Genomic DNA, 72,089 nt, shown 5'->3' with positions numbered 1-72,089 from the left:
TTGTATTTGGTCTTCGGGAGTGTGACACCAGGAAGGATAGCCGCTGGCTTCTTGTTTCAGTTTCAAAAAGGCATCCACGTAGTCAGCGAAAATGCCTTTCTGACTGGGATCACCCTTGTGGTATTGTTGTGTCTTGGGAAAGTGGCAAATTTCGTACACTTCTAACAGTTGGTATCCCATGTCCAGAGCTTTGAACAATTCTACGCTGACCCAGGTTCCCGTCAAGGCACGTTCTTCCTGGGTGTGCTGACAAGGTTGGTCTTGGTTGCACGTTTCGGCACAAGTACGGCACAATGGAAACATCAGTTTGTCTTGACATTGGTGAGCTAAGACGGGATGGTATAGGTTCGTGGGAGGCAAAACTTTACACTTGATCAAGCCTTCGTATTGTCGAATGTTTTTCAGGTCGATGTGTTCCATTAACAATTGCGGGTGCCCTACAAGAAAGCGACAATATTTGCACACGTAGGGATACAGCGAACACACGTCCAAGTATTTGATTTCTTCTCCTTTCTCTTCGTCGGCTTGGTACAGCAAACAGGTGGCATTGGTCCTTCCTCCGTACAAACTATCCCTCGGGTTCAGCGGGTCCATGAACTGGTAACTTTCCACGAGGCGTTTAAACTCGGGATCGGTTTTCATACGGTGATCGTACTCGTGTTCCCACATTTCCACCACTTGGTATCCTTCCTGTTCCAACTTTAGGCGCCGCTGACAAGTGTCCTGGTACAAGTCTTCCATGGTTCGTTGTAAAAACAGATTTTTAGTGCTACGATCAAGGTAACAGACGGGACATCCGTGAAATAAGCAACCGTTAAACTCGTACACGATCTTTGGGTTTTCTAAGTCCCAGCCATCTACCGAATACGTTCCGATGGTCTTTTCACCCCCTCCGTTGCGGGCATGCTGAATCCATTTGTTTTCCTTGTCGCACAAGTAATGTAACCAACGTAGGGCTTTGACCGAGTATTGACGTTTGACAGAGTTGGCCGTTTGAGGGCTGATGACAGCCACGGTGTTTTCAGGCATGAATCGTTGTCGATACACTAAGGAACACGCTTTGGCAATGGTGCAAGCTTCTTTCAAAGGATCGACCCCTCCGTGTTCCATGAACAGTTCTCGAAATTTTCCACAGCAACGCCGTAAAATGTCCACGTCGGAACGACAATACTTTAGCATTTCTTCCTGAAAGTCGAAAGGGTCCGAGGCGTGAGCCTGGTACCAAGCGTAGAAAGCTTCTCGCTGTTCGGTACGCATGTTGTCGGGGTCGTAATAGTGAGCCTCAGGTAAATGGGGTAGAACGGCGTGTTGATTGGCTTCCGTATTGAAAAAGTGTGGAAAGTACCCTTTAGCCATTTCTGTCATTCCAAACGTTTTAGGCATTCGACTCAAAGGCATGGCCAAATAGCTCATCGAATCTTTAAACTGTACTTGTCCCACTTGCATGAAAATGATTTTGGCTCCGTTCAAAGTCACTTTAGGACGTTCGGTGCCATGTTCCGTATAGTATCTGAGAAGAAACTGTCCATCGTATCCGGAGAAATTGTGAGCCATCACCGTGGCATGACGATGACAATCTCCGTAACGTTCGATGTCCTCTTGGCTCCTCGTCTTGTCGATGGGGTCTAAGACCCATCGAGCGAAATCGGCTAGCGTGTTCGGTCCCCGAAAGATTTTTTCACGTCCTCCAGGAATCTTGCTGCAGTGAGGGCAATGACTGAAGATAGGTTCTTGAATGCACTTCTCGCACGCTCGATGAGCCACGCAGAAATTAGGAATGTGAATGCCAGTCTCTTGCATGCATTCGAAATCGAAAAAGATGAAATTGCTTTTCTTCTTGTGACCATCCTCTTTCTCTGGTTGGGGTTGGTATTTTTGCACGTAGCATTGGTGTTTCAAGTCCACGATGTGATGACAAATGTGACATTTTTTTTTCCTGAACATACGTGTGCCTTGGTACTATTGGTACGTATGCCTTGTCCACACGTAGGGCACAATCTCAGGAGTTGACAAGCACATTTCTGCTGTGAACCTTGCGTCTTCAGATGTTGATGGTAACAGGTAGGGCTGACAAACGTGCGCAGACAAGCAGGACAATGCAATGGTTTTTGCCCTTCGCTCAGACAGGGTGGAGAGGCCAAACATCCTCGGCATTTCGATCCACAATGTTTGTGTTGCTCTCGATTATTATAACCACGGTCACATTTCTCACAGTAATATCTGTATCCCAGGAATCCGGGGATGGCGGTAATGGTATCAAAATGTTCATCGTGATAATAGACATGAATGTATTTTCCGTCCTTAAAGTCTTGGCCTCGAAACAACAGAGGTCCGCGCACTTCTTGAGGGTGCACTTTCAAGGTGTATCGTGGAGCTAGGGCATCTTGCAATTTTTGCATCTCAGGAATGCCACAGGGTGTGTCTTTGGACAGTCCGGCTTGTTGTAACAGGAGTTCTGCTTCATTTCGTTGTTTGGCTCGATCGGATCGTTGAATAGTTTTCCAGGTTCTTTTCCATTCTACCGTGTCGTTCTTGTTGGCATAGGTTCGTCCCACCACGATGGCACGGGCTAAACACATCTGGTCTTGAGGGTTGTTAATTCGGACGAGACTTGTTTTGGTGTTGCGAAGGTCGTCCACCAATAAGACCTTTTTGCGTCCAGTCCCTTGAGGAGGAGAGACGTGGGCCATTTTCAGTGTGGCTTTACCATCGGTAATGTCAAACTGATCATTAGATTGTTGTACGTGTTGAATCTTGTCCATGACTTTGGAAAAGGTTAGTTCTGCGGGTCTGCTAAACTCGATCCAAACAGGGGATTTCAAGCTGTCGTGATCTATGGATAGTGTCAAGAAATCGTCTTCTTTGGGTTGACATTGTCGCTTTAGTGTGGTGAGCAAAGAATCCCACATCTCGGTAATAAACCCTTCTGCTTTTTCCAATGGTACGTCGGACTTGAAATCTTTAAACTTCACCGTGTAGGTGTAAGTCGTGGTTCTAAATTTTCTAGAGGGTCGCTTTTCCGTCTCTCGAATGTGATAGTACTTTTCAGGGTTAACTGGTGGACTTTGGTTTGGAGTGGGCTCTCTATGTCTGGTCGCAGACGTGGAAGGTGTTGGTTCAGGTTTGCTCATGTCTTCGTTTTGAGCGAACACTTCTTTTCGTGTGTGAGGCGATACGTCACTTCGCTGCCTCTTACGTTCTTCTTCTCTCTCACTGAAATCGTGCGATCGTTTCATCTCGATTGCTGATTCAGAAATGATTTAACCAAGTTCATTCTCTCCATATATACCCTCTCTACCTCTTGTTGTCACAATGACTTGGTATATTTCACAAGGGCAAGTGAAAGCCAAGCATATAGGAGCCCAACGACAGCGGTGCGTCTTAAACACCTCATGCATCTTGATGACCCTTCGATTCAAACCCTATCACGAAAGAAAAAAGTTGCAAGAAAAAAACCCAGACAGTTGGTACGTACTCCAGAAAACTACGCCACTCGACAACGTTGTTTCCTTCTCTCAGTCACTTCTACTTTGTCGCTGAATACATTCTACCAACCCTGTTTTAACACACGTTTCTTCATCTGATATTTTTAAAAAATATACTAAACGCATTTTTAAAAGAACTACCCTTTTTCGACAGCAGTGACGGAGTCTCCTCCTGCTGTTACCACTGTTGCTGCACAAAGATGATCTTTCCTTAAGATCAAAATATGAGACAGAGCAAGTAAGTTGTGAAGTTGAGCGGAGGTGTCTAAACAACAACTGTCAAGCCCCTATGTTCCATTTCTGTTTGTGATAATAACTTGTGATACTTCACATTTTCTAAAGTGGAAATCTTTACAAACCGTACAAAAGTTATATGACTTTGTCTTCTGACAGTTGTACAGACTCTTCACTTTATAAGTGTCACGAGAAAATAGTGCATCCAAGTTTTACCATTTTCCAAAACACCCACACACTTGCAACGTGACCAGAATCTGTACTTCTTTATTTGTGGGTATCCAACAGGCCCGTCCCAGCATATATAGCTGGTTAAGAACTGTAGGAATATCACCTCATTTTTTTCAGAAATATCAAAGCTTTTATGTGTATCTTCCCTGTTCCACCCTTTATTAGTGCTTAGGTATATTCCCTAAAAAACACAAACAATTTGGAACAAAATTAAATTTTGAATTAAGGTTTCTCTCTGTTTATACATTTTTTTTCAAGTTGTTGGTACATGGCATATGACATCCAAATACTTTCTCAAACTGAGAGGCATTTCTACACATGTCATTGCCTTTGTTAAATTCGGTTTTGTTGGTTAGTCATCGTTAATCTTTAATTCTATTTTTATGATGTATTTCTTTTTTGCTAGAAGATTTAATTTATTTATGTTGTTTAGTCTGTTGCTGCAAAAAAGAAAATGCATGTATCTATAGCAAAGTGTTTAAGTTTGTTCCGTTTTTTATTTCAAGCTCTACAAAAGGTACCAAGTTTGTCTTGCAAGGGGATTGAAACTTTAAGTTACGCGGACGTGAAGGAAAACATACCTTTGTTCGTTCTAATCATGCTTGCCTTATATCTTTTTGTTTCAGGATCATATTTCTTCTGATGTTAATACATACATCAATGGATAGACAGCTTGGGTTATCATCCTTGAGGTTCACTGTACTTTTAGTTTCTTTACTTCATACAAACCCCAAAATCACTAGCTTGAAGGGAAAAAAATAACAAAAAACTGACACCTGGTACTGTAACACATCTGTCTCTGTTGATGTGAGTGTGCTTGACAAAATGTTTGAGTAAGATTAAAAATGTTTGTCAGTTTCAAAACTCGAACCAGTACTGTGGCCGTTTAATATTTTCATGTGGCAAGAAGAAATGGTACAATACGCAACAAAGGGATTGTACATTTACACTCCAATCTGTCTGCACTGCAATGGTAACAACGCTCTTGCGTTGACATTATTTTGCCACACTACCTAAGAAAAAACAATTCATCACTCATCATAAACGATTTCATTGGCTATACATATTTTCTTACCGCTTTCGCTTCGAATTGACTTCAGTACCTTTTCGCACAGTGACAAGATCGGACGTGTTTTTTGCTTTTTTTTTTATTCTGCGGCTGGTCGCTACACTACTTGCTCTGAATTTACAACCAAACATTGTGTTACGCCTTGTAAGTGACTTCATTGGGCCAACCGATATTTTACACTTCTGTCTCTATTCATGTGAGTGTGCTTGTCAAAATGTTTGAGTAAGATTAAAAATGTTTGTCAGTTTCAAAACGCGAACCAGTACTGTGGCCGTTTAGTATTTGATCTGGCAAGAAGAAATGGCACAATACGCAACAAAGGGTTTGTACGTTTACACTCTCCAATCTGTCTGCACTGCAATGGTAACAACGCTCTTGCGTTGGCATTATTTTGCCACACTACCTAAGAAAAAAACAATGCATCACTCATCATAAACGATTTCATTGGCTATACTTATTTTCTTACCGCTTTCGCTTCGAATTGACTTCAGTACCGTTTCGCACAGTGACAAGATCGGACGTGTTTTTTTTGTTTTTTTTTTTATTCTGCGGCTGGTCGCTACTCTACTTGCCCCGAATTTACAACCAAACAATGTGTTGCACATTGTAAGTGACTTCATTGGTCAGTCGATATTTTCCACCGCCTTAGCTTCAAATTGGTTTCACTTGTTATTCGCACCGCGAGATATCAGACGCGTTTTTCTGTACCTGACCATTAGTCACTTCACAAACAATAAAACTAACACACAAATGATCACGCCATGGGCGACTCATGGAAATTATGTTAGTCATGTTACGAAATATATCACGACTTGTTTGGATGTACTTTTCTGTGGTCACTCTTTAATCACATACGTCATCAGTTCATTCTTGTGATATTTTTTAAAGGGTGTATTTTTTCTATGGATGTGATTGTTATGTTCTATATGTTCTTTTATGTTTTCAGTGATTTTACTTTATATCTGTATTTTAATTTAGATGTATAGACTATGTAGTCTGAAATAAAGAATTCTTATCTTATCTTATGTAAGTGGACTGAGTGTTTTTTCATAAGGAAAATATACCGTAAAGAAACAAACGTACGTGTCGTGATATTTTTAAAGTAGGAATACATGCTTTCTCTTTCTCTCTCTCTCTCTCTCTCTCTCTCTCTCTCTCTCTGTGGTTTTGATTTGTACCCTAATGAAATATGTTCCCGTTTGAAGATATCTCTCCAAAAATTGTGATCAGTGGTCACCATAATTACGCGAACTGTTCCGTTTGTCATCTTATTTTTTTCAAAAGTTTACACTCTAAAAAATTGTAGAACGATTTTTTTTCTTCCATCAGTAAATCTTTGGATAAAATAAAAGCTTGAGTTTGCACAATTCTGGTATCTTAACTTTATCCTATTTTGGAACTGCAACATGTCACGGAATTTTTTTTCTTCTAACATTAGATTTACAGTTTTTCAGAAAAAAAGACAATCACACGGCTTTTTCAAGAATGAAGCAAGCGACATTGCACTGTATAACCCTGCCTATGGTTAACTCTGAATTCTAAAGTCAAAACATGGGTTCAGGAAAAAATTGTAACAATGTTCGTCTTAGGAGGATAGGACGAACATTGTTACATTTTTTCCTGAACCCATGTTTTGACTTTAGAATTCAGAGTTGACCATAGGCAGGTTATACAGTGCAATGTTGCTTGCTTCATTCTTGAAAAAGCCGTGTGATTGTCTTTTTTTCTGAAAAACTGTAAATCTAATGTTAGAAGAAAAAAAATTCCGTGACATGTTGCAGTTCCAAAATAGGATAAAGTTAAGATACCAGAATTGTGCAAACTCAAGCTTTTATTTTATCCAAAGATTTACTGATGGAAGAAAAAAATCGTTCTACAATTTTTAGAGTGTAAACTTTTGAAAAAAATAAGATGACAAACGGAACAGTTCGCGTAATTATGGTGACCACTGATCACAATTTTGGAGAGGTATCTTCAAACGGGAACATATTTCATTAGGGTATAAATCAAAACCACAGAGAGAGAGAGAGAGAGAGAGAGAGAGAAAGCATGTATTCATACTTTAAAAATATCACGACACGTACGTTTGTTTTTTTTACGGTATATTTTCCTTATGAAAAAACACTCAGTCCACTTACATAAGATAAGATAAGAATTCTTTATTTCAGACTACATAGTCTATACATCTAAATTAAAATACAGATATAAAGTAAAATCACTGAAAACATAAAAGAACATATAGAACATAACAATCACATCCATAGAAAAAATACACCCTTTAAAAAATATCACAAGAATGAACTGAAGACGCATGTGATTAAAGAGTGACCACAGAAAAGTACATCCAAACAAGTCGTGATATATTTCGTAACATGACTAACATAATTTCCATGAGTCGCCCATGGCGTGATCATTTGTGTGTTAGTTTTATTGTTTGTGAAGTGACTAATGGTCAGGTACAGAAAAACGCGTCTGATATCTCGCGGTGCGAATAACAAGTGAAACCAATTTGAAGCTAAGGCGGTGGAAAATATCGACTGACCAATGAAGTCACTTACAATGTGCAACACATTGTTTGGTTGTAAATTCATGGCAAGTAGAGTAGCGACCAGCCGCAGAATAAAAAAAAACAAAAAAAAACACGTCCGATCTTGTCACTGTGCGAAACGGTACTGAAGTCAATTCGAAGCGAAAGCGGTAAGAAAATAAGTATAGCCAATGAAATCGTTTATGATGAGTGATGCATTGTTTTTTTCTTAGGTAGTGTGGCAAAATAATGCCAACGCAAGAGCGTTGTTACCATTGCAGTGCAGACAGATTGGAGAGTGTAAACGTACAAACCCTTTGTTGCGTATTGTGCCATTTCTTCTTGCCAGATCAAATACTAAACGGCCACAGTACTGGTTCGCGTTTTGAAACTGACATTTTTAATCTTACTCAAACATTTTGACAAGCACACTCACATGAATAGAGACAGAAGTGTAAAATATCGGTTGGCCCAATGAAGTCACTTACAATGCGTAACACAATGTTTGGTTGTAAATTCAGAGCAAGTAGTGTAGCGACCAGCCGCAGAATAAAAAAAAAAGCAAAAAACACGTCCGATCTTGTCACTGTGCGAAAAGGTACTGAAGTCAATTCGAAGCGAAAGCGGTAAGAAAATATGTATAGCCAATGAAATCGTTTATGATGAGTGATGAATTGTTTTTTCTTAGGTAGTGTGGCAAAATAATGTCAACGCAAGAGCGTTGTTACCATTGCAGTGCAGACAGATTGGAGTGTAAATGTATAATCCCTTTGTTGCGTATTGTACCATTTCTTCTTGCCACATGAAAATATTAAACGCCCACAGTACTGGTTCGAGTTTTGAAACTGACAAACATTTTTAATCTTACTCAAACATTTTGTCAAGCACACTCACATCAACAGGGACAGATGTGTTACAGTACCAGGTGTCAGTTTTTTGTTATTTTTTTCCCTTCAAGCTAGTGATTTTGGGGTTTGTATGAAGTAAAGAAACTAAAAGTACAGTGAACCTCAAGGATGATAACCCAAGCTGTCTATCCATTGATGTATGTATTAACATCAGAAGAAATATGATCCTAAAACAAAAAGATATAAGGCAAGCATGATTAGAACGAACAAAGGTATGTTTTCCTTCACGTCCGCGTAACTTAAAGTTTCAATCCCCTTGCAAGACAAACTTGGTACCTTTTGTAGAGCTTGAAATAAAAAACGGAACAAACTTAAACACTTTGCTATAGATACATGCATTTTCTTTTTTGCAGCAACAGACTAAACAACATAAATAAATTAAATCTTCTAGCAAAAAAGAAATACATCATAAAAATAGAATTAAAGATTAACGATGACCAACCAACAAAACCGAATTTAACAAAGGCAATGACATGTGTAGAAATGCCTCTCAGTTTGAGAAAGTATTTGGATGTCATATGCCATGTACCAACAACTTGAAAAAAAATGTATAAACAGAGAGAAACCTTAATTCAAAATTTAATTTTGTTCCAAATTGTTTGTGTTTTTTAGGGAATATACCTAAGCACTAATAAAGGGTGGAACAGGGAAGATACACATAAAAGCTTTGATATTTCTGAAAAAAATGAGGTGATATTCCTACAGTTCTTAACCAGCTATATATGCTGGGACGGGTCTGTTGGATACCCACAAATAAAGAAGTACAGATTCTGGTCACGTTGCAAGTGTGTGGGTGTTTTGGAAAATGGTAAAACTTGGATACACTATTTTCTCGTGACACTTATAAAGTGAAGAGTCTGTACAACTGTCAGAAGCCAAAGTCATATAACTTTTGTACGGTTTGTAAAGATTTCCACTTTAGAAAATGTGAAGTATCACAAGTTATTATCACAAACAGAAATGGAACATAGGGGCTTGACAGTTGTTGTTTAGACACCTCCGCTCAACTTCACAACTTGCTTGCTCTGTCTCATATTTTGATCTTAAGGAAAGATCATCTTTGTGCAGCAACAGTGGTAACAGCAGGAGGAGACTCCGTCACTGCTGTCGAAAAAGGGTAGTTCTTTTAAAAATGCGTTTAGTATATTTTTTAAAAATATCAGATGAAGAAACGTGTGTTAAAACAGGGTTGGTAGAATGTATTCAGCGACAAAGTAGAAGTGACTGAGAGAAGGAAACAACGTTGTCGAGTGGCGTAGTTTTCTGGAGTACGTACGTGTCCCAGCGACACAGTGCCGGCGTCTCTAGCTCTCTTGAAGACACCAACTGTCTGGATTTTTTTCTTGCAACTTTTTTCTTTCGTGATAGGGTTTGAATCGAAGGGTCATCAAGATGCATGAGGTGTTTGAGACGCACCGCTGTCGTTGGGCTCCTATATGCTTGGCTTTCACTTGCCCTTGTGAAATATACCAAGTCATTGTGACAACAAGAGGTAGAGAGGGTATATATGGAGAGAATGAACTTGGTTAAATCATTTCTGAATCAGCAATCGAGATGAAACGATCGCACGATTTCAGTGAGAGAGAAGAAGAACGTAAGAGGCAGCGAAGTGACGTATCGCCTCACACACGAAAAGAAGTGTTCGCTCAAAACGAAGACATGAGCAAACCTGAACCAACACCTTCCACGTCTGCGACCAGACATAGAGAGCCCACTCCAAACCAAAGTCCACCAGTTAACCCTGAAAAGTACTATCACATTCGAGAGACGGAAAAGCGACCCTCTAGAAAATTTAGAACCACGACTTACACCTACACGGTGAAGTTTAAAGATTTCAAGTCCGACGTACCATTGGAAAAAGCAGAAGGGTTTATTACCGAGATGTGGGATTCTTTGCTCACCACACTAAAGCGACAATGTCAACCCAAAGAAGACGATTTCTTGACACTATCCATAGATCACGACAGCTTGAAATCCCCTGTTTGGATCGAGTTTAGCAGACCCGCAGAACTAACCTTTTCCAAAGTCATGGACAAGATTCAACACGTACAACAATCTAATGATCAGTTTGACATTACCGATGGTAAAGCCACACTGAAAATGGCCCACGTCTCTCCTCCTCAAGGGACTGGACGCAAAAAGGTCTTATTGGTGGACGACCTTCGCAACACCAAAACAAGTCTCGTCCGAATTAACAACCCTCAAGACCAGATGTGTTTAGCCCGTGCCATCGTGGTGGGACGAACCTATGCCAACAAGAACGACACGGTAGAATGGAAAAGAACCTGGAAAACTATTCAACGATCCGATCGAGCCAAACAACGAAATGAAGCAGAACTCCTGTTACAACAAGCCGGACTGTCCAAAGACACACCCTGTGGCATTCCTGAGATGCAAAAATTGCAAGATGCCCTAGTTCCACGATACACCTTGAAAGTGCACCCTCAAGAAGTGCGCGGACCTCTGTTGTTTCGAGGGAAAGACTTTAAGGACGGAAAATACATTCATGTCTATTATCACGATGAACATTTTGATACCATTACCGCCATCCCCGGATTCCTGGGATACAGATATTACTGTGAGAAATGTGACCGTGGTTATAATAATCGAGAGCAACACAAACATTGTGGATCGAAATGCCGAGGATGTTTGGCCTCTCCACCCTGTCTGAGCGAAGGGCAAAAACCATTGCATTGTCCTGCTTGTCTGCGCACGTTTGTCAGCCCTACCTGTTACCAACAACATCTGAAGACGCAAGGTTCACAGCAGAAATGTGCTTGTCAACTCCTGAGATTGTGCCCTACGTGTGGACAAGGCATACGTACCAATAGTACCAAGGCACACGTATGTTCAGGAAAAAAAAATGTCACATTTGTCATCACATCGTGGACTTGAAACACCAATGCTACGTGCAAAAATACCAACCCCAACCAGAGAAAGAGGATGGTCACAAGAAGAAAAGCAATTTCATCTTTTTCGATTTCGAATGCATGCAAGAGACTGGCATTCACATTCCTAATTTCTGCGTGGCTCATCGAGCGTGCGAGAAGTGCATTCAAGAACCTATCTTCAGTCATTGCCCTCACTGCAGCAAGATTCCTGGAGGACGTGAAAAAATCTTTCGGGGACCGAACACGCTAGCCGATTTCGCTCGATGGGTCTTAGACCCCATCGACAAGACGTGGAGCCAAGAGGACAACGAACGTTACGGAGATTGTCATCGTCATGCCACGGTGATGGCTCACAATTTCTCCGGATACGATGGACAGTTTCTTCTCAGATACTATACGGAACATGGCACCGAACGTCCTAAAGTGACTTTGAACGGAGCCAAAATCATTTTCATGCAAGTGGGACAAGTACAGTTTAAAGATTCGATGAGCTATTTGGCCATGCCTTTGAGTCGAATGCCTAAAACGTTTGGAATGACAGAAATGGCTAAAGGGTGCTTTCCACACTTTTTCAATACGGAAGCCAATCAACACGCCGTTCTACCCCATTTACCTGAGGCTCACTATTACGACCCCGACAACATGCGTACCGAACAGCGAGAAGCTTTCTACGCTTGGTACCAGGCTCACGCCTCGGACCCTTTCGACTTTCAGGAAGAAATGCTAAAGTATTGTCGTTCCGACGTGGACATTTTACGGCGTTGCTGTGGAAAATTTCGAGACCTGTTCATTGAACACGGAGGGGTCAATCCTTTGAAAGAAGCTTGCACCATTGCCAAAGCGTGTTCCTTAGTGTATCGACAACGATTCATGCCTGAAAACACCGTGGCTGTCATCAGCCCTCAAACGGCCAACTCTGTCAAACGTCAATACTCGGTCAAAGCCCTACGTTGGTTACATTACTTGTGCGACAAGGAAAACAAATGGATTCAGCATGCCCGCAACAGAGGGGGTGAAAAGACCATCGGAACGTATTCGGTAGATGGCTGGGACTTAGAAAACCCAAAGATCGTGTACGAGTTTAACGGTTGCTTATTTCACGGATGTCCCGTCTGTTACCCTGATCGTAGCACTAAAAATCAGTTTTTACAACGAACCATGGAAAACTTGTACCAGGACACTTGTCAGCGGCGCCTAAAGTTGGAACAGGAAGGATACCAAGTGGTGGAAATGTGGGAACACGAGTACGATCACCGTATGAAACCGATCCCGAGTTTAAACGCCTCGTGGAAAGTTACCAGTTCATGGACCCGCTGAACCCGAGGGATAGTTTGTACGGAGGAAGGACCAATGCCACCTGTTTGCTGTACCAAGCCGACGAAGAGAAAGGAGAAGAAATCAAATACTTGGACGTGTGTTCGCTGTATCCCTACGTGTGCAAATATTGTCGCTTTCCTGTAGGGCACCCGCAATTGTTAATGGAACACATCGACCTGAAAAACATTCGACAATACGAAGGCTTGATCAAGTGTAAAGTTTTGCCTCCCACGAACCTATACCATCCCGTCTTAGCTCACCAATGTCAAGACAAACTGATGTTTCCATTGTGCCGTACTTGTGCCGAAACGTGCAACCAAGACCAACCTTGTCAGCATACCCAGGAAGAACGTGCCTTGACGGGAACCTGGGTCAGCGTAGAATTGTTCAAAGCTCTGGACATGGGATACCAACTGTTAGAAGTGTACGAAATTTGCCACTTTCCCAAGACACAACAATACCACAAGGGTGATCCCAGTCAGAAAGGCATTTTTGCTGACTACGTGGATGCCTTTTTGAAACTGAAACAAGAAGCCAGCGGCTATCCTTCCTGGTGTCACACTCCCGAAGACCAAATACAATTCAAAGAGAAATACTATGAACAAGAAGGCATCTCTTTAGACCACATCGAGAAAAACGAAGGCAGGCGATCGTTTGCCAAAGTGATGTTAAATTGCTTGTGGGGTAAAATGGCACAACGACCGTGTTTACCCAAGACGGAATATTTGACAGAACCTTCCCGCTACTTCCAGATGATTCACGACAAAACCAAATACATGAAACACGTGGACGTCGTTGGAGAGAATTTGATCTTGGTCAATTACGAAGAAGATCTGGACTTTGTACAAGACGACCCTTTTGGAAATGTCATCATTGCGGCTTACGTGACAGCTCATGCTCGCTTAAAATTGTACGAAGCTTTAGAACTGTTAGGGGAACGCGTCCTGTACTTTGACACGGACAGTTGCATCTACATCGATCGACCGGGTCAGCAACACCCTAACATCGAAGAAAACCGTTTAGGAGCCTGGACAGACGAACACCCCGACGACAAGATTCTAAGTTTCGCGAGTGGCGGTCCTAAAAATTACGGCTACCAATACCGGGACAAACAAGGAGAAGTGCACACGGAGTGCAAAGTGAAAGGACTGACTCTGAATTATCGTACCAGTCGAGTGGTCAACTTTGGGGTATTGAAAGAAGCCTTGCAATCGGGAGAGGATGGAAACTTTAAAGTGACCACTCACCAACCGAACAAGATTGTACGTTTACCCACTCACCACATCGTCAGTCGACCCCTGGAAAAAATCTATCAAATCGTGTACCAGAAGCGAGTGAGACTTCCCAATCACTTTACGTTGCCGTACGGTCACATCGATATTGGTCAGCATATAAAAAGGGACAACGTCCAAGACCAATAGTTCATTGTCACTACCAAGACCAATCGACAAAAATGAATCCTTTCAAACAGCAAGTATAGAGCGTAAGACTCAAGTCCAACGAGAAACTCGGGTGTGATTCTATGCCTCACGATCACATCACCAATGCAATACCACATCTTAGTTGTTATGTACTAATGCCATGACAAACTACGTGCAACCAGTGAAACTTCCAGACCACAAAACTTTACCTTATGGACATGCTGATATCACCCAGTATAAAAAGGACGACTTCCAAGAACGACACTTCATTGCGAGGACAAGCGACGAGAACGATGAATAACTCTACGCAGAAGAAAAAAGGAGAAGGAACAAACATCATTGACCTCTTTCACCACCATACCGTCACAGCAAAGTGCATTCAAGAAGGGAAAGGATTCAATAGACCTAAAGGAGTATTTTAGCATCCAAATGACCCAGACAGCGACCTCGAGAAAATTTAGAACGACAACTTACACCTACACGGTGAAATTTAAAGACTTCGCGTCTGACGTTCCAGCCGAGGAAGTATCAGGTTTCATTACGGATCTACTTGACTCACTGTTAGAGGAACTCAAATGTCATTGCCAAGTCAAAGATGAAGGTCGTTTGAGCCTATCTATGTATCACGACAGTTTGAACTCGCCTGTATGTCTCGGATTTAGCACACCTGCAGAAATAACTTCTTCCAAACTTTTGAGAGCTATTGAAGACGTGCGGTCGGTGAGAGAAAAATTTGACATCACCGATGGAAAAGTGACTATTCATATGGCATATGTTGTACCTCCATGGGAAGAAGACGATCACTGCTCTTGATCTGCTTACCGATAAGTGTACCTAGCACGATGGACGTAACAGCAGATTTACGACTGACAGGGAATACGAGATCGGAAACATCTATGCTGAGACACAAGTGGTAGCTGACCAGAATTTAAACAACGTGTGTAACGGATAGAGAGACAAAGACGAACTTTCTCTTATTTGATTGTTTGTTACTTGTTTTGTTTTAACTTTTTCTTATAAACGAACATTTAATGTAAATTCGTTGCATATGAAGTGATTTTAGAAAGGAGTGAACGTTAATTTTAAATATTAGTTTACTAGAGTCAATAACTAAACAACTCGTAAATATGTTTCTTTTATGTTCAAATGTTTATGTATTTAATGGATAGTGCTTAGACCAAAGCACAGGCCAGAGAGCCCATGTATATATGTACTTGAATAAATGTTTTGAACCCATACAACAGACTTTTCTTTATCGAGTCTCTATTCTATCTGTGAGTCTTTCTTTAGAATATTTCTGTCCTCTTTTCTGTGTGTTTCAATGTGTATTTGTTTGTTTCTGTATGTCTATGTTTGTCCCTATCAACCCTTTGTCCCTACAAATACATTTCACCCTAAAAAATGTTTTGACCCTATAAACCTATGACGTTACCAATGTTTAATTCCCACTGATCCCCAGGTGACATTCCCATGTTCAATTTCCATGTTCAATTCCCCTTGTCGCTAGAGTGACCCAGGGTTTTTCTCCATGTTAAATTTCCCTTGTCGCTAGAGTGGCCCAAGGGGTTCTGTAATGCTAATTCCCATTGTCGCTAGGGTGGCCCCATATACTACTCATGATGTTAATCAGACTGATGTTGGAATAGTCCATTTTCTTTTAGGGACAGTAAAGAAACATATTTGGTGATATTTTAATGTCCAGTTTGCATCACGTGCCTGTCTTTTTGAAGTAAGTAACACTGGGAAAGTGCACTGTGTTGAGGAAAGGTATAACAGGGACGAGTATATGTTGCGACTCACGCGTCGAAGGGACAAGTGCTTTGAAAAATCTTTCCTGAGCCCTGAGGCAAATACAAAACAGACCGGACAAGTACTACACAAAAGTGTTGAAATTACAAAAGTTTACTTAACAGTTTCTACTTGAATTAAAGCTTTAAAATGTTTAACCTTCGTCGGCTTCAATTTGACTGATGACGTTGCAAATTAATCGGTTTTGACCTGCCAAAGGAGGCAATTTAGTTCCTTTTGTTTTTAATGTAAAGTGTTGCAACCTCAAATTATATCACAGTTATTTAGTTGTTTCCGTAATGAAAGTAATGACTAGAACAATAATAACATCAGGAAATCTGTTTAGAAAGCTAAGTAATTTAACTTAAAAAGTAGCGGCTGTAAACAGGTGATTTCAATATCGTCCGGTTATCCTTTATATGGTCTTCTTGGCTTAAGCCACTGGTTTCATTGTTCTAAGGTGGCGTATCGACTAAGATTCCTTTTCTTTCTTTGTTTCGGAACTCCATTTGGGTTGTGAGCAATTGCCGCCAGCGTTGTCTCACTGGAAGTGTTGCCAGGGGAAGAGAAGTCTTGCAACTAGATTTCTTTCCAGCTTTTTTGTCGTTCAGTCAGACCTGTGAAATTCATCCCTTTGTGTAGCTGTTCAGCTTCTCCGACATCTAGAAGACCACAGATCTTACATGCGATTAGATCAACCTCTGTTTGGAACATGTATGTTCAATTTTCTTCTATGCGTTAGGGAATCTAATGGAATCTATCATATGTTGACATGTTTTGCACCTTTTATTACCATAGTTACCAGATTTGCCATACTAGCTTATGATTGGCGTTAGCTCTTCGTAGGATGTCTTGAGTTTTTTTCCGTCTGCGATAGTCGGGTTTGTTTTGGATTAACGTGTGTCACAAGACCCCACGATGGGCCAGTGTTTCTGGATATTTTACCTAGTTTGGGATTGTCTGAATGGTAGATTATGACAAATGTCATCCGATCAACTATTTTCTTTTCTAAATATTTTAGTAGGTTTTTGCGGTCAAGTAGCATATGGCGTTTGAAATTTTTAAAAATATGGCAATAAGTATAATTAATGTGTGTTGCTTGAAAAAAAAACAGTTAATAGTATTACTATTAAGAGTAGGAAAGGAAAACACCAAAATATAACATCATAACGCAAAAATATAGCATCACTATCATGTCATGGCATCCCACAACACTCAAATATCCATTGTTTACCGCGGCAATATTCAAAATATGTTTATGACCTCTACACGATACACCATCGCAGATAAGAAATGGCCTGTGCTATCTGACGATTTAGTTACACAGTTTGGATGTTATCAGTACTCCGACCAGCTCAGAGGGCAGGTATGTATGAACAGTCTAACAAAATGGTTACGTTTACCTGACCTCTTTATCTTGTATGCTGTGATGAGTCACCCTAACACATATTGATTTGCCTAGTTCAGAAGTACGAGAGAGAGAGAGAGAGAGAGAGATTCACACATATTTTAGAGGCTTAATTATTGACCCTTACCAAGTCCGTTAGTTTGTAAGTGCTACAGTCTAGTCATTTGTAAATGCATGGAATGCTTTAGAAGGAAGACTTTAATGAGTTGATTTCGACATAATTTTAAATATAGGCAACCCAAAGGGGAAAAGTGCGTATCAAGAGATTATAAGGTGGAACCGTATCGTGGTGCCAATATTAGGTATCCGCCATATCAGTTGATATAGATGAAAAGGATATCCGCTGAAGAGAAAGTGAACAACACTGAGTGCACACCGCATTTTAATAGGATGTTTCATGCGTTTCATCACGATAGTAAAAATGCAGTGTTGTATGACATAGAACAAAATTAATTTTACTATATATTCTCTACATTTATTTCTCAGTTCTGGCCTTTCCACTGAGTGACAATCAATATAAATCATATGTTATTCTAAAATACCTTCAAAGATGACTTCATGGTGAAGTTCTTGTCAAAGGTTCACCTGCGTTTTTTTTTTTGTTTTTTTTTTTTTCGTTGAGAGGCTGGACTGTAAACAGCGCAGCATGCAAACAAAACAGATTTCACTTCCGGATTATCACCAAGGCCTTAATACTCACTGTGCACTGTCGCCGAAATACACACGGACAACCACACCCTGAGCTCATATTCTCAAGAATAAACAATTACCTTTAAATCCCTACCAAAAATGTATAAATCTAACTCTTCTATCACCACCAAAATGAGAGAGGACAAAATGTTCTAAAAATAGACTAGAACTACTGGATACTGAACCGGAACAGTTAATTGTGACCTGATTCCGTATGACGACTGTAAGAATCACGATAGTATGTTATTGGTATTTTACTGTTTGCGATACAAAGTGTCAATAGAATGCTGTCTGGCATGCAGAAAGGTATGCAGCTTGATACGCGTACAGCCTGTACAGACAGGTGCGTGAACAGAGATTATTTAAATATTACGAACTGTTCAGTTTGTTGATCATTATAGTGTTTGCCACTGACATTTTTTTTTAGTTATAACTATAATCAACAGACGTATTGCATTGTGTCATCGTACTTCTTATAAGATGTTTATTATGGTCAGTACAGGCATCCATACATTTTATTATACTTCCCAGGTTTTCACGACTGACTAAAATGTCTTTTGTTTCCAAACAGTATATGCAAAAAAAAGTTTTTGTTCAGTTTTTCATTGTTTAGACAATTTCCACATCTACTTGCAACACAATGTATTACTGATAAGCGTCAATAACGTTCTTTGTTTCAGTACATACAAACAATACTTCAAAGTTTGAAAAGAAAAAGGAATGGTATGTATTTATTGTCATTTTTTTAAATGGCAATGCTTAGTGTTGTTGATCTTTGTGGTTTAATGCCATGATATGATGGCCAGTATAACTCGCAGAGGAAGAAAACTAGAAAACCCCGCTAATAACCACCGACCAACGGGAAGTTTCTGGCAATATTTATCACATACCCACATTGGTTGATCCCAAGAGGACTCACGGTACTAATTCAGTTCCCATAGTAAACCTATGCAAACCCCATGATGTTAAAAATTCACTAACTTAAAATTTTTGAGTGCTCGTGATCAAACCTATATTTATCAGTATAGATGAAACCTGGATGTCAGCGGCATTTTCTGGACCTGCATGTGTTTGAAACTTGTGCTTTCAATTCCGCACCAAAGAGTCGGGTACTAATTTTAGTAATGAGTGTTCCAAACTCAAGACTGTTAAAGGACTGAAATTCCATCTATAAAACAATGTCTCTTTTTTTTCCCCACTTACAACTAGGATAAGCTCTCAAAAGATTCTTTTTCCTACAACATAACTTACATTATTAACGAATCCTGGTCGGCCTAACCCATATATACTTTATTTTAGGTTCACCCATTTCTAGGCTGGTTCCCATTTTTCGATACCATTAGTACCGTGTCTCCAAGACTAGAACCCACGCATACAGAAGTGAGTGGCAGTGATCGGAAAAGGCAAAGCACTTTAGACTACTCTGCCAGGATACCTTGTTTTGGTGATATCACCAATAGCAAACTGTATAGCCATTGCTTCAAAATCAGCCATATTCCGTACCCACTTGTACTGGTGTGGGCATTATCAGTGCCCTTAAAGATAACGTCGCCAAATGAATGAACGTTGTAAGTGTATGTGAGGGAACACTCCTAGAGAACACACTATTTAGTAATGCTTGTCTTACCTTCCATTCATCACAATCATGCAGCAACGGTGAGTCTGTTTTCATTACATTTTACGTGACAAAGTTGCAGTAATATAATGTTTTGGAGGTAAATGCGCGTGGTGGGGATAGGTGGTGACCATACCCTCCTCAAAATGTATGGAGATTATACCATTATATCATTGTAACCTGTGGCGGTGGGTGGGTTGACATGCCCTTCTCGAAATGTCAGGAAATTATACCATTGTACATGTGGGGTGTATGGCATACCCTTCTCGGAAAATTCTAAAATTAATGATTATATCATTGTACTAAGAGGGGGGGGGTGCCTTCTACAAATGTAAGGAAATTATAACATTATATCATTACGCATGTAGTAATGTCATACTCTTCTTGAAAGGTAAGGAACTATATTATATCATTATGTCATGGAACATTTGGCAATTTATTTAAATTCTGCTTGTTAATCATCGTCGTTGTCCATTCGCGGTTGTGCATAAGATGGACAAGAGAAAGGTATAGGGCATTATATTTAAGCCAAGAAGTCAAATCGAATTCGTTACACGGATATGAAAGCATTCAGGTTAATTTAGAGGTAAGAAAAATAAGCTCCCCCTTTGGTGTAGGTAGGTAGGTAGGTAGGTAAGGTAAGTAGGTAGGTAGGTAGGTAGGTAGGTGGGTGGGTAGGTAGGTTGGTAGGTAGGTAGGTAGGTAGTAGGTAGGTAGGTAGATAGATAGGTATGTATGTATGTATGTATGTATGTATGTATGTATGTATGTATGTATGTATGTATGTATATATGCATGCATGTATGTATGTGTGTGTGTGTGTGTGTGTGTGTGTGTATGTATGTATGGATGGATGGATGGATGGATGGTAGGTGGGTAGGTGTTTAGGTAGGTATGTATGTATATAGGTAGGTAGATAGATAGGTATGTGTGTATATGTATGTATGTATGTATGTATGTATGCATGTATGTGTTACACGGGGGGAGTGAATGTCCCTCCGTATCTGGTTTTCGTTATCTAGTGGTTGACCGCCCTCGATGTTATTGCCCGGTTCGAGTAAATATAAATATAAGTGGTGAAACTTATAGGTGGAATAGATAGAGGTCTGAGCAGGTATATAGAACAAACCAACACGAGCCCCCGTACATGTAAACAAACAATTTAATCAATTACATACAAACACTGTGAAAATTCATTACATCAGGAATGTACTCTGCCTTTAGAAATTTAACTTTCACCGAAATACAAAGAAAACGCAAATAGATTAAAATAAGATAGTCGATCTGTTACTGATAGATTTAGTTCATTATAGGATAGAGTCAACAATCGAAGTCAACGTCTTGTACGGTTTCATAACCTGCTCGTCCTCAGTCTGTTTTGCTTCCTCTGTCGCTGTTCAGACCCTTGGATCTCGGGATGATACTTTCTACCACCCGTCTCAGGACACTCTCAAAATAAGTCTTCAGAGATTAATACGTCGCAGGGTTGCGTCACAGGATTATATGTCTCACTGCACTCTTCTCTATGCTTCTCCGTATAGGTCTCAGAATAACATCACCTCATTCGTTCCATACGTCTCTGGAGCTATTTTCTCCCTTTGCTGTCAACGTTTCTCCCTCTAATCGGTAAATTAGTTCGTCGGTTCCTTTCGACAATAGTCCCCTTTTTGGACAACAGTTTTACGGAAATTTCTTGCAAATTCCCGGAGTCGTAACCTTTGGGTCTCCTCTTGTAGGAGAAGCTTAGACTGATTAAAATTCGATGCGGGCGATATTAAAACCTATGAAATTTTGTGCTGGAACACGCCCTCTCATTTAACGTATCAATCAGAATCAAATATCTCTGCCGCCTTTTTTCCAGAGGCGCCAAAGTCAGGGTCAACTTGACCCTGGTAGTTTGAGTAACAGAGTTTCTGCGTTCTCTCAATTGTGACAACTTTACCATGAAAATGAAGTTTTCCTTGTCCTAAATTGTCCGCCTGGCTGCTGTATAAACAAATGTTTAATTAGGAACAGAATTCTCCCTCTAAAGGACATTACCGTACACGGTAGTATGGCGATATGATACGCGCTTGTCTCCATAAATCTAATTAATGGTTGTCTGGTCTCAGCTAATGTATTCTTGTTAGATCGACATAAAATTTGCCACTTCACAGTATGTATGTGTGTATGTACAGACATGCGTACGTATTTATGTATAAATTGACAAATACACTGTAATTCTACCGATAGGTAGAAATTACTGTAAGGGAGAAGGAAAGAGTTAGGTTGACTTTAAAGATAAATAGATGGACGTACTTATATCTATCCAAGAGACTGATTTTCTCCCTGGAGATAGCTATTGTCAAAAAGCAAACTATTTCAGGCAAGTATAGGTCTAAACAAATACCACGCAACACCAGTATAGGGACCTACATTTGTGATATGAATTTGTCTCGTAGCTTTAAAAAAAAAAAATCAGTCATAACGCTACGATATCTGCAGTGGCAGTTTACAGTGATATCTAGCGCTGGGGCTTCATGCGGCAGACATGTAGCGATATGAATGAAAAATCAGTAGTATAGAACAGTAACCTCTTAATGCTGAGCGCCTAGCGAGGCAGCTGTTAGTACCTTTTTTATATAAATAAAAGTCTTTGGTAAAACTCGGCAGTTGTTCGAACCCGCGACCTCCCGCATCCGAGGCGGACGCTCTAACCACTAGGCCACCGGAGTGGTCCAGGGACCTACATGTAGTTTTAACAAAGGCAAACACTTATAAATGACTACCCCCTCCAAAAGAAAAAAATAACACAAAAAGATGTGAAAGATAAAACTGTTATATGTCATACATTTGACAATGAGAGGAGTGAATTTTGTTTAATATAACATATAAACCCACCTATAAATGACGACGCAAAAGCTGGCGAGATAAACCCCTACTATTATGATCCATATCAGTTCCTATACAGCGTTTATTATAGAAGAATCTTTAATCTGCGTTCTGTCGTTTTAATGCATACAGTAACGATTAAAAAGCAAACAGAATTCGGAGGAGAATGTAAATTTCTGTAGTATTCATCGTATTATTACGATGAAAAGGAGAATGTAATTTTTTTTTGTAGTATTCGTCGTATTATTACGTTGAAAGGGAGAATGTAAATTTATGTAGTATTCATCGTATTACGTTGAAAGGGAGAATGGAAATTTCTGTAGCATTCATCATATTATTACTTTGAAAAGGAGAATGTAAATTTCTGTAGTATTTATCGTATTATTACATTGAAAAGAAGAATGTAAATTTGTTTAGTATTCATCGTATTATTACATTGAAAAGGAGAATGTAAATTTGTTTAGTATTCATCATATTATTACGTTGAAAAGCAGAATGTAATTTTTGTAGTAGTCATCGTATTACGTTGAAAGGGAGAATGGAAATTTTTATAGTATTCATCATATTATTACGTTGAAAAGCAGAATGTAATTTTTGTAGTATTCATCGTATTACGTTGAAAAGGAGAATGTAAATTTCTGTAGTATTCATCATATTATTACGTTGAAAAGGAGAATGTAAATTTTTGTAGTATTCATCGTATTACGTTGAAAAGGAGAATGTAAATTTCTGTAGTATTCCTCGTATTACGTTGAAAAGGAGAATGTAAATTTCTGTAGTATTCATCATATTATTACGTTGAAAAGGAGAATGTAATTTTTGTAGTATTCGTCGTATTATTACTTTGGAAAGGATAATGTAAATTTTGTAGTATTCGTCGTATTATTACGTTGAAAAGGAAAATGTAAATTTCTGTAGCATTCATCATATTATTACGTTGAAAAGCAGAATGTAATTTTTGTAGTATTCGTCGTATTATTACGTTGAAAAGCAGAATGTAAATTTCTGTAGTATTCATCATATTACGTTGAAAAGGAGAATGTAAATTTCTGTAGTATTCGTCGTATTACGTTGAAAAGGAGAATGTAAATTTCTGTAGTATTCTTCATATTAAAATGTTCAATTAGTGCTCTGTGAATATAATTTCCCAGATTTTTTACTCCAGTAGTTTTAGTGGAATTGAGTACTCTAACAAATTCCAACCTACTCGGACCTCTCTACAAATAGTTCATATGTTTTATAGTTTATAATATTGCCATTCTAAAAGAAAGTGATAATCATCTTTCATCACGTTGCAAAAATACAAATCCTTTGGTCTAGTGGGATACTATGTTGCCACCTCCATCTCCCTGACTCAACGTGTTGTTGTTGTTGTTGTTGTAGGGTTTAATGCCATTTTACAGCACATGATAGACTATACATGGCGGCCAGTATTAATGGTGGAGGGAGAACCCCGGGAAAACCCCGGAAAGAACCACCGACCCATGAGAAGCTACTGACAAGCTTTCTCACGTACCCACATTGGCCGAATCCGAGACTCGAACCCACGCAGACAGAGGTGAAATGGCAGTGATCCGTAACGGAGAGCGCTTTAGACCACTCGGCCACTCCGGGCCCCCTATATGTAATTGATTTTAACCTAGAGACATACTTAGTAATGAAAACTTTGCGGATCACTTGGACGCTCCCTGAATCATTTTCTGTGTATTCCTTGCAGTGAGTGATCCCATGTGAATTTTGTGTATTCCTTGCAGTGAGTAATCTCAGTCAAATTCTGCATATTCCTTCTAGTGAGTGATCTCAATTGAATTTTGCGTATTTCTTACGGTGAGTGATTTCCAATGATGTTCACTTTTAATTTATTTACATTTTAGCAGAAACCGCTTCCGTGTGATATTGCCAATATTTTGATCATGCATTTGTGTTCATTTCAAGCTTGACAATATCCATCAATGGCATCGTTCTATTTCCTTCATCCTGGAATGTAGTATTTATATAGGTCAACGCTTGGTTGTTTTGTTCAGGGCCTCGGAAACTCCACTTTGAGTACTTGCTCTTAAAAATCATATATGATGAACTTGATACAGGAAGACTGTATTAGATATTTCCTTAAGCCTTTCACAGTGTGCCTAGATTGCATTCAATATTTACTTAAGCCTTTCACAGTGTGCCTTTGCGCAATGATTTAGTGTTAGAGATTATAATATCTCCAAAGCACGCCGCGGGTAGCGAGGTGCCTGACTGCCTGCTGTGAGGTCGTGAGTGAAAAAAAAAAAGGGAAAAGATACATTTTCAGAGGTCAAACTTAGTGGGCTAAATTTTGAAGAGTGTTGTCTGTCCAAAAGTCCACATAAGACCCCAACACCCGTTCAAAAGTGAGTTATTTTAAAAATTGCATATTGCATTTTCTCAACATAGCAACCAGTTTTAAACTTAATTGTCCTTAACTTCATTACAACTGAATGGGAAAAAAAACATTACTGCTATATTTGTTTTTAACAATATGCAACAGTTTTAAATTTAAGTTGATTTCCCTCATGTGTACAAAGACTTCTAATTTCGCCATCATTAAGGTCATTACCAACAATTCTGCCACAAGGCATCATCTGTAAGCAAGATCCAAATATGGATAATTAGCTTATTTCATGCATAGCAACAATGTCAATGTACCACTTTTTTCAGAACATCATACATAATGATATGAAAATAAGAAAAATAATTGCAAACATTTTCATTTTTATTTTAAGATGGCGCTCTACAGTTTCATATTTTCCATGTGGTTTGATTTTTAAAGAAAAAGAATTTCCAGGTTTTCCTCATTAGTCATTATGGCTATTAAAAAGACCTTGTATTGATTAGGCATTGTTAAAAGAACTTTTAAATTCCCATTATTTTTGTGTGCGATTGATGGGTGTAATTTATGTTATAGAGTTTACACCTTTGCCATATTAAAGATGTGCACCTATTTATGAAAGAAAAAAATTCTGATTCAACTTGGACAATTACGCTTCCTATACTGCATACGAAAATTGTATTTTTTTTAAAACTGTAACTTTTTGGGGTCTTTTTATTTATTCTTTAATTTATTCACTGCACTTTAAGAAGTGATATTGGATACTCTGGCAAACAATTTTTTCCCAATTTTAATAACTGCTAAATACCGTGTATTTTAGATTAATTCAGTCTGATTGTTTGAGCACAATCGAGCAGCCGTTTTTGGTTATCTACGTGCTTAGATCGTATAGTTTCCATAGTAACAATATCTAAAGAAATGTTAGCCAGAGTATGTGAAAGTAGCATACAGGTATACGATCGCTCTCTCCATTGTGGGTGCCCCGAGTGGCCGAATGGTCTAAAGCGCTCACCGTTACGGATCACTGCCATCTCACCTCTGTCTGCGTGGGTTCGAGTCTCGGGTTCGGCCAATACGAATATGTGAGAAAGCTTGCTGGTAGCTTCTCGTGGGTCGGTTGTTCTTTCTGGGGTGTTTCCAGGTTTCTTCCTCCACCATTAATACTGGCTACCATGTATAGCCTATCTTGTGCTGAAAAATGGCGTTAAACCATACAACAACAACAACTCTCCATTGTACATATTGCTAGTGTAAACAAGTTAACTTGACACCTGTCACGCTTTAAGAAGTACGTAATATCTGTCGATGTACTTAGGGTGAATAGATTAAGTTGCGCTGCGGTGTTAATTCAGTTGCTGTAGTTAACCTATACAAACACCATGATAATGAAAATTCAATGACTTAAAATGTATGAGTGTTCATGATCAAACTTATATTTATCAGTATAGACACATCCTCGATGTCAGCTTCTGTCTAGAGGAAACCACATCACCCTCGAAATTTTCTGAATCTACGTGCGTTTGGAACATTTGCTTTAAATACCGCACCAAAGAGCAGGGTCGTAGAAAGCGATCAAGGGCCATGTGGTAAGAAACAACAGGGTCTCACCCAGTTCTTGTTCAAACGCATTTTTTTTTAAAAATAAAATTAAAAAGTGTTGTTCGTCCCGGGCTTCGGGGATATATGCCCGGTTGCCGCACCCACCCCCTTTGTCGGCCATGCCAAAGAGTCCGGTGCTGATTTCAGTGATGAGTTTTTCAAACTCAAGTATGTAAAGGGACCGAAATTCTATCATTAAAACAGTTCGTTTTTTATTTCCATTTGCAACTACGATATGCGGACCGCTCCTGTAGCCTAGTGGTTAGAGCATCCGCCTCGGATGCGGAAAGTCGTGGGTTCGGTCCCCGACCGAGTCATATCAAAGACTTACAAAAATGGTACTAACAGCTGCCTCGCTTGGTGTTCAGTATTAAGAGGTTAGTGTTAGGACTGGTCGGCCTGGTGTCAGGATAGTATGACTGGGTGGGACATCATGTTACGTGTCTGCGGCATGATGCCTCATTGATAGTCATCACTATAAACTGCCACACTGCAGACACAGTAGCGATATGACTGAAAAACTGTTAAAGCTATGTTAAAAATCTAAATCACACACACACACACACACACACACACACGCAAACTACGATATGCTCCTAAAATCCTCCAGTCATTATCAGCCAATAAATAAAGATGATGATAACAAACTACTTCGAAAGTACGAATTAAAAGAGCGATGTACATGACAAGAATATTATTATGGATGATACAGTGTCCCCACCCCTCTTCAAGTGCATGCAGCGCGGGGATGTTGGCAGGGCGGGTGAGGACGGACCGGCGGAAACATAGAAAACAACAGCTTTAAAACAAGATGTATTTTCGAAAAGGAAATTGACAATAATTTGTTTCAGACAGGCTGATCTTATTTAAGGACATCTATTGTAAGCCAAGCAGAGTTTGTAGTGTCTATGTGAATATATTAATACTTTATATGGTCGGCTGAAAATAGATTTGTGCATTATCTTGAGGAATGTTAGCACCGTTTTATGTCATTTGCAAACATTTGACTTTGAACCTTTCTTTCCTGTCCGATTAAAAATGTCGATCAATTGCGCATTAAGATTGTGCTTGTTGTTACAAAGCCAACAGTCGCGTTTGTAGAAGGCAAGTTTAGACATACGTGGGAGTTTCTTCGTCTAAATTCGAGCATGTTTGTGATTAATATGGCCACATGACGCCTCAGTGTGTGGTCTTATCAGGCAGAGTTTGATATGCTTTATCTTTACTTTCTTTGCTAGTAAAAGCAAAAGAAAATTGACATCGCCGATGGAAAGAAATTATTGGAATTTACATTAAGGTATTCTCCATAGAGTAAAGCAGTTTTAATCCAGAATTTTGGATCATGGGGTTCATCTGGCTGTTGTTCTTGTTGTTCTTTCGGGTTTAACGCCATTTTTCAGACACAATAGGCTATACATAACGGCCAGTATTAAAGGTGGAGGAAGAACCCGGGAAAACCCCAGAAAGAACCACCTACCCACGAGAAGCTACTGGCAAGCATTCTCACATACCCACATTGGCCGAATCCGAGACTCGAACACACGCAGACAGAGGTGAGATGGCAGTGATCCGTAACGGAGAGCGCTTTAGACCACTCTGCCACTCGGGGCCCCTCGTCTGGTATATTAATATGTCGATATTTACGCTAGTTATTTGTCTGTCTCTGTCTTTCTGTCTCAGGAATATCACTGGGTATGGGATGCAGCGTAAACAAGTAGGAAACGGGTCAGTGGAGCGGAACCTTTGATGGGGTCTCATAGGAGAAACGTTTTTAAAACATATTTGTAACCATCTAACTGTAAAGAGAACTTTAGGAAACAAGGGGGATACTGTTGCATGTATGACCATGAACTTTTGTGCGTGCGTTTACATTTATCACATATTGTTAAGACCCATAAAATTAATTTGTAGTTGTAATGGCCTACCTTTCTTGATAACTTGTCTATGCCAAGTTTTCTGGACTACGTGCTTTACAGGCGACTCATTTCCTTTTGGTCCAATCTTAGGCAAAACTTCAATCGTATCCAGTTATAAGCAAGAAAGGAAAGAAAAAAGTTTTATTTTTGTTTGAAGGGTATGAAATCAGAGCCCATTGACTATCGAAAGTTGGAATTCACCACTTAGAAGCTTTCCTAGCAAACTTAAACGATTTTACACCGAGCCATACCACACAATCTTGCATCCTACATACATACATACTTCCAAGGTCCACACAAAAATCTCGAGACCTTCATGTACATAACATCAGAGGTTCACACAAATCTCTAATAGTCGCGTGATATCAACAATAGACCCATTTCAAATGTTGTTTTACAAAATTGTTAATTGAAAGTCACATGCTGTTTGTAAACAAGACGAAAGAACACATCGTTCTCAATATATTTATTCCGACAACAACGACCAGAAACCTCTTGCTGTCTTTGCAACTGGAGAAATCCAGATTCATCAAGCAGGGAGCACATGTCGATATATGAGTCTCGCGAAACCAACGAAAAAACATCGTTCACAAGTTATATGTGGTTAATGAGTCTGTCATGCATTTTTGGCGTAAACAATCCTCGATGTCTTTCAGTTCAACTCGTATTTATTGACCTCATATGCACAGACAGAGAGAGAGAGAGAGAGAGAGAGAGAGAGAGCATGTGCTCGGTTGTACATCTTTCATATACAGCATCCCATAAGTGGGGTGCATGGATTTTTAACGTAGCTTTTAAAAAAATTCAGTCATATCGCTACGATGTCTGCAGTGTGTCATTTTATAGTGACGTCTAGAACTGGGACATGTAGCATGATGCCTCACCCAGTCACATTATCCTGACATGTAACATGATGTCCCACCCAGTCACATTATCCTGACATGTAACATGATGTCCCACCCAGTCACATTATCCTGACACCAGACCCACCATTCTTTAAACTAACCACTTAATGATGAGCGCCTAGCGAGGCAGATCATTTTTCTAAGTCTTTGATATGACTCGGCCGGGGCTCGTACCCGCGACCTCCCGCATCCGAGGCGGACGCTTTAACCGCTAGGCCTTCAGAGCGGTCTCATACCACAAATGTAAAATTCTACTATACATGTATATCTTATTTATACTATTACGACTCTGTGGTCTTAAACTAAGTGATACAAAAGAACGAAAACCAGCTCGTTTTTATAAAATTCAACAAATACTTTATTTCCTGAGAATACAGTGAAATGTTGTTTTTTTATTATAAAAAGGAACTTTTAATAATGCGGATTAAATCCCAAATAGTGCTCAAATTTTATCACCAGTCCTAATGAATAAAGCTCTAATTAAAGATCCAACCCTGAAGGTGTTTATGTGCCTGTAGTCTCAGATGTACTAGTGTAGCAATGACCTGCAATGTGATGATGTACTAACAGCCTTTAGGTGAATCACAAAAATGTAAGCCAACTCACTGTAATTCCAAGATAATGTTCCTGTCCAAAAATTTTATTAGATGAGCACTTTGTATTTCAAGTGAATAATAATTTAATTAAATAAATCCAAATGAAATTATCAGCACAAGAATAAGACTAATTGTACTTGAAGATCGTGTAGTATGAATGAATCATTTCTAGACAAAGAATATTATAAAGTCCTCTAATTTACCTATTTCACAATTAGCATTTTCTACCAAAAAAGACCCTACCTATTACATAATAGAAGATTCATTCTGGAAGATTCTGTTACTAAACTTATAACAAAGAACATTGTATACGTTATGTCATTGACTCAGACCACGATAATGATCATGATATTTAATCCACTCTTATAAAAAATATTAGCTATGTATTATTATTTACAAAATAAAAGTTCATCAGTGTCTCTAGTCAGTAACACAGTGAACTTGATTGTGATAATGTAAAGTCCAAAATACAATTATCCATATCATGTAACGACTTTTAAAAATATAGCAAGCAATGCAAATTATATATATATATATATATATATATATATATATATATATATATATATATATATATATATATATATATATATATATATATATATATATATATATATATAAACATACCACAGAATAATATACATGTCTGCATTTTCGACGGAGTTGATGTTGATTTCTAGAAACTGTACATTCACGGAAGGAATTAACACTTAAAATTCTTTTTTTTGAATGTGTACGTTACAAACTGTAAACTGTAAGCTTGGCAGCCATTGAAGCTATTCGCAGTATAACAGCGTGTACGCTACAAAATGTTTGACAGCTATTGAAACTGTTCAGTCTTACAATGTGTCCGCTACACAATGTTCGGCGACTATTGATCCTATACATTCTTATACTGTGTACGCGACAAAAAAATATTTCAGGCGAAATGATGAACAAAATATGAGATGGTTCAACCATTGATCCAAGTAATCATTATGCTTGACTTGCCGTTGCCGGTAACCTTGTGATTTCTCTCTCTCTCTCTCTCTCTCTCTCTCTCTCTCTCTCTCTCTCTCTCTCTTGTTGTAAAATTACCATCACAGAGAGAGACAGACAAAGAGAGAGCGCTAGGTCCATCGAGGTTAAACTTACAGACTGTAGGACCAACCAACACAGAGAGAGAGAGAGAGAGAGAGAGATCACAGACAGACACATTCACTCCCTTAGATATTGAAAAGTTATGTTTCATAACCTTTATAAAGGTTAATGAAACAAAATATAAAATGGATTACAGTACTTGAATGTCAGCTTTTCTTATTATCTATTATACCAAGGAGAAAGTCTATTTTTGATACAGACAAGCTATTATACAAAGGAGGAATTCTTTCATAGAGACAATATATTATACCGAGGAGGAATTCTCTCTTTCATACAGACAAGCTATTATACCAAGGAGGAATTCTCTCTTTCATACAGACAAGCTATTATACCAAGGAGGAATTCTCTCTTTCATACAGACAACTTATTATACCAAGGAGGAATTCTCTCATTCATACAGACAAGCTATTATACCAAGAAGGAATTCTCTCTCTCATACAGACAAGCTATTATACCAAGGAGGAATTCTCTCATTCATACAGGCAAGCTATTATACCAAGGAAAAAGTCTCTTTTTGATACAGATCATCTGTTATACAGAGGAGAAATACTCTATTTCATACAGACAATTTCGTACAAGTAATTGTACTCGCTCTGTATCCAGTCAATAAACATGGTCAAGATTGATTCTGTATTTGGACCTCATGAGATGAGATTAAACTAATACCGAATATTTGGCAAGGGAGCACAAATTATTTAATTAGAAAAAGGTGTTCCTGATCAATTCTGTATAAAATCTTGCTTAGAAACCATTTGCTCTAAGACAACGAGTTACACAATACATGTCTTGTACATCTTGTTACTTTGGAAGACAAGGGAAAACAATATATGTCTTGGACATCTGGTTACTTTGGGAGACAGGGGAAAACAATGTATATCTTGGACATCTGGTTACTTTGGGAGACAGGGGAAAACAATGTATATCTTGGACATCTGATTACTTTGGGAGACAGGGGAAAACAATGTATATCTTGGACATCTGGTTACTTTGGGAGACAGGGGAAAACAATGTATATCTTGGACATCTGATTACTTTGGGAGACAGGGGAAAACAATGTATATCTTGGACATCTGGTTACTTTGGGAGACAGGGGAAAACAATGCATATCTTGGACATCTGGTTACTTAGGGAGACAGGGTAAAACAATATATATCTTGGACATCTGGTCACTTTGGGAGACAGGGGAAAACAATGCATATCTTGGACATCTGGTTACTTAGGGAGACAGGGTAAAACAATATATATCTTGGACATCTGGTTACTTAGGGAGACAGGGTAAAACAATATATATCTTGGACATCTGGTTACTTAGGGAGACATGGTAAAACAATATATATCTTGGACATCTGGTTACTTAGGGAGACAGGGTAAAACAATATATATCTTGGACATCTGGTTACTTTGGGAGACAGGGGAAAACAATATATATCTTGGACATCTGGTTACTTTGGGAGACAGGCGAAAACAATATATATCTTGGACATCTGGTTACTTTTATTCACATTCAAATGATCCAGTTCTGTGTTCCATAACTGAGAAGTGGCTTCAGAGTAATTTAAATGAGTGTATAATAGATTGTTTCGCAGCGTTTTAGAAATATGTGTGTGTGTGTGATTAGGATTTTAGAAATATATTATTATAAGTAAAAAAAGATAGGTGTAGACATTGGTATTGTATATTAGAATCAAAACTGACATCAGATTCACTTCTATTTATTGTTGTGGCATTTTAAAGGCACAGAAATTGAAAGAAATTTACATGGAGCCCAAATTTGTCTCATATATTATCAACATTATCAATATGATCAGTATTGTCAACATTAACCCATGAAACATCTTCATTTGCGAAGACGTTTATATAGAAATTCCATTTTCAATCCAGAGTTTTGTACATTACACTTAAATTTCCCAAACAGACAGTAACGTTCATTTATATTTTTGTTTGAAGGAATTTTTCTTTTTTAACAGTAAACTTATTTTACAATTTTATCTTTGCAGAAAATATATTCTTCCAAAACTTATGTAGGCATATATTCACTCTTTTAAGAACTTTTTTCCAAATAGGAAAGTTTTAGTATGTTAGGGAGAAAATCAAATGAAATCTTTTCCGAAATGATCTCAAGAGGGGTAGTTCCTCTGAATCTTGTTATCAGAAAGGAATCTACAAACATATTGATATTGTTTTGCCACTGATTTATGTATCCTCCGATCAACTGATTCTCGTCACACCACGCCTGATTAGTACGAAATTCAAATGGTGCCAATCAGACGGTTATCTTGTAAACTCGAACACAAACAATAGCTTTGTTCCAAAATAGATTATGTTGAAATTTCTCTGGAATGTTTCAGAAATCGGCAATTAAATATACAAAATGTTGTTTTTTTTCTTCTTCTTCTTCTGGGATTTCAGGAAATGTTTATTTACCGATAGAACGCCAGTCATTTCGAGAGACTTATTACATCTGCCACTACCCACCGATCCCAACCCAAAATCCTACTCCTTATCCACCACCCACCGATCACAACCAAAACCCCTACTCCATATCCACTACCCACAGATCCCAACCCAAACCCCTCCTGCATATCCACTACCCATCGATCCCAACGCAAACCTCTACTCCATATCCATTACCCACCAATCCCAACCCAAACCTCTACTCCACACCCACTACCCACCGATCCCAACGCAAACCTCTACTATATATGCATTACCCACCAATCCCAACGCAAACCTCTACTCCACACCCACTACCCACCGATCCCAACCCAAACCTCTACTCCACACCAACTACCCAGTAAACCACGACGCAGTGGTCGTAGCCCAAAAATCCGTTACATATTATACGACGTCCCGCTGTCATTTAATGTATAAAGTTTGGTTTTAAAGTATTCACATATGTCTCTCTTATTGCAATCTTTGTCAATTTGACCATGGATCCTCTCTAGTGGACCCCAGGTGCTGTGCACTAAAATCATACCAATCTCATCGGTGGTTATCGCATAGTCAGATTATGTAGCAAGTTTAGTGAATTCTACCATGGGGTTTAAGAGGAGATAGAGTTATGGACAGACGGACTTATGAATAGATGGACAGACAGGCGAACAAGTGGAGCGTCAGACAGTTACAATCTTTTCACAAACAGGTGGGGATGAAAAGGAGAGTCTGAGACCTGAAAATCCCATGTAAATAAACAGTATCCGAACAGCTTTCCGATGCGTTTGCTTGTTCGTTTTTAATGTTCAACTGTGGAGCTTATTTTCTTTGAGAATCAAGTCCATTCTTGGTGACATTTGTGAACTGCACATTTTCTGTTCATCATTTATTTTATTTTCAGATGAGATCCTTCAAATGTATTTACAACCAATATCGCCCTTGAAGTTGCACGTGCGGTTCTTCATTGAAGTTGCTGGATTCTGATGAAAAGTGGTGACCTGATTGTGTTGTGTTGGTTTCCAATCGTTAAACAGTCAGCGGCTCTTGTTATGTGCATAATTTTTTTTACAAGCGGAAACAGTTGATTTTGTATCAACACTTCTAAATCTGTACCACGTGACCTGAGCGATGTCTTGCACGTGTACACGTTCCTACAAATGAGTACGGGACATTTGCAGATCAACACGAATAGTGTGGGATAATAGCAAGGCAGCAATTCGATATTCTTTGGAATGTGTTCTGTCCCACTTTAAGATATACAAGTGATAGACATGGAATACCACACTCGATGAATTTATTGACAGGATTGTTCCTGGATCTGAGATATTCCCCTGATTTTTTAGAACTCACCTGATCTTCTTAAAATGATGGAAAAAACGGGAAGCGGTCGCACTTGTATCCTAAAATATCAATATATGCTGTTAGTTTTGACACTGATAGTCTTTGTTTTAATAGCAATGCAGATGTATTTGCAAGGTTGTCAATGCACGATGCACATGTATAGGTCTTGTGATAATACAAAGGTATTTAGTAACAAAAGTAAGGAGACATTCCATCATATAACTAACATTTCCTCTAAGTTGTGTGCGAACACATCAAAAAATGTGGAGCACTTGATTGCGGAAACCCGTTCCAGACAAAATCGATTTGCACTTCCACTTTGTCCAGAACAGCCTCCACATCTGGGTAAGGGTTTTATTCCACCTTGAACTATATCAAATAGCAATCGCAACATCTCGATAAATTCCGACAGAGCACATAAAATGTCTTTAATGTTTGTACACGGTGATATGTATCAGGTCTTGACAATTTGTTGCGCGGAAAGCCGATGTGAAGATTGAATAATATCTAAAGAAGAATTTCACCTGGGGAAAGTTAGTACCAAAATCGATTTTGCCTTGACGTCACGTACCATTATTTACTGTTTCTTAACCCGAATAATTGTTCATGTAGGACTAGACCATTTTCCTGCTATTCTCTTGAACTTTAATTCCATGCATATTTATTTTAAAACCCTTTCAGTTACAGAAACTTAATAATATTTAGCAAAACTTTTTGCTCCACTCGTTTATGATATACATTATTCTTTGATAGGATTCAAGGCTGTAAACATGGTAATCTTAAAATAGTATTGATCTACTATGCTACCTTATGAACTTCGCATTGCTAATACCCGGATGTCAAAACCAAGCATTTCCACACAATACATTGAAACCCAGGCTTAGGCTGGATTGGCCGTGATGTTCCCCTTAAATCTATAACCTCGTTAACACGTTCCTTCTTTGATATCAAACAGTATGTGCTTTCAAAACTATAATCGCATTGAACAAACAAGAATAACAAAACAAATATGTGGCATGTAGTTGGGTGTAGGACAAAATCACCACTGAGAATCCGTCCCTGACAATCCACCGCTGACAACCCCCAATACCACCTCTATATACAATACCTCCATGCAAAATGAAAGATAGGGCATTATCCCCAGGTTCTAGGACAGAAAGACAAAGACAGAAAGTCACAGAAAAAAGTCCCAATTTTAATTTTCACTATTACGAGATACGTGTAGAACAGAAAGTCTGGACAAAAAGTCCCAATTTTAATTTTCACTATTATGAGATACGTGTAGAACAGAAAGTCTGGACAAAAAGTCCCAATTTTAATTTTCACTATTATGAGATACGTGTAGGACAGAAAGTCTGGACAAAAAGTCCCAATTTTAATTTTCACTATTATGAGAGAAGTGTAGGGAAACAAGTCACATGATTGAGAGTCAGACTTTGAATTTTTTGATATAGCAGACACTGTGATATCAACATAACAAACAAAGCAACAGCTTTATGCGTTTTTAAAAAAATACAATATATGAGTGTGCAGAGTACTAACAACATAATCACATTGGTATAATTGTAACTACTAACACAGAAGTTAGTTAATGATTTAATTTAAAAGTATGGTAATTCCTGGTCCACTTCTGTATTTCTTGTCAGTCGAATGTTCCAAGAAACACCACGAAGAAATTTTGGATGGCATTCATTCCCGACAAGCCATTTAGCACATGAAAGGTTTCATTTTATTAACTTGTTTGTTTAAAGAGTGATTCGAGATTGAAACCAAATTTGACTTATATACTCGTATCAAAGCTACCTTTCCTGTCAAAAAGACACCTTAAAAAGTTCAGTGTTATATGCTTGTATTACAATTTCCCTGTCAAACAGAAGCCTTAAATCAGCTCCGTGTTCTCAGTGTCAGAGGATTGTTTTCCGATTCGCCCTTGAGACTTTAGTCCCTAAACAAGTTCCCTATTCCTGTGATGTCATCAATGTATTGTGACTATTAATAGTAATGATTAAGAATTATAGAATATAATGATTTTTAACACATTTTTTATACGTCCTTGAAATAATTTTTTAAAATTCAAAAGTTTGACTTTATGTCATATTGCCCGCGATTACTATAATAATTGAAACTGACTTTCTTTCTGTTTACCTAATTCCCCAACCCCCTTATAGTATTTATGGTGTTTCCTGTACGTTATCATGATAGAATCTGGATAAGGGACAAGTACATGTAAAATAATAATGTAAAATGTCATTAACTCCACCCCACCACCACCCGGAAAAAAAGCAACCTTTGAAACGGTATAGGGAAAAAAGAAATGTGACTGACCTTCAGTATACCACATATTGAGTTTAATTATAGAATTTAATGTTTATCCAATACAATTATTGATTAGCCTTTAACTACTTCACAAAATATAACAATACTAGTCAGATACAGACATCTCAGAGGTTTACCATTCACGGTACTAATACAGTTCCCATAGTAATCCTATGCAAACACCATGATATTAAAAATTCAATTGCTTTAAATTTCTGAGTCCTCATGATCAAGCCTATATTTATCAGTATGAATGCATCCTGGATGACAGTTTCTGTTTAGAGAAAAGGATACGAGCCGCGGCATTTTCTGGACCTACATGTTTTTATAAACGTTCTTTTAATTCCGCACCATAGAGACAGGTGCTAATTTCAGTTATGAGTGTTCCAAATTCAAGGCTGTTAAAGGACTGAAATTCCATCCATAAAACAAAGTCTCTATTTGTTTTAAGTTACAAATAAAATAAGCTCTCAAAAGATTATTTTCACTAAAATCTAACTTTCATTATCAACCAATCCTGGCCAGCCAAACCAATATATCCTCTATCTTATATTCACCCAATACCAGACACGACACACGGTATATTAGTACCGTGTGTCCTTTATGCTTGTATTTCTCTATTCCCCCAAATGCAGTGCCCAGCAGCTCATGGGTTTCGTCCATGGACTTTAGGTCTTGTTGGCGATCCGTCATAGTGCAGTTCTTCGTCATCTTAATCTCATATGCGTCTTCGTCTAACCCGCAAACTATGCTGTATTTGTGGGCAAGTCTTAGTCCGTACCAGGATACATAGATGGTTAGAATTTTAGGGATGTCCCCTCAATACATTCCATGTACCCGTTGGTGTCATTCCAGTAATTTAAGGAATAAGTAATTTTGTTTGCGGTCCTTCTGATTTATTAATAGATATCCAAGTTGTGAGTTTAAGTTCTTCCGTCTTCCGTCTTTTCCTGTCATTTCCATTTCCATCCTTTCCTCTTTTTTCTGTTTGTGGTGACTTTTTTCCATCTGTTCCGGCAGACTTGTGGTTTTCCTTTTGGCTTTCATATTGGTATTCTTGTTTTCTTCTGTTCCTTCCTTCCTTCCTCTCTCTCTCTCTCTCTCTCTCTCTCTCTCTCTCTCTCTCTCTCTCTCTCTTCCCGCTATCACTACCACCTCCTTTGTTAGCTGTTCTTTTTCTGTGAGAGGTGCGTCCTGGGATTTGGTTTAAATCCTTTTCTTTCTCTATTTTTGCCGACTTTTGTACGTTCTTTTGAGTATAGATGATTAACTCATATATAGGAAGTTGTTTTCGTCTCACTTCTGTTTTTCCGCTCTCTTTCTGCATTTGACAGTTGTTAGGCGCATATCCTCTGTTTCCTGTGTTTTTCCAGTGGATTTTGTATGTGCACTTGGTCAATTGTAGAGGGCAATCAATAGCATATACTAGGACAAAATCAGTGGCATATACTGGGACAAAATCAGTAGCATATACTGGGACAAAATCAATAGCATATACTAGGACAAAATCAGTAGCATATACTAGGACAAAATCAATAGCATATACTATGAAAAAATCAATAGCATATACTAGGACAAAATCAATAGCATATACTATGAAAAAATCAATAGCATATACTAGGACAAAGAAAACAATTATATTTTTGAAACTTTGCATGAAACTATCATTAAAATCTTGCTATGGAAGCGTTAAACAACTGCTGTTTTACAATTGTTTTCACGTACCTGTTAAAAGTACCATTAGCGAATTTATTTTATTATATTAAAATAAATCCAGGTAGTCACGAGGACTATAAGTAACAGATGAAATCTGGAATTCGATTTTTCGTAGTTATCAAGTCGTTGGTTCTTTCATCCCGAAAAGCATGCCATTACTTGCATAAGGCAGGCGGAAATTTTCTACCTCCGTCCTAAAGTTTAATGATGTGTAGCTTGAAGAAAAAAAAAATGAAAATCTCACATTTAGCAATGAATCACAAAAAAATATTCCATTGTAATGAGATAGTTATGATGGATTTGTAGTCCGTTTTGACTAAGATATGAACTAATAATTTTATTTACAAACTCTACCGAATTATTTATGAGCTATTGACGAGTTTGATTCTTGAAAGTAACAAGGCAGATTTAAGTAAACTCTAAATAAGAATATTTCTGAAACAAGAAAATATTGTAGATCTTTGTCAACTCTGTATCTGCGTGTAGTATATTAGAGTAGAAACGTTATCAGAATTCGCTAGGTATACAATAACGATGACTATCTAGGATTTCAGTAACAACTTGAAAAATATTGTTAAAATTTGAAAAGCTTTGCTTCTTCTCTTTTCCATGCTTTGCTAATGTTCAAGTTGGTAAAATGAACATAAAGCCAACAATTACTCTCCAAGAAGTAACCAATGAAGAAAGCTTGAGAAATCTATCTTACGGCGGGAGATATGCACCGCCATATTGTCAAGCAAGGGAGAGAACTGCGATCATCATACCATACAGGGACCGAAAGGAGCATTTAGATATTCTTGTGCGCCATCTTCATACGGTTTTGCAACGTCAGCAACTGGAGTACGGAATATACGTCGTAGAAATGGTAGGCATTTATTCTCTCTTTCTCTCTCTCTCTCTCTCTCTCTCTCTCTCTCTCTCTCTCACACACACACACACACACACACAAACGTAGGAACCAGCAAACAAGTTTTTCCATAATAGAAAAAAATGATTATGAAAAAAGTGTATTTAAATGTGTTCTTGGTGTGATGAGATAAAACCATATTGACTCAAAATTACTTTGTCATCAGTCAAAACGTTAGTGATCTATTCAGAATTACAAGTTTGACTAAGGAATATATTATTTAAACACATGTATGTCCATCAAGATGAAATTTCTACTTGAAAAGCTCAAGTCTGAGATTAAAGTACAATTTTTGAAGGCTGTCATCGATTTAATCCCTTCCTCTCTTTCCTTGTAAAGGCGTTGCCAACGCAGTTTAATCGAGGGTTGTTAGCAAATGCAGGGTTCCGTACGGCCCGAGGGATATCTAACTATACATGTTATATCATCCATGATGTGGACTCTCTTATGACTGACGACAGAAACTTGTATCGCTGCGGAAGGCAGCCGATTCACTTCATGACCGGAAGCACAAAATACAAGGACAATGGGTAAGTATCATTTACACCTTTCTCACAACATATTAAAATGACTTATTCGCCTGATATTTATTTACTTTACGTACAAAGTTAAACCATAAGATTGACTTTAGGACTGTAGAGACAGTTTATCTGTTCACATAAATGTGTCCATTGAAACGCAACAGTCAGTCATGGCAGACGTTTGAACAAAAAGTTTACGAACGTTCTGCTTACTCCGCTTTCTATAAATGGACTTTTTAAAATGTGTTAACTATTAATCTGTTTCCTGAACAACAAATGTATGTGTGTGCCTATTTGTAGCGAGGAGAGAGTGGGGTGAGTTACACAGCACGTTGCTGTAGTTAGTCGTTATTTGGTTTTTCCCTTTATTTTATACTTCATAAATTGTCTCGTTAGTTTAACATTGTTGCTACCAGTCAATATCCAGCGGTAATGACTGGAGTTAACTAAAAATATTCATCGCTTCCTTACATGGTTATAACGCGCACGTATGCCAAGAACTATTTTTGTGTACGTCGAATAAAAATAGCTGCGTCCAGAATTTTGACATTTTCAACGGATTGCTCGTTATGAGTCCAGAAGAGATAAATGCATATATTCAACTGTTTGAGGAAGAAATTAATCGGGGGGGAGGGCGGGGGGCAAGAGATTTACCACAAATAAATCCTGGTGACGTGGAAAACTTTATATAAAATCAGAAAAAAACAAAATACCTCGAAGCGGCGACGAAACGAGATGTAAAAGATGTTCAGCTGTTTATGAAATGTGAAAAGAGAGTATGGGGCAATGGAAAACATCGTGGATGACTAAAGTGCGAAGCCTTGCATAAATTTACAAAAAGTTACTTAAAGTAACAAAACATTTCCAAAAGTTAAAAAAGATTGCGAAAAGTTACAAAAACTTCCGAAAAGTTACAAAACGTTAATGTAGACCAAGACGAGAGAATTTGCCTTGAAATGATTGTTAAAGCTTACTTGTTCACAAAAGCTATACCACGTCTAACATTGCATTAACTCTTATCCATTCGACAGGTTTCCTACGTTTAACATTGCATTAACTGTTATCCATTCGAAAGGTTTCCTACGTCTAACAATGCATTAACTGTTATCCATTCGAAAGGTTTCCTACGTCTAACAATGCATTAACTGTTATCCATTCAACAGGTTTCCTACGTCAAACATAACATTAACTGTTATCCATTCGAAAGGTTTCCTTCATCTAACATTGCATTAACTGTTATCCATTCGACAGGTTTCCTACGTCTAACAATGCATTAACTGTTATCCATTCGAAAGGTTTCCTACGTCTAACAATGCATTAACTGTTATCCATTCGACAGGTTTCCTACGTCAAACATAGCATTAACTGTTATCCATTCGAAAGGTTTCCTACGTCTAACATTGCAATAACTGTTATCCATTCGAAAGGTTTCCTACGTTTAACATTGCATTAACTGTTATCCATTCGAAAGGTTTCCTACGTCTAACATTGCGTTTACTGTTATCCATTCGAAAGGTTTCTTTTTATGATAATGCTTACTAAGATAATTAGTTTCCTTTTTCTTCGTACTTTGTTATTAATGGTGTTGATGTTTTTGTTTTATTATTTTGTATTTTGTTTTTGTTTTTACGAGCGTCCATGCACCATATTTTGATGATATCTGAGAACTAGCTTAAATTCATCAGAGTATTACGTAACGACAATTTGGAGTATTACGTAACGACAGTTGGAGTATTACGTAACTACAGTTGGCGCCAAGTGTGACTATATAACTACCTTATATCGACTGCACTTCAGAGTTTTCGTTTCGCACTTGGCGTTTTGATTGTGTTCCGAACCTTTCTGTCCGCTTTCTTCAAATACGCTTAGGTTTCGGCCTGCAGAAGGAGTTCTGGTTGCATTTCTTCTGCCATCTGTTGAGTAAACCATATTCGGATGGTCTTTACCATGGTCACTTAGAAATAATTTTGTTTTCTTATATCGTTGTTCTTCTGTCATTCCGACCTAATAGTGATCAATATCTTTCACGAAGGCGATAACTGCCCATGTATCTCAGAGAACGACATCTCTCTTCTTCCTCACTGGTCACTAATTGCTGAAGCAGTTTGGATCCTCGTTTATGTGGCGTACGATGCCTCGCAACCTCGCGCATTCTTTGTCACATGCACTCGGGACCAGTATTTTTCAATACTCAGTCAATAACCTATACTTATTACATATCTACTTAGTCACAGATCTTTGATGTTCAGCTCGTATTTCCATAGCGTCGATAGAGGCTATAGAGTTTGGGTATTTTCAATGACGTCTGCGCATTAAAATTTCTCAGATACCGAAAAGATGCTGGTTCGAATCCTGGCATCGGATTAACCTGTATCGGCTACGGTGGTGTCTCGTTTGACAAGGCACTTTACTCCAATAGCCCTGGCACTAAACAAACTAATTGTGTTGCAGTGCCATAAAACGCCAAATGGACATGATATGTACCTATCTTAGCTTTCATAAACACCAAATGGACATGATATATACCTACCTTAGCTTTCATAAACACCAAATGGACATGACATGTACATACCTTAGCTTTCATAAACACCAAATGGACATGATATATACCTACCTTAGCTTTGATATGCACCTATCTTAGCTTTCATAAACACCAAATGGACATGATATGTACCTATCTTAGCTTTCATAAACACCAAATGGACATGATATGTACCTATCTTAGCTTTCATAAACACCAAATGGACATGATATGTACCTATCTTAGCTTTCATAAAAACCAAATGGACATGATATGTACATACCTTAGCTTTCATAAACACCAAATGGACATGATATGTACCTATCTTAGCTTTCATAAACATCAAAAGGGCGTTATATGTACCTATCTTAGCTTTCATAAACATCAAATGGACATGATATACACCTACCTTAGCTTTCATAAACACCAAATGGACATGATATGTACCTATCTTAGCTTTCATAAACACCAAATGGACATGATATGCACCTATCTTAGCTTTTACAAACACCAAATGGACATGATATGTACCTATCTAACCTTTCATGAACACCAAATGGACATATGTACCTACCTTAGCTCTGATATGCACCTATCTTAGCTTTCATAAACACCAAATGGACATGATATGTACCTCTTTTAGCTTTTATAAACACCAAATGGACATGATATGTACCTATCTTAGCTTTCATAAACACCAAATGGACATGATATGTACCTATCTTAGCTTTCATAAACACCAAATGGACATGATATGTACCTATCTTAGCTTTCATAAACACCAAATGGACATGATATGCACCTATCTTAGCTTTCATAAACATCAAATGGACATGATATACACCTATCTTAGCTTTCATAAACATCAAATGGACATGATATACACCTACCTTAGCTTTCATAAACACCAAATGGACATGATATGTACCTATCTTAGCTTTCATAAACACCAAATGGACATGATATGTACCTATCTAACCTTTCATAACCACCAAATGGACATATGTACCTACCTTAGCTCTGATATGCACATATCTTAGCTTTCATAAACACCAAATGGACATGATATGTACCTCTTTTAGCTTTTATAAACACCAAATGGACATGATATGTACCTATCTTAGCTTTCATAAACACCAAATGGACATGATATGTACCTATCATAGCTTTCATAAACACCAAATGGACATGATATGTACCTATCTTAGCTTTCATAAACATCAAAAGGGCGTTATATGTACCTATCTTAGCTTTCATAAACATCAAATGGACATGATATACACCTATCTTAGCTTTCATAAACACCAAATGGACATGATATATACCTGACTTAGCTTTCATAAACACCAAATGGACATGATATGCACCTACCTTAGCTTTCATAAACACCAAATGCACATGATATGTACCTACCTTAGCTTTCATAAACACCAAATGAACATGATATGTACCTATCTTAGCTTTCATAAACACCAAATGGACATGATATGCACCTATCTTAGCTTTCACAAACACCAAATGGACATGATATGTACCTATCTAACCTTTCATAAACACCGAATGGACATATGTACCTACCTTAGCTTTGATATGCACCAATCTTACCTTTCATAAACACCAAATGGACATGATATGCACCTATCTTAGCTTTCATAAACACTAAATGGACATATGTGCCTACCGTAGCTTTGATATGCACCTATCTTAGCTTTCATAAACACCAAATGGACATATGTACCTATCTTAGCTTTCATAAACACCAAATGGACATGATATGCACCTATCTTAGCTTTCATACACACCAAATGGACATAAAATATGCACCTATCTTAGCTTTCATAAACACCAAATGGACATAATACGCACCTATCTTAGCTTTCATAAACACCAAATGGACATGATATGTACCTATCTTAGCTTTCCTAAACACCAAATGGACATAATATGCACCTATCTTAGCTTTCATAAACACCAAATGGACATGATATGCACCTATCTTAGCTTTCATAAACACCAAATGGACATGATATGCACCTACCTTAGCTTTCCTAAACACCAAATGGACATGATATGCACCTACCTTAGCTTTCATAAACACCAAATGGACATGATATGTACCTATCTTAACTTTCATAAACACCAAATGGACATGATATGTACCCATCTTAACTTTCATAAACACCAAATGGACATGATATGTACCTATCATAGCTTTCATAAACACCAAATGGACATGATATGTACCTATCTTAAATTTCATAAACACCAAATGGACATGATATGTACCTATCTTAGCTTTCATAAACACCAAATGGACATGATATGTACCTACCTTAGCGCTGATATGCATCTATCTTAGCTTTCATAAACACCGAATGGACATGATATGTACGTCTTTTAGCTTTTATAAACACCAAATGGACATGATATGTACCTATCTTAGCTTTCATAAACACCAAATGGACATGATATGCACCTATCTTAGCTTTCATAAACACCAAATGGACATGATATATACCTATCTTAGCTTTCATAAACACCAAATGGACATGATATATACCTATCTTAGCTTTCATAAACACCAAATGGACATGATATGCACCTACCTTAGCTTTCATAAACACCAAATGGACATGACATATACCTATCTTAGCTTTCATAAACACCAAATGGACATGATATGCACCTACCTTAGCTTTCATAAACACCAAATGGACATGATATGTACCTATCTTAGCTTTCATAAACACCAAATGGACATGATATGTACCTATCTTAGCTTTCATAAACACCAAATGGACATGATATGCACCTATCTTAGCTTTCATAAACACCAAATGGACATGATATGCACCTACCTTAGCTTTCATAAACACCAAATGGACATAATATGCACCTATCTTAGCTTTTATAATTGCCTGCGTGTTTTGTATTCTCTTCCACATATTTGCCTACAGATCTTAAGAAAGCGTGAAAAGCCGTAATACAGTTAAAGCCTGAAAACTATTTTTGCGTTTTTGTTCCGAATCGGGGTCAAGAAAGTGTTTTTTTTTTTTTGTTCTTGTTATTTTGCTTTTATTTTTTGTTGCTGTTTTTGGGGTTGCTGTTGTATGAATTTTTGGGGTTGTTTTTGTTTGTTTTTCATCGAATAGGTACAAAATGGAAGGGTGGGTGGGGTACAGACAATTCTAGAGTATGATAATCTAAGAGACATCAAAATATAAAAAATACGAATGACAGAGACAAATTACTGAAACAGGCAATTATATAAAAATATGAATGACAGAGACAAATTACTGAAACAAGTAATTATATACAAAATATAAAAAGTATGAATGACAGAGACAAATTACTGAAACAGATAATTATATACAAAATATAAACAATATGAATGACAGAGACAAATTACTGAAACAGGTAATTATATACAAAATATAAAAAGTATGAATGACAGAGACGAATTACTGAAACAGGTAATTATATACAAAGTATAAAAAGTATGAATGACAAAGACAAATTACTGAAACAGGTAATTATATACAAAATATAAAAAGTATGAATGACAGAGACCAAGTTACTGAAACAGGTAATTATATACAAAATCACTTAGACAATAATGATAAACGTTATTCACTTCAGACAGGTCTTTGAATGCTGTGACTTTTCCAAATTGGTTCACTGCTGTAGAAAACTTTTGAGCATAAGCGGATTTCGAAAATGGAACTAGCCATGATTTAGTGTACACATGTAGTTTTTTTGTACACATGTAGTTTTTTTTTAAATCGTTCGATTCTTGACTAGAAGAGCGTTCGGACGATTCCCACAATTGCCTGGATCTACAGCTTATGAGTATTCCAACAATTGCCCGGATCTACAGCTTATGAGTATTCCCACAATTGCCCGGATCTACAGATTATGAGTATATTTGTGCAAGCCATTTGTCTCTACTTGCTTAGGCAGGACATAACCTGAAAAGTTCTACTCCCATGTAAAACACGTGCCAGTCAACTTAATTCGCATTAGTTGGCATTTAATATCCCCGGTGATGAACATACATTAACACAAAGTATTTAGTTATTTATATGGCATGTATCTGACAACTTATGGGAGGTTTCTTTTCTTCTCTTCAAACCTATTGCTATACTTAAAACAAATTAGAGTAGGTCACTAATTTTCTTAAATCACGTGATTTTGGGCCGAGACTACAATGCATTTACGAATCAATGATCTAGTCGATGATACAATTAGGTAACATACATTATCGAACACCCATTCTGTAGCACAATTGCGGAACATAATTCATATATATATATATATATATATATATATATATATATATATATATATATATATATATATATATATATAGTTCTGTTAGTAACACGTTTATAAAATCAGGAAAACAATTATGCTGTAAATAAAGTACTGCATATGTGTTGGTGGCATTGGAGTAGGATTCGGGCAAAATGCGTCAAAAATGTATAAAGTTGTATCCTATAAAGAAGTATTTCCATATATTATTTTATTTAATTATTTTATCTTCAGCATTCCATATTATGGTTTCCATGGAGGCATTGTTGGTTTCACGCCAGAACAATACGACACAGTCAATGGATTCTCAAACCTCTACTTTGGATGGGGCAGTGAAGACGATGATTTGGGAATAAGGTTTGCTCCCCAAATTCTAAATTTTAGCTTTTGACACGTCTACGTTAACTGTTCTGTATCTGTTTTCTTGTTGTTTTGTTTCTTTTTCATTTTATTATTGATTGTTTGTTTATCTCCAATGAATTATTGCATAATGTATGACATAACGTAACTTGTTGGGGCTGTTCATGTGCCTTTGCATTGTTTGTTGCTTTGTTTGTTTGTCATCTTTCTTCTTCTTTCATCGTTTGTCTTATTTCATTATGCTGTAATTGTTTTGTTGTTTTGGTTTTTTTGTGCAATTTTTATTGCAATAATTGATGTAACTGATGACGTTGTCTTCTTTATCAACAGCAGAGGCGTAGCTGGGGGGGGGGGGGCAGGGGGGTACATATGTCCCCGGGCGCCAAAATGAGGCTTACAACGTTACATTATAATAAGTAAACAAGGGTAATATTCAAAAATGTGATTAAACGGGGAGGGGGCTGGGGCGCCAATTTTATAGTTCGTCCCCGGGCGCAAAATATCATAGCTACGCCTCTGATCAACAGTAACGGTGAAAGCTGTGGATATTGTGAATTACTCAGAAAGGGGCATCTTCTCTTTTAAATCATTTTGGTCTGGCACAGGGGCAATTCGGTCGCAGGAAAATTAAATAGAATGAACATAGTGTCCGACCCAAACAATTTATATTAATAAGTTTCATGTAGTCCAATTATGGAACAATGTAAAAACATTGGCTTTATGCATTCCTTCTAGCTTGAAACATAGTCATAGTAATGCAAAATGTGTCGGTTTATATGAGACGATCGTACGAAAGTTGATTGTATCTATATTTAGCATACTAGGCATATATGTAATTTGTGCTTGTAAAGATTCCAAAAATAAGTGTCAACATAAGTAGGACAAGTTAATATTTTGTCCAATTACTTGGAGAAAATAAAACCCTCAAAATATTATTATATCATTCAACCTTTTTATTAACTAGAGTTGGAAAGTCTGGAATGATGTATGTGAGACCGAAAGAAGAATTTGGAAAGTATGTGGCCCTTCCTCACGTGAGAGATGTCGGTAACCAAGAAAGCCCCAACAGGTTGTTCTCTCTCTCTCTCTCTCTCTCTCTCTCTCACACACACACACACACACACACACACACGTCCTACACCAAACATGCAAACACTCGTATGTAAAAGTTTAAGTTTGGTGCATATTTGTTTTAATGAAATACATCCGTTAGGTAAATATCAAATAAATACTCTATAAAAGAAAAGTTTTATATTTGTTTTAGCTTTGCAGAATACTTTAAGCTGAAACGCCTTGAGTTTTTTTTTTCTTTGTGCATCTATAATTTCTTATCAGAATATTATATTTATGAAACAAACACCACCTCAGATTAACTGAGAACGGTGTAGTTTTCATTATTAGCTTCAAAAACACGCGAGACCCAAGGTTCACAATGTCCCCCTTTCTTTAGGAGTTACACAACATTCTGTGCACAAAACGTTAGCAATGCCAAGATCAGCCAAGCTGTCTCCTCTTTTCTGCAATTAAAAACAATGTACCACTTGTTCGCATGGACCTAAAAGTACCATGAATAGTGTAAATATTTTGACGTATCATGGTTACAGCAGATTTTGGCTGGTCACATTGCAATAGATACAAATGAACAGTGTCGTATATAAAGGCATTCATGACAACTCCATGTAAGATTAGTCATGATAACTTTGTGTAAGCCTAGTCAACCCCGTGTAAAACTAGTTATGATAACTCTTTGCAAGCCTGGTCATGACAAGTCTGTGTAAGCCTAGTCAACTCCGTGTTAGCCTAGTCATTATAACTTTGTGTAAACCTAGTTAACTCCATGTAAGACTACTTATCAAAGCTCCGTGAAAGCCTGGTCATGACAAGTCTGTGTAAGCCTAGTCAACTCAGTAAGACTATTAATGACAACTCCGTGTAAGCCTAGTTATAATAACTCTGTGCAAGCCTAGTCAACTATATGTAAAACTAATGATGAAAACTCCGTCTAAGCCAAGTAATGATAACTAGGTGTAAGACTAGTCAACTCCGTGTAAGTCTAGTAATGACAACTCTGTGTGAGCCTAGTCAATTCCGTGTAAGACTAGTTATGACAACTCCGTAAAAGCCTAGTTATGACAACTCCGCGTAAGCCTATGTCATGACAAGTCCGTGTAAGACTAGTCACGACAACTCTGAGTAAGCCTTGTCAACTCCGTGTAAGACTGGTCGTGACACCTCCCTATAAGCCTATTCATTAAAAACTCCGTGTAAGCCCAGCCATGACAACTCCGTGTAAGCCCAGCCATGACAACTCCGTGTAAGCCTAGTCAACTATGTCTAAAACTAGTGATGACAACTCCGTCTAAGACAAGTCATGCCAACTCTGTGTAAGCCTAGTCAACTCCGTGTAAGCCTAGTTAACTCCGTGTGAGTCTAGTCATGACAACTCCATGTGAGCCTAGTCAACTCCGTGTAAGACTAGTTATGAAAACTCTATGTAAGACTAGTTATGACAACTCCGTGTAAGCTTAGTCATGACAACTCCGTGTAAGAGAGTCACAACAAATCCACGTAAGCCTTCTGAACTGCGTTTAAGATTAATCACGACAACTCCCTGTAAGGCGTGTCAATTCCGTGTAAGACTAGTCATTACATCTTCATGTAAGACTAGTCATGACAACTCCATGTAAGCCTAGTCAACTCCGTGTAGGACAAGTCATGACAAATTTGTGTAAGCTTAGTCAGCTTGGTGTAAGCTTAGTTGCAATGTTGTCATTTCTCAATTCTAAGCTTCATCTTTTTAAAGCTATGGACTAGTAAGAAACGTTGCAGCAAGACAGCTGGAAGACGGAGTGAAGACCGTACATTTCAAGCGGTTTGCCCTTGAATATCACCCGTTGTACACCTGGCTTCTTATAGGAGTTAAAGAAGATGAAATTTTAAAGGTAAGTGAAATTTTTATATAATTACCTTTGATCTGCTTACATGAGTCACAAACAGATGGAAAGATTTTACTACGGTAATTGTTCACTGTATATCTATCATGTATGCTACTTGAGTTAAAATGGAGTTTTCCATCTTGTTTATATTTCAAGTTGGAACCGCATTTGCTCAGTGGTAACTGATAAGCATGCACTGGGATAAGGGTTCGAGCCTTGCCAAAACCAGCACAGGTCTGCTACCTTTGTGTTTCTTTGACCAAAGCATTGTATTGTTTAGTATGTTTTCTTTACATGTTATGTAATTAGAGTCACAGCTGAAGAACATGAAAATGATTGATTTATTAGGTTGGTTAGTTAGCTGATTTATTTTCTAGATATACTCGCAGTATGTTTTTCTTTTATACATGATATCTGTGTCTATCTATCCGTCTGTCTGTCCATCTGTATGATGCATGTTAATTCCTCCATGTCTCAGTATATTTCTTTGATATAATTACTGCCACTGTAACCCCATTTTCATAGAGTGTAACTCCCCTGCCCCACGTGTGACTGGGGCTTTGATTACGTTAAAGTAGCAACCGTTGAACACATTCTTATTTGTGATTCATTTGTACTTTGTCATGTTCAGTCTCAGAATATTACATTACAATAATACAATACAATAATACAATCCTATAATACAATACAATAATACAATACAACAATACAAAATACAATAATACAATACAATAATACATTACAATAATACAATACAATAATACAATACAATATTGCAAGCTGGCTTGTCTTCTTCATATGCAAATAATCCTTTCTTGTTTCGATTATTTCATTTCTAAATAGAAACGTCTTCCTTAAATAAAACAAAGTTTTTCTTTTTTTCTCCAGAAGTTCCAGAAATATCTTGAATTTCCGATGGGGGGATGAAATAGTGTTGTCCTTGTCTGCCATGCCATTTCAGGTGTGATACGTGTATCCATTGATTCTGTGTATGTGTGTGTGTGCGTGTGTATGTAGGTGTGTGTGAGTGTGTGTGTGTGTGTGTGTGTGTGTAGTTAGTTAATTAGTCAGCTAACTAGTTGGTATAAAACATGATAAATTATTTCGCTCTGATCTATATATACATGTATCATCTGATACCATGTTACTTAAACAATGTAGTAACTGATAGCACGTTACTTACACCATGTAGCATCTGATAGTATGTTACTTACACATGTAGCATATGATACCTTGTTATTTACACCATGTAGCATCTGATACCATGTTACTTGGATGATGTAGCATTTGATACCATGTAGTATATAATACCTTGTTACTTACACACTGCAGCATTTGATACCATGTTACTTAAACCAGGTACATACAATGTCATGTTAGGTGCGCCATTTAGCATCTGATGCCAAGTTACTTACACCATGTAGCGTCTGATAACCCTGTTAATTATACCATGTAGCGCCTGATAACCCTGTTAATTACAGCATGTAGCGTCTGATAACCCTGTTACTTACACCACGTATGGATAGGTTGATTCCACAGCAAATAATGATTTCTAAAAATTTACTTCAAAATAAAGGCAATTCAATCTATTCAAGTAATAGAAGACATACAAAAGAACATACGCATACATACACATATTATGCCTGGAAGTACATGTCAATTCTGTAACGTTATGACTTATATTTAGGGTGGCCATCCACTATTAGACATCTGACTTGTTTTTCTGTCCATCTTAGAATAAAAAAATTAATTTTTTCCTGTTTGATACAAATCTATTCTCTATTCATCCATTATTCAAGTCAGTTTCTTTCTTCAGTCTGAATCAGACACATGGGTTACACATGATTTGTGTACTACAATAATTCACCTCGTTAAAACCTCAACAGTACGAGTATATTTGTAAAAACGATTAATGTTTTAATGATATTTTCTTTCCAAAACTAAATATCAAAATAAATGATTTCTAATGACATCCATACATTGATCATAACAAAAAGATAGCAAATAGTCCCGGAAGTGCATCTGAAATAATGAAGATCGCATTATTAAGGGACGTAATAAGCTAATCAGAAAGGACTTGTGCTATCCATTAATTTAGCTATCCATCCATATTTCTTTTTGTATTTTTGCCATTTCCAATCATATTTTATCCCATGTATGTATGTATGTATGTATGTATGTATTTATGTATGTATGTATGTATGTATGTATGTATGTATGTATGTATGTATTTATGTATGTATGTATGTATGTATGTATGTATGTATGTATGTATGTATGTATTTATCTATCCAATTAATTTGTATCCAACTCTTATAAAACCAGATATTTCCGTTTATATTTATGAGGACCAAATCAGTACATCGATATCGCCTGTTAGGATAAGTAATGTTTGACACGATGACAAGAGACAATGTAACGGAAATATCAGTGACATACTACAGACGAGGGGGCAGAGTATTGAACGCCATAGCTGTCTTAAATGGTACGTTTTATATATGTGATGTGCATACCTCCTTATATGATTTGTATTTTTTATGATGTAATGTATATTTTGTATTTATTAGCTGGTTATGCTTGTTTATATGGTGTGATGTGCTGTATAGGTTGTATGTTGTGCATTTGTTTTTATTTTACGCAGTGTTATTATATGATTTTGCATTATGAATTATATAATGCACAAGTTTAATTACATGCAAAATATTTTAATTATATCCTGAACATTCAATTATATTTTATCTGCAATTATCTAGAAAATGCAAACTTTCTATGCAAATTTCATTGTATGATCTGAATGTGTTATTATATGCTGTTCATATTTTAGTATACGCGATGAATATTTTATTACACGATGTGAAAACGTTTCTAGGGTAAGGATCAAATTGAAAGCGAGCTCAAGGGCGAGAATTTACTAATGCACCGATTACTATAGCATTGCCGTGCAATCTGGCCAAAATAATGTTGTTCCATTGGTTGATTTACATATAACGTGATAGCACTATACTGCTAGTTAATGTTACCAAAGCATCACCAATCCTTTGCTAGTTAACATTTTTAACCCATTTACCATATTGGAAGACAAATAATTGACTTGACAAAGAATTTTGTTTAAGGATCATGAGAATTCAAACATTTGCTTTTCATATCAATTGCATTTGCTGTTGTTTTGGGATTTAATGCCATTTCTCAGTGCAAGATACGCTATATATAGTAGTCAGTATAGCTGGTGGAAGAAGAACTAGGGAAAAGCCAGGTTGAGAACCACCAATCCAAGGGAGCTTACTCAGCAGGATCTAATAAGATGTTACTTAAAATTAACTACTACTCACAATGGCTGATCCTGAGACTCGAACCCACACGGACAGAAGTCAGATGGCAGTGATTGGTAAAGGCATGACCCTTAGACCACTCGGACACCCAGGGTCCCTTTCATAACAATAAAAATATTTATATAAAATATTCTTTGATAGATAGTCAAGAAAGGGACTTTCTTTCTGTTCATGTCTTTGTAGCCAGTGTATTGATTTGGTCTCGGTTTTAGAGGTCCGAAAAAAGACTGGCTGACTTGAATAGGACCCGTTGCAAAATGATTTTCGAAAAAGGTCATTTGTGACCAGTGGGTCTTAAAATCTTATGTTTGTGACTTAATTGAAAATGATCTATATTTGGAATCTTGCACCTAAGTAACATTATTGAAAATTAAGTACATAGGGACCTTACAGCTAAAGTAACATTTTTGAATATTGTGTATATGGGGACCTAGGAGCTAGATCCAAGAGCATTAACATTTGCATTAATTTGCCACATCTGGGGAATCTGGCACTTTTGTATCGGACAACAATTTTCCTGCTAATTCCATACGTCAGACAACAATTTTCCTTCGAATACATTGCATCAAGCAATAATTTTCCTGCTAATTTCTTGCACTATAATTGAAAATGATTAGCGTCCCACTATGTGCATACATTTATTTTCGATTACCATTTATTTATTTACTGATCACTGACATCTATTTTCAATTACCATCGATCTGTTTACCGATCACTAACATTTATTTTTAATTGCCATCGATCTGTTTACCAATTGCTGATATTTATGTTCAGTTATCATCGATCTGATTACTAATCGCTGACATTTATTTTCAGTAGCCATCTATGTGTTTATCAATAACTAACATTTAGTTTCCATTATCATCAATCCGTTCCCTGAATACTGATGTTTTCAATTACCATCAATCTGTTTACTGATCACAGCCATTTTAGCCTTGCAAGTTATATATATATATATATATATATATATATATATATATATATATATATATATATATATATATATATATATATTAGCATTACGTGGCACCTCACCACACTAATGTAGAAATGAAGAATTGTATTAAAAAAATTTTAAAAAAATAAAATACACGGAATTGAAATAATGGTCAACGAAAGAATTAGATTACCTATTAGGCATGCAAAGGAATAAAGATTATTTTACAAACTAGTTTATTTAGCTCATCTGAATGACCAGGTAATGTCATCATGTAACATGAATGACCAGGTAATATTAACATGTAACATATGAATGACCAGGTAATGTTAACATTTAATATATGAATGACCAGGTAAATTAACATGTAACATATGAATGACCAGGTAATGTTAACATGTAACATATTAATGACCAGGTAATGTTAACGTGTAACATATTAATGACCAGGTAATGTTAACATGTAACATATTAATGACCAGGTAATGTTAACGTGTAACATATGAATGACCACGTAAATTAACATGTAACATATGAATGACCAGGTAATATTAACATGTAACATATGAATGACCAGGTAATGTTAACATTTAATATATGAATGATCAGGTAAATTAACATGTAACATATGAATGACCAGGTAATGTTAACGTGTAACATATTAATGACCAGGTAAATTAACATGTAACATATGAATGACCAGGTAATGTTAACATTTAATATATGAATGACCACGTAAATTAACATGTAACATATGAATGACCAGGTAATGTTAACATGTAATATATGAATGACCAGGTAATATTAACATGTAACATATGAATGACCACGTAATGTTAACGTATAACATATGAAAAAGCATAAGCCGTGTACATTACAACAGTGTAAGACGTCTTTTCAAAATATGATTAGGCAGAAAAGGGTAAAACCAAAAATGGAGATGATATGCACCATGCATTGAGAAAATCTTTACAGAAACGAGCCTAAAAAATTATTTTTAAATTAGGCAAAACAAAATTTTAAAATACAAGAGAATTTCTGAAAATTGCTGCCTTCTTAACATACTGAGCAAATATTTAACGTCAAGCAAGTAATATGGGGTTTTCCAGTCTTTAACAAACGAGTCAACTTGAAGGTGAGGATACAGAAAAATATTTGTAAACAATAACTCTCCCCATACGACAAAGATGATGAATTAGACAACGTTGAAAATATTTTAAAAACAAAGAGGATGAATTAGACAAGGTTGAAAAGATTTTAGAAACAAAGAGATCAAATTAGACAATCTTGAAAAGATTTTAAATAGAAAGAGGATGAATGGTAAAATGTGTGAACGCGTGAAAATAGAATGACCGGTTGAATCGTTTAACAGTCGCCAAATGGCTGAAATATTGTGCAGTTAAAAAAAAATAACTTTACTTCAATAATGGGGGCAAGTCTATTGGTGGTGGCGGTCTCTTATAGAACGAGCACAACATTCACGTTTTATTGGGGAGCAGACTGAATAGGGGCTCATGTCACGTGATATCGCTTTTTGCTGGTAGTCGCAATCCCCTGTGAATACTAAATGAGTTGAAAGCTATGTCCAATCAAATATATGGTAATAAAAATTTTAATATTGTTTGAGTGGTCAATCAATTATGAATGTTTTCCTAACTTGTATGACGGTACGTTCACTGGTTCATACGTCTGATTGGACTTTTCAACAGCAACGAACAGTGTGACTATACATGAGCCATGATGACATAAGGGACACAAAAATTAGCACGGTCTCGTTTAGTCAACGGGTACTAGGGATAACTATCGAAGTGCGTCACTTGTTATAAATTGGGAACCACCATTTCATCTCAGAATTGCACAGAGAATCTCTGATTCTTGCTTTTCTGAATTGCAGAGTTAATTTTTCCAGAAAGCAAATTTTATAAAAGATAAATTATAAAGATGACTGTTATTTATCATCTGTAATAATGGATATGAAGTACACAATGCTAAAAATAAAACTTCTTATCTCTCCTACCTACCTATTACCTACTAATTCAATTAGTCTGTTAGCCATGTTATTTACCTACCAATTCAACCAGTCTGTTAGCCATATTGCTTACCTACCAATTCAACCAGCCTGTTAGCCATGTTGATTTCCCACCAATTCAACCAGTCTGTTCGCCATGTTGTTTGTTAGAATAATATGAGTGCAGGAAGATATGTTACTTTGAACGATTTAGAAAATATAAATTGTTGGAAGTTTAATCCATTTTAGTAAACATGTTTATCCTGAGCATTATTTAATAATTAAACATGATCAATAAATTTTATTTCACATACAATTAATTCCTTTTTTACTTTCCTTTAACAATACAGAAGTCAAAATGAGCCCATGACTATTTTCTATGAATGATCTGTTATTTTGTATTTAGAATTATGATTCATTCACTGATTATAATTTAACAGGATGAAAGACACATGGAAACAGCATGTCGAAGTAATAGCAACAGCATGTTGAAGTAATAGCAACAGCATGTCGAAGTAATAGTAACAGCATGTCGAAGTAATAGTAGCAGACATGTAAAATGTTTTTTTTTTTATGTTTTAAATGTGTGACAATATGACATTTTGGTAAGGTCATATATTTTACCGATGCAAAGTGTCATTTTCATCTCACTTTGAGGAATCAGTCGTGGGTTGCACGCCATAAACTAGATCTGGGCCTATGCACATCATTACCAATTATTTGATAATTCAATGGTATAGACACTCAGTTATTGCTGCAATATGAAACAGACAGTGTATGTTATTTGCATTTGGGATTGTTATACAAACCAGAAAGTATGATAAAGTTTCAGTAACATGTATTTTTTATTTATGTCAACAGTTCCATGGGAAAGAACATTTTTAATGCAAATAATGATGTAACATTTTCATTTCCTTTGCTCATGGATTTAAAAGGAAGGTGACTTTTATTGAATCAAGAGAAATTAATGGGAAACGAAAAAACCGAGATGAGTTTTATTTATTTTGATTGTAAATTCATAAACAGGCCGAAATGCCCTCATTTTTATATATTACAAGCTAAATGTCGTTAAATGGTGAGATGTGTGTTTTATGTCGTCAAAAGCTCAAAGTGGCTCCTTAACGAAAACGGCTGCTAGAACGGTTCTGTTGATGCAAAATATCGATATTTTCTGCATCGTATTTTATTTGTAGAATAAAGTCAAATATAATTACTTTGTCAAAGCAAGCAATATGTTCTACGTTACAGTCAAGGTAACGATACAGTGACTATTTCCAAGTATAGTCTGTTTCTTTTTTTATGGGAGGAATTTTTATGAAGTTGAAAACACAATATAAATTACATGCAAAGATCGTAAATTGCTGATTGTGCGAAAACAGAATAATAATTGGCTGTAGCTAACTTAATTTACGTGCATTTAACATATATTTTACGTGTATTTTAATGAAAGTAAAGTCTATTATGTCTTTGAAAATGCATATAAGCTGTTATATATTGATGATGGTCAACCATACTTTTTGTAACATCAAAAACTGAATTATCATGAATGGGATGCTCCGTGCTTGCTAGCTCCATTTCTTTTCATTTGAATTTCATTTCCAACTCTGTCTTCTTTCTGCACAGTCATTTGCAAATCTTTTGTGTACCTGTTTTTCTCTTTCTTTTCCAGCATTTGCATTTCTTTTTCTATTTCCTGCATTTCTCTCTCTCTCTCTCTCTCTCTCTCTCTCTCTCTCTCTCTCTCTCTCATTTTCTGCATTTGCATTTGCAATTTCATTTCTTTTTTTTCTGAATGTCTTTTTCTTTCTTCTTTCTGCAGTTGCGTTTGTTTGTCTCTTTACTCCTTTTTAAGCTCTAGCTTTCTTGTATTTTAATATTTATCTTCCGTAACTTGCAAATTAGATCCAGATTTGGACTTGCCAATCAAACTTTTATCAAAAATATTCTTTTCTACCAAATAATGAATCAATATATTTCTTATTTCTTGTTTTAACAAAGATGTCTTTGCCTCTGACAGATTATATTGACCGGCAAGTTGAAGCGATTTGTCCTTTTTAAAGGACTCTAACTGTTCTTGTTTAGGATTTAAAATAAAGTTATCCATTCTAGTTGACTTTGTGAAAGTTTGTTGGTTTCACAATGAAAAATTAAAATATATTAGGGACTAAGATAATTCCGAGAAAAAAAATGAGTTTAAATCAGTTTAAATTTCAAAACGACTTCAATTTTTTCGGAAATACTTATCCTGGACGAGCCCCCAATTTTTTCTATTACGACTATATATTGCCACAAACTTAATTAACTGAAAAGATTTGTACTACTTATCTAACAATTTATTTATCAGTTATAAATAAAAACTTGCAGTAAAAAAATAAATAAATAAATAAAAACTTGAAGTGAATGAAAGCTTGTCCTTATAAGGTTTATGTTTTAAATCAATGAAAAGTTCCTTAAGAATTTCAAAACTGGAAATATCCTGGTCCTCCAATAACCGTGATGTCGTCATTATGGTGTTGTCCAGATTCCTTTTAATAATTTATAACAGTTTCAGAATAATATTATAGTCCTAATAATGAGCACTTTCTATCACCACTGAACAGTCCAAACAATTGTTTTTCTCCAGAAAAATATCTAAGTACAACATAAAACACGTCCGCAGACTAATATCAGAAACACAAAAAGTGTGAATGACTTCAGAATCGGAATGAAACTGAATGCTTAATCATCTCCTTATATACGACTTATAGTGCGACTGTACTTCGCAAAAGACCCCATGTGACAGCATACACTATTTTTTGATAAACTAAGCAGATTCACGTGAACTGGCGCAATGATGAAAAACCACAGAATTATTCTCGAAACTTCTATATCCCATCAGTCACCGAGAGACTTCGCCTTAGGCGCCATTTTAAGTCTTATTATTACGATTATTATTACTAATTAACAACATGCACGTAAACATATATTTATAGATCCTACAGAATTTGTGTTCTTAACAGAGCCAGATTACGTATAAATATTATATATTCTATAAAGAACACAACCATTAATAAAAAATTACAAAATTAAATAAAATCATGTGACAGGAGTTACAAAAATATTGATATATAGGCTGGTATATGGGAAAGTCGGCCCCTTGACATCAAATTTCATTTACTTTTTGCATTTTCAAAAAGAGTAATGCTTTTAAACCCTAATAATACAAATTTCATCACCATAGTGTGTAGAACACTCATCCGCTGCCTTCAGATGGAATGCATACTTTTTTCAAAGTGCAATGTCGGGAAGTTAAGATACCGCCGAACAAATTACATCGTAATAGTTCAACTGGTTACATAAAAAGAACCGTCTCCATTATCTCATTAAAACGGATTTCATAGAGTTAAATAGCGCCTACCCTTATGAACATCCTCTACTTACATGTCCCTTACCCTTATGAACATCGTCTACTTACATGTCCCTTATCCTTATGAACATCTTCTACTTACATGTCCCTTACCCTTATAAACATCGTCTACTTACATGTCGCTTACCCTTGTGAACATCGTCTACTTACATGTCCCTTACCCTCATCAACATCATCTACTTACATGTCCCTTACCCTTGTCAACATCATCTACTTAGATTCCCTTCCCCTTATGTTCATCGTCTACTTACATGTCCCTGACCCTTATAAACATCATTTACTTACATGTCCCTTAACCTTATGAATATTGTCTGCTTACATGTCCGTTACCATTATGAACATCGTCTGCATACATGTCCCTTACCCTTATGATCAACGTGTACTTACATGTCCCTCATCTTTATGAACATCGTCTACTTACATGTCCTTTACCCTTATCAACATCATCTACTTACATGTCCCTTACCCTTATCAACATCATCTACTTATATGTCACTTACCCTTGTGAACAACGTCTACGTACATGTCCCTTGCCTTTATCAACATCATCTACTTACATGTCCTTTACCCTTATGATCATCGTCTACTTACATGTCCCTCACCCTTATGAACATCGTCTACTTACATGTCCATTACCTTATGATCACCGTCTGCTTAGATGTCCCTTACCCTTATCATCATTTTCTACTTACATGTCCCTTACCCTTATGATCAGCGTCTACTTACATGTCCCTTACCCTTATAAACATCGTCCACTTACATGTCCCTTACCCTTATGATCATCGTCTGACTAGATGTCCCTTGCCGTTATGATCATCTTCTTCTTACATGTCACTTACCCTTATGATCACTTTCTCCTTACATGTCCCTTACCCTTATGAACATCGTCTACTTATATGTCCCTTACCCTTACGAACATCATCGACATACATGTCCTTTACCCTTATGAACATTCTTCACTTACATGTCCCTTACAGTTATGATCATCGTCTACTTACATGTCCCTTACCCGTATGAACATCGTCTACTTACATGTCCCTTACCCTTATGAACATCGTCTACCTAGATGTCCCTTACCCTTATCAACATCATCTACTTACATGTCGCTTATCCTTGTGAACATCGTCTACTTAGATGTCCCTTACCCTTATCAACATCATCTACTTACATGTCCCTTACCCGTATCAACATCGTCTACTTACATGTCCCTTACCCTTATAAACATCCTCTACTTAGATGTCCCTTACCCTTATCAACATCATCTACTTACATGTCCCTTACCCGTATGAACATCGTCTACTTACATGTCACTTACCCGAATGAACATCGTCTACTTACATGTCCCTTACCCTTATCAACATCATATACTTACATGTCGCTTACCATTATAAACATCGTCTACTTATATGTCCCTTACCCTTATGAACATCATCGACATACATGTCCTTTACCCTTATGAACATTGTTCACTTACATGTCCCTTACCCTTATGATCATCGTCTACTTACATGTCCCTTACCTTTATGAACATCGTCTACTTATATGTCCCTTACCCTTATGAACATCATCTAATTATATATCCCTTATCCTTATCAACATCATTTACTTACATGTCACTTACCCTTGTGAACATCGTCTACTTACATGTCCCTTACCTTTATCAACATCATCTACTTACATGTCCCTTACCCTTATGAACATCATCTACTTACATGTCCCATACCCTTATGAACATCCTCTACTTACATGTCCCTTACCCTTATCAACATCATCTACTTACATGTCCTTTACCCTTATGATCATCGTCTACTTACATGTCCCTCACCCTTATGAACATCGTCCACTTACATGTCCATTACCTTATGATCACCGTCTGCTTAGATGTCCCTTACCCTTATCATCATTTTCTACTTACATGTCCCTTACCCTTATGATCAGCGTCTACTTACATGTCCCTTACCCTTATAAACATCGTCCACTTACATGTCCCTTACCCTTATGATCATCGTCTGACTAGATGTCCCTTGCCGTTATGATCATCTTCTTCTTACATGTCACTTACCCTTATGATCACTTTCTCCTTACATGTCCCTTACCCTTATGAACATCGTCTACTTATATGTCCCTTACCCTTACGAACATCATCGACATACATGTCCTTTACCCTTATGAACATTCTTCACTTACATGTCCCTTACAGTTATGATCATCGTCTACTTACATGTCCCTTACCCGTATGAACATCGTCTACTTACATGTCCCTTACCCTTATGAACATCGTCTACCTAGATGTCCCTTACCCTTATCAACATCATCTACTTACATGTCGCTTATCCTTGTGAACATCGTCTACTTAGATGTCCCTTACCCTTATCAACATCATCTACTTACATGTCCCTTACCCGTATCAACATCGTCTACTTACATGTCCCTTACCCTTATAAACATCCTCTACTTAGATGTCCCTTACCCTTATCAACATCATCTACTTACATGTCCCTTACCCGTATGAACATCGTCTACTTACATGTCACTTACCCGAATGAACATCGTCTACTTACATGTCCCTTACCCTTATCAACATCATATACTTACATGTCGCTTACCATTATAAACATCGTCTACTTATATGTCCCTTACCCTTATGAACATCATCGACATACATGTCCTTTACCCTTATGAACATTGTTCACTTACATGTCCCTTACCCTTATGATCATCGTCTACTTACATGTCCCTTACCTTTATGAACATCGTCTACTTATATGTCCCTTACCCTTATGAACATCATCTAATTATATATCAATTATGCTTATCAACATCATTTACTTACATGCCACTTACCCTTGTGAACATCGTCTACTTACATGTCCCTTACCTTTATCAACATCATCTACTTACATGTCCCTTACCCTTATGAACATCATCTACTTACATGTCCCATACCCTTATGAACATCCTCTACTTACATGTCCCTTACCCTTATCAACATCATCTACTTACATGTCGCTTATCCTTGTGAACATAAATAACTTACATGTCCCTTACCCTTATCAACATCATCTACTTACATGTCCCTTACCCTTATGAACATCGTCTACTTACATGTCCCTTACCCTTATCAACATCATCTACTTACATGTCGCTTATCCTTGTGAACATCGTCTTCTTACATGTCCCTTACCCTTTTCAACTTCATCTACTTACATGTCCCTTACCCTTATGATCATCGTCTACTTACATATCCCTTACCCTTATAAACATCGTCTACTTACATGTCCCTTAACCTTATGAATATTCTCTGCTTACATGTCCCTTAGCCTTATGAACGTCGTCTCCTTACATGTCCCTTACCCTTATGATCATCGTCTACTGACATGTCCCTTACCTTTATCAACATCGTCTACTTACATGTACCTTACCCTTATCACCATCATCTACTTACATGTCCCTTACCCTTATTAACATCATCTACTTACATGTCACTAACCCTTGTGAACATCGTCTACTTACATGTCCCTTACCTTTATCAACATCATCTACTTACATGTCCCTTACCCATATGAACATCATCTCCTTAGATGTCCTTTACCCTTATGAACATCGTCTACCTACATGTCCCTTACCCTTACGATCATCGTCTACTTAGATGTCCCTTGCCCTTATGATCATCTTCTTCTTACATCTCCCTTACCCTTATGATCATCGTCTACTTACATGTCACTTACCGTTACGTACATCGTCTACTTACATGTCCCTAACCCTTATCAACATCATGTACTTACATGTCCCTTACCCTAATCAACATCATCTACTTACATGTCGCTTACACTTATGAACAGGATCTACATTCATGTCCTTTACCCTTATGAACATTGTTACATCTCCCTTACCCTTATGATCATCGTCTGCATAGATGTCCCTTACCCTTATGATCATCAATTTACATGTCCCTTACCCTTATCATCATCTTCTAATTACATGTCCCTTACCCATATGATCATCGTCTACTTGCATGTTCCTTACCCTTATAAACATCGTCTACTTACTTGTCCCTTAACCTTATGAATATTGTTTGCTTACATGTCCTTTACCCTTATGAACATCGTCTGCTTAAATGTCCCTTACCCTTATGATCATCGTCTACTTACTTGTCCATTACCCTTATAAACATCGTCTACTTACACGTCCCTGAACCTTATGAATATTGTCTGCTTATATGTCCTTTACCCTTACGAACATCGTCTCTTACATGTCCCTTACCCTTATGGTCATCGTCTACTTACATGTCCCTTACCCGTATGAACATCGTCTACTTACATGTCCCTTACCCTTATGATCATCTTCTACTCACATATCCCTTACCCTTATGAACATCGTCTACATACATATCCCTTACCCTTATCAACATCATCTACTTGCATGTCGCTTACACTTGTGAACATCGTCTACTTATATGTCCCTTACCCTTATCAACATCATATACTTACTTGTCCCTTACCCATATGATCCTCGTCTACTTACATGTCCCTTACCATTATAAACATCGTCTACTTAGATGTCCCTTACCCTTATGAACATCGTCTACTTACATGTCCCTTATCCTTATGATCATCTTCTGCTAACATATCCCTTACCCTTATGAACATCGTCTACATACATGTCCCTTACCCTTATCAACATCATCTACTTGCATGTCCCTTGACCTTATGATCATCGTCTAATTTCATATCCCTTACCCTTACGATCATCGTCTACTTAACTGTCCCTTACCCTTATGATCATCTTCTACTTGCATGTCCCTTACCCTTAAGATAATCGTCTACTTACATGTCCCTTACCCTTATGAACATCGTATACTTGCATTTCCCTTACTCTTATCAACATCGTCTGCTTTCATGCCCCTTACACTTATGAACATCGTCTACTTACATGTCCCTTACCCTTATCAACATCATCTACCTACATGTCCCTTACCCTAATCAACATCATCTCCTTACATGTCCCTTACCATTATGAACATCGTCTACTTATCATTATGAACATCCTCTACTTATATGTCACTTACCCTTATGAACATCGTCTACATACATGTCCTTTACCCTTATGAACATTGTTTGCATACATTAGCCTTACCCTTATCATCATCGTCTACTTAGATGTCCTTTACCTTTATGAACATCGTCTACTTACGTGTCCCTTACCCTTATCAACATCATCTACTTACATGTCCCTTACCATCATCAACATCGTCTGCTTACACGCCCCTTACCCTTCTGAACATCGTTTACTTACCTGTCCCTTACCCGTATGAACATCGTTTACATAGATGTCCCTTACCGTTATGAACATCCTCTACTTACGTGTCCCTTGCCCATATGAACCTCGTCTACTTACATGTCCCTTACCCTTATGAACATCGTCTACTTACGTGTCACTTGCCCATATGAACCTCGTCTATTTACATATCCCTTACCCTCATGAACATCGTCTCCTTACATGTCTCTTACCCTTATGAACATCGTCTACTTACATGTCCTTTTCCCTTATGAAAATCGTCTATTTAGATGTCCCTTACCCTTATGAACATCGTCTACGTACATGTCCCTTACCCTTATGATAATCGTTTACTTAGATGTCCCTTACCCTTACGATCATCGTCTCCTTACATGTCCGTTACCAATATGAACATCATCTACCTAAATGTCCCTTACCCTTATGAACATCGTCTACTAACACGTCTCTTACCCTTATCAACATCATCTACTTACATGTCGCTTACCCTTGTGAACATCGTCTACTTACATGTCCATTACCCTTGTCAACATGATCTACTTAGATTCCCTTCCCCTTATGTTCATCGTCTACTTACATGTCCCTGACCCTCATAAACATCGTCTACCTACATGTCCCTTACCCTTATCAACATCATCTACTTACATGTCCCTTACCCTTATGAACATCATCTACTTACATGTCGCTTACCCTATCAACATCATCTACTTACATGTCCCTTACCCTTATCAACATCATCTACTTACATGTCCCTTACCCTTATGAACATCATCTACTTACATGTCGCTTACCCTATCAACATCATCTACTTACATGTCCCTTACCCTTATGATCATCGTCTACTTACATGTCCCTCACCCTTATGAACATCCTCTACTTACATGTCCCTTACCCTGATGATCACGGTCTGCTTAGATGTCCCTTACCCTTATGATCATTTTCTACTTACATGTCCTCTTACCCTCATGATCAACGTCTACTTATATGTCCCTTACCCTTATGAACATCGTCTACTTACATGTCCCTTACCCTTATCAATATCATATACTTACATGTCCCTTACCCTTATCAACGTCATCTACTTACATGTTCCTTACCCTTATGATCATCGTCTGACTAGATGTCTCTTACCCTTATGATCATTTTCTACTTTCATGTCCCTTACCCATATGATCAACGTCTACTTACATGTCCCTTACCCTTATGAACATCGTCTACTTACATGTCACTTAGCCTTATGAACATCGTCTACTTACATGTCCCTTACCCTTATCAATATCATATACTTACATGTCCCTTACCCTTATCAACGTCATCTACTTACATGTTCCTCACCCTTGTGAACATCATCTACTTGGATGTCCCTTACCCTTATTAACATCGTCTACTTATATGTCCCTTACCCTTATGAACATCATCTACTTACATGTCCCTTACCCTTATCAACATCATCTGCTTACATGTCCCTACCTTTATCAACATCATCTACTTACATGTCGCTTACCCTTGTGAAGATCGTCTACTTACATGTCCCTTACCTTTATCAACATCATCTACTAACATGTCCCTTACCCTTATCAACATCATCTACTTACATGTCGCTCACGATTATGAACATCGTCTACTTATCCTGATGAACATCGTGTACTAATATGTCCCTTTCCCTTATGAACATCATCTACTTACATGTCCCTTACCCTTATCAACATCATCTACCTACGTGTCCCTTACCCTTGTGAACATCGTCTACTTACATGTCCAATACCCTTCTCAACATCATCTACTTACATGTCCCTTACCCTTATCAACATCATCTACTTACGTGTCTCTTACCCTTATGAACATCGTCTACTTGCATGTCCCTTACCCTTGTGAACATCGTATACTTGCATATCCCTTACTCTTATCAACATCGTCTGCTTACATGCCCCTTACCCTTATGAACATCGTCTACTTACATGTCCCTTACCCTTATCAACATCATCTACTTACATATCCCTTACCCTTGTCAACATCATCTACTTACATGTCGCTTATCATTATGAACATCGTCTACTTATATGTCACTTACCCTTATGAACATCGTCTACATACATGTCCTTTACCCTTATGAACATCGTTTGCTTACATGTCCCTTACCCTTATGATCATCGTTTACGTAGATGTCCTTTACCTTTATGAACATCGTCTACTTACGTGTCCGTTGCCCTTATCAACATCATCTACTTACATGTCCCTCACCATCATCAACATCGTCTACTTACACGCCCCTTACCCTTATGAACATCGTTTACTTACCTGTCCGTTACCCGTATGAACATCGTCTACATAGATATCCCTTACCGTTATGAACATCGTCTACTTACGTGTCCCTTGCCCATATGAACCTCGTCTACTTACACGTCCCTTGCCCTCATGGACATTGTCTACTTGCATGTGCCTTACCCTTATAAACATCGTCTACTTACATGTCCCTTAACCTTATGAATATTGTCTGCTTACATGTCCCTTACCCTCATGAAAATATTCTCCTTACATGTCTCTTGCCCTTATAAACATCGTCTACTTACATGTCCCTTAACCTTATGAATATTGTTTGCTTACATGTCCTTTACCATTATGAACGTCGTCTGCATACATGTCCCTTACCCTTTTGATCAACGTGTACTTACATGTCCCTCATCTTTATGAACAGCGTCTACTTACATGTCCCTTACCCTTATCAACATCATCTACTTACATGTCCCTTACCCTTATGAACATCATCTACTTACATGTCGCTTACCCTATCAACATCATCTACTTACATGTCCCTTACCCTTATCAACATCATCTACTTACATGTCCCTTACCCTTATGAACATCATCTACTTACATGTCGCTTACCCTATCAACATCATCTACTTACATGTCCCTTACCCTTATGATCATCGTCTACTTACATGTCCCTCACCCTTATGAACATCCTCTACTTACATGTCCCTTACCCTGATGATCACGGTCTGCTTAGATGTCCCTTACCCTTATGATCATTTTCTACTTACATGTCCTCTTACCCTCATGATCAACGTCTACTTATATGTCCCTTACCCTTATGAACATCGTCTACTTACATGTCCCTTACCCTTATCAATATCATATACTTACATGTCCCTTACCCTTATCAACGTCATCTACTTACATGTTCCTTACCCTTATGATCATCGTCTGACTAGATGTCCCTTACCCTTATGATCATTTTCTACTTTCATGTCCCTTACCCATATGATCAACGTCTACTTACATGTCCCTTACCCTTATGAACATCGTCTACTTACATGTCACTTAGCCTTATGAACATCGTCTACTTACATGTCCCTTACCCTTATCAATATCATATACTTACATGTCCCTTACCCTTATCAACGTCATCTACTTACATGTTCCTCACCCTTGTGAACATCATCTACTTGGATGTCCCTTACCCTTATTAACATCGTCTACTTATATGTCCCTTACCCTTATGAACATCATCTACTTACATGTCCCTTACCCTTATCAACATCATCTGCTTACATGTCCCTACCTTTATCAACATCATCTACTTACATGTCGCTTACCCTTGTGAAGATCGTCTACTTACATGTCCCTTACCTTTATCAACATCATCTACTAACATGTCCCTTACCCTTATCAACATCATCTACTTACATGTCGCTCACGATTATGAACATCGTCTACTTATCCTGATGAACATCGTGTACTAATATGTCCCTTTCCCTTATGAACATCATCTACTTACATGTCCCTTACCCTTATCAACATCATCTACCTACGTGTCCCTTACCCTTGTGAACATCGTCTACTTACATGTCCAATACCCTTCTCAACATCATCTACTTACATGTCCCTTACCCTTATCAACATCATCTACTTACGTGTCTCTTACCCTTATGAACATCGTCTACTTGCATGTCCCTTACCCTTGTGAACATCGTATACTTGCATATCCCTTACTCTTATCAACATCGTCTGCTTACATGCCCCTTACCCTTATGAACATCGTCTACTTACATGTCCCTTACCCTTATCAACATCATCTACCTACGTGTCCCTTACCCTTGTGAACATCGTCTACTTACATGTCCAATACCCTTCTCAACATCATCTACTTACATGTCCCTTACCCTTATCAACATCATCTACTTACGTGTCTCTTACCCTTATGAACATCGTCTACTTGCATGTCCCTTACCCTTGTGAACATCGTATACTTGCATATCCCTTACTCTTATCAACATCGTCTGCTTACATGCCCCTTACCCTTATGAACATCGTCTACTTACATGTCCCTTACCCTTATCAACATCATCTACTTACATATCCCTTACCCTTGTCAACATCATCTACTTACATGTCGCTTATCATTATGAACATCGTCTACTTATATGTCACTTACCCTTATGAACATCGTCTACATACATGTCCTTTACCCTTATGAACATCGTTTGCTTACATGTCCCTTACCCTTATGATCATCGTTTACGTAGATGTCCTTTACCTTTATGAACATCGTCTACTTACGTGTCCGTTGCCCTTATCAACATCATCTACTTACATGTCCCTCACCATCATCAACATCGTCTACTTACACGCCCCTTACCCTTATGAACATCGTTTACTTACCTGTCCGTTACCCGTATGAACATCGTCTACATAGATATCCCTTACCGTTATGAACATCGTCTACTTACGTGTCCCTTGCCCATATGAACCTCGTCTACTTACACGTCCCTTGCCCTCATGGACATTGTCTACTTGCATGTGCCTTACCCTTATAAACATCGTCTACTTACATGTCCCTTAACCTTATGAATATTGTCTGCTTACATGTCCCTTACCCTCATAAAAATATTCTCCTTACATGTCTCTTGCCCTTATAAACATCGTCTACTTACATGTCCCTTAACCTTATGAATATTGTTTGCTTACATGTCCTTTACCATTATGAACGTCGTCTGCATACATGTCCCTTACCCTTTTGATCAACGTGTACTTACATGTCCCTCATCTTTATGAACAGCGTCTACTTACATGTCCCTTACCCTTATCAACATCATCTACTTACATGTCCCTTACCCTTATGAACATCATCTACTTACATGTCGCTTACCCTATCAACATCATCTACTTACATGTCCCTTACCCTTATCAACATCATCTACTTACATGTCCCTTACCCTTATGAACATCATCTACTTACATGTCGCTTACCCTATCAACATCATCTACTTACATGTCCCTTACCCTTATGATCATCGTCTACTTACATGTCCCTCACCCTTATGAACATCCTCTACTTACATGTCCCTTACCCTGATGATCACGGTCTGCTTAGATGTCCCTTACCCTTATGATCATTTTCTACTTACATGTCCTCTTACCCTCATGATCAACGTCTACTTATATGTCCCTTACCCTTATGAACATCGTCTACTTACATGTCCCTTACCCTTATCAATATCATATACTTACATGTCCCTTACCCTTATCAACGTCATCTACTTACATGTTCCTTACCCTTATGATCATCGTCTGACTAGATGTCCCTTACCCTTATGATCATTTTCTACTTTCATGTCCCTTACCCATATGATCAACGTCTACTTACATGTCCCTTACCCTTATGAACATCGTCTACTTACATGTCACTTAGCCTTATGAACATCGTCTACTTACATGTCCCTTACCCTTATCAATATCATATACTTACATGTCCCTTACCCTTATCAACGTCATCTACTTACATGTTCCTCACCCTTGTGAACATCATCTACTTGGATGTCCCTTACCCTTATTAACATCGTCTACTTATATGTCCCTTACCCTTATGAACATCATCTACTTACATGTCCCTTACCCTTATCAACATCATCTGCTTACATATCCCTACCTTTATCAACATCATCTACTTACATGTCGCTTACCCTTGTGAAGATCGTCTACTTACATGTCCCTTACCTTTATCAACATCATCTACTAACATGTCCCTTACCCTTATCAACATCATCTACTTACATGTCGCTCACGATTATGAACATCGTCTACTTATCCTGATGAACATCGTGTACTAATATGTCCCTTTCCCTTATGAACATCATCTACTTACATGTCCCTTACCCTTATCAACATCATCTACCTACGTGTCCCTTACCCTTGTGAACATCGTCTACTTACATGTCCAATACCCTTCTCAACATCATCTACTTACATGTCCCTTACCCTTATCAACATCATCTACTTACGTGTCTCTTACCCTTATGAACATCGTCTACTTGCATGTCCCTTACCCTTGTGAACATCGTATACTTGCATATCCCTTACTCTTATCAACATCGTCTGCTTACATGCCCCTTACCCTTATGAACATCGTCTACTTACATGTCCCTTACCCTTATCAACATCATCTACTTACATATCCCTTACCCTTGTCAACATCATCTACTTACATGTCGCTTATCATTATGAACATCGTCTACTTATATGTCACTTACCCTTATGAACATCGTCTACATACATGTCCTTTACCCTTATGAACATCGTTTGCTTACATGTCCCTTACCCTTATGATCATCGTTTACGTAGATGTCCTTTACCTTTATGAACATCGTCTACTTACGTGTCCGTTGCCCTTATCAACATCATCTACTTACATGTCCCTCACCATCATCAACATCGTCTACTTACACGCCCCTTACCCTTATGAACATCGTTTACTTACCTGTCCGTTACCCGTATGAACATCGTCT

The 72,089-nt window shown here is 37.5% G+C and overlaps 1 protein-coding gene across 1 annotated transcript; it reads left to right on the top strand.

Annotated features, from left to right (window-relative positions):
- The first annotated feature begins 19,605 nt into the window (after positions 1 to 19,605).
- Positions 19,606 to 56,916, top strand: LOC149792930 (beta-1,4-galactosyltransferase 4-like). The gene is made up of 7 exons (XM_089966776.1): positions 19,606 to 19,625; positions 39,400 to 39,635; positions 40,017 to 40,207; positions 47,265 to 47,387; positions 48,355 to 48,459; positions 50,194 to 50,332; positions 51,215 to 56,916. The coding sequence occupies exons 2-7, from the start codon at positions 39,408 to 39,410 to the stop codon at positions 51,251 to 51,253; spliced, it is 825 nt and encodes a 274-aa protein (XP_089822902.1). The 5' UTR covers positions 19,606 to 19,625; positions 39,400 to 39,407; the 3' UTR covers positions 51,254 to 56,916.
- The last annotated feature ends 15,173 nt before the right edge of the window (positions 56,917 to 72,089 follow it).

Source organism: Sinohyriopsis cumingii, chromosome 8 (assembly GCF_028554795.1).
Source record: "Sinohyriopsis cumingii isolate HCF-2022 chromosome 8, ASM2855479v2, whole genome shotgun sequence".
NCBI lineage: Eukaryota > Metazoa > Mollusca > Bivalvia > Unionida > Unionidae > Sinohyriopsis > Sinohyriopsis cumingii.
The sequence above is the reverse complement of the archived record's forward strand: the minus strand, read 5'-3'. Positions and strand labels throughout refer to the sequence as shown.

Bases quoted from the DNA above. Each gene is read 5' to 3' on its own strand.
- LOC149792930 (XM_089966776.1), top strand. From the start codon at position 39,408: ATGAACATAAAGCCAACAATTACTCTCCAAGAAGTAACCAATGAAGAA. The intron at 39,636-40,016 runs GTAGGCATTTAT...TTCCTTGTAAAG, and splicing joins GAATATACGTCGTAGAAATG to GCGTTGCCAACGCAGTTTAA. The intron at 40,208-47,264 runs GTAAGTATCATT...TTTTATCTTCAG, and splicing joins ACAAAATACAAGGACAATGG to CATTCCATATTATGGTTTCC.